Source organism: Lycium barbarum, chromosome 11 (genome assembly GCF_019175385.1).
Source record: "Lycium barbarum isolate Lr01 chromosome 11, ASM1917538v2, whole genome shotgun sequence".
NCBI lineage: Eukaryota > Viridiplantae > Streptophyta > Magnoliopsida > Solanales > Solanaceae > Lycium > Lycium barbarum.
The window spans coordinates 47,396,429-47,468,517 of NC_083347.1; the positions used below are offsets into that span (position 1 = coordinate 47,396,429).

A 72,089-nucleotide genomic window follows, 5' to 3' on the forward strand; every position below is an offset into this window, starting at 1 on the left:
ACTCTTGGTCCCGCTTCGAAGAAGATCATTTCCTTCCTTCAGGCGAAGAAGTTAGTCAATAAGGGGTGTTTAGCCTATTTGGCTCATGTTCGTGATACGACAGTTTCATCTCCACCCCTTGAGTCCATTCCTATTGTAACGGTTCGCATTTTCGCGGGCGGGGTTAGCGCTCAAAAAAGCTACTTCGAAATCGTTGGTGCTCTTTCGGACTTTATTTTAAAAGAATCACCACCTAATTTTTAAGAAATTAGGAAAATCAGTTTTGAAGGGTTTATTCATACGCCGTGAAAAAATCCTCCTTAATCCAAAGTTCTAGGTAAGGGTTCTGGTGATCCCCTAGGGAGGTGTTAGGCACCTTAGTGTTGAGGATCCGTACTATACGGTTGACCTTCGAGTTCCAATGTGTGAGTATTTGCATGAACTGTATATTTAGTTTTTATTCCCGCAAAATAATTGTCATATAGCATATCATTTTGAAAAAAGAGTTGAAGATACCCCCTTCATATACAGGGTATTTAAGTTTGGATTTATGATATCTAAGTATAAATAATTCCTTTTATATATAAGGATAATAGTTTTACTTATCGTAAAGGAAGAGTAGAGAGTTTATTTATTTAGGCTTTGAGTATTCCAATTTTTTCCATGCTTTACTCACACATGAACCAGGTTAATCCGTCTAATGCGTTTTTCAGAATATCCTTACCTAAAGCTGTATGAATCAAACGTGACCTTAATTGTTTAGACTCTTAAAATTGTTTATATACCTGGCGTGATTTGTGTTTAGGAAAAAGGCGGACTATGTTTGTGATTAATACATCCTATTTATATATCCCTTTTAAAATACTTGCCTTCGATTGCATATTATGTCCTAACTTTTATTTAAGAGACCGAAAATTCATTTCTTTATACAACAAAATGATTGGTCCCTTTTCAAAAATCGTGGGCCTTCGCCCAAAATATTGACTAGTTTTAATGAAATAAATAGGTCCAGCGTTTCATTAAACTAAAAGGCTTTAGTTTTGGGCTTTCTACAATTTCGTAATATATGGGTTTATTCAGCCAACAATCCCTATTTCCAACTTGTTTTAATATGCTAATTTTGACCAAATTATCTTGACCACAAAATTATAAAAAGAGTCGGGTATTCTTTGTTTTTTGAAGAGATGTTTCAACCCAAAAATAAGTCAATGAATATATATTTCTTTTTTGAGGAAAAGTTAAATGGGCTGCAGCCTAAAAATACAAAGTCATTTTACCCAAACCATTCAAAGAATGCTTCGAGGAGGCCCCTTTTTTGCCGAATCTATTTTTTATCGATAATTCTTCACAGATTTGTTTGCCATTTCAACGTGTTTAAGAAAAACCTCTTAGTTTATCACTTAATCGAAACTGTAACGTCCATCTACCATTTTTTGAAGTATTTTTTTCAAAATCAGTACGCATCCCCAGAAGTTTAAAAATCAGGTGCTAAAGTCAAACTAAATGGCATATGTACCGTTTTCCTAAGATGCCTAATTCGTAATAAAAGGGTTCCAATAACTCTATGGGTTTACAAGCAATCAGAATACAAGAATATACACAGCAATATTATAGAAATAGATAGAAATGGCGTGTACCAAACCCCAACTATGTTTACCCATGGCTGGGCCTTCGTATCATTTTTATCCATGACCAGGCCTTCAATATATTAGCTTCCCTTCTTCTTCTTGGACTCAAAGAATGTTTTTGAAAGACGTATTCCTTATTGGGCTTTTAGCCTAGTAAGGTGGCTGGACCTCGGCCCGAGTGACCATGCAGTGGAGGGGGGAAAAAATACGAAGGACCTCGGTTAGTTTATATTTTTCCGTCCTTATTACATGTATAATAGATACACATGTACGCAAAACATGCTACTGTTCTACTGTTCTTATCCTATATGTGAACATATAATATATGTATATGTGAGACACATGTGTTCTATGCTTCCAAACTCAAAGCCTCTTAAATTAGGTGGTGGGAAGTCCCGTCATCACCCCCCATTATTCGAATAACGCACAAGTTCAAAGAGGTTTCATGAACCTCCGGCATGGCTAGTCATCCGAGAAGGGTTCAAACTAGACCCCCCTTTACCCAACATACATCTCAAACCAATCCAAGAGAACACAACCTCACATGCATCATCACATGGCCTTAAGGGAAAAGGAGATATACCCAACATACATATGTAATGAATAGGCATTGTCTTAAGAGAATAACTGAGATCAGTGAGGGCAAGCATAACTAAGACATATGACATAAGTAATTTCTATGATCATAGCACAGTCCAAACTCAACTTAACCAAACAAATCTCCGCCAGATAATCACATATAGCTCCCAGCAGCATGGGATCAAATAGATGTGGCACAGCATGTAAAAAACAAAAGGGGAATCCTCCACTAAACATAGTGTCATCATAGTAGATTCAACATTCATAAGGTGTGTTTACAACTTGTATAAACCTAGATCCAAAATGGCTCCTACTGGTTCATGGATACTGCAAATGAATACTTGATTATCCTCAAAATTACATGTTCTAAACTCTGAATGATCACTCTCATGGAAGACAAGATAAGTAAGAAAGTGCATATTACAGTCCCAAACAACTATATCTTAGCCACAACCAAACAAGCACAAGACTTTTCATCAGCACACATCTTCACAGGACATAGTGCAAGTCAAACATAACACTCAAGACCAAACTGAAATCATTTGTAGAATCAACTGCACAGGTTCCTTCAAAACCATTAGGTTTTTATATGAGCTATATGAATCCTAAGTCTAATCAATTATATTTATTTTAAATGACATAAATAAACAGGCACATGGCAGTCTTAAAGTGTCTATGCTCTTCATTATTTGAACTATTCTGGCACTTCCTTTGACACTACTTTATTGGCAAGAAGTTTCAGTTGGCTTAAGAGATGCACCTGGTTATGACAAAACTCTTAGTTTTTTACCTTTCTTCAAAAATTGATTAAATTTCATAGTTTCCTAATTTCACATGCACAGGAGGAAAACAATTTTATTTTAACATGCCTAGGCCGAACTTGACTTCATCTATTATATGATTCTTTGCATGAAGACTCATATAACTTAATTCAGAAAAGAGAAACAAGATAGCAGGAAGGCATGGACTAGGATTCAGAGAAATCATATGCGTAAGGCAAAGGCCAAATATACCCCTCCCTTAACCTATTCTTTTACCATGATTGTAATGGTACTATGGGCCTTCTTGCCCTTTAAGAATCACTTATTGAGGCTCAAGGTAAAAGGGCAAGAAAAACATCACTTTCAAAACAACAAGTTATGATTGCACATTCACACAAGATACACATAATATCCAAATTACCAGACTAGTTTAGTAAAGCTGTTGATTGTCACCAGATCCGTTGCACCAAGGGGGGAAGGATTTTTCCCTTTTTATTTGTCGAGATAGGAAACATTCAGAATAAAAGAAACTCTTTCCCTTTTTACTTACAAACCCCAGCTAATCTAAATACTCCTCTTAAGGCATGATGAGGGAGACACAACAGGTAAAGCAAGCCAGTTTTTAGATTCAGCAGCTTCAACAGTGTGGCCAAGTGATATATAAGTGTAAAAGATAAGAGGCTACACCCCATAACTTGAGAGGGAGTCCATGACAACCTCTTATTGGGAGGAAAGGCACTACAGGTCAAGCAAATGGTTGACCCTTTCCCAAATTTCTCCTAAGGTGTCTTTAAAAGACCTTCCCTGTCTAGTTAAGTAGCTTCCAACCTTATACTATGCAATCATGTCCTTTTGTTACATCCTTTTCAATCATAGATTAGATAACATTAGGCAGTTCACAAATCAAATAGTCAAATTGTTTCCCTTTTTCATTCTTAAAGACCATTTACCCTTATTTCATTTCTTTACACTCCTCTTACTTGGATTGCTATCATGATACTTCTTTCCATCTGTTTCTACCTTTTATGCATAGACAGTTACCAACAAATGAATTGTCTTACACACATAGAAGATCAAAGAGGGTAGTCATGTATCAAAGTACAGTTTTAGCCTAGATTGTTTAGAACTTGAGAAAAAAATAAAAGAATCATATTACTTCTTTTTCCCCTTTCTTCTTTCAATATTTCATACTCTAAAATCAGGCATTCATGACCTTACCAAATTCAGACCCACATATAGAAGAAACAATCACAGATTGACAGTAAGATGTCAACCCCTTACTTTCCTTACCCTATTATTTCATTCTTTAGGTAGAACCAATCAACAAGGCAGTGTCAACAAAGAGTCACAAACAAGAGAAGCAGACCTATTTTAACATTATCCTCATTCCATTCTTCATTCTATACTCTTCTTAGCTTTAGCATGATTGGGTTGTCAAGTTGGCAGTTAATTCATTAGTCATTTAGCAAGTTAAACAATCTTAGTTATGTTCCAGAGAATGACATGATCTTGTGATTCTATTGTTTCTTATGGTACTCTTATTTTCTTATTATGTTCTACATGCTTATGCAGGTAAGCAATTTCTACATGAGCCTATGACATAGACTATTGAGTCAAGTTGAATACCAGGTGCACAAACAGATAGGTTCACACAAGGTAGGGCAATGTATCAGAGTAGAGCAGATAAGTTCACACAAGGTAGAGCAATTTTTTAGCAAATCAAGGAAAACAAGATTGGCATTTGAGGTATTATGTACCATGTGCACAACCAGACAAGTTCACATAAGGAAAAATAACTTTGAACAGACCAAGAAAAAAAACAAGATTTGATATTTTAAGTATCATGTTCTTAAACACTTCTAGGACTTCTGCCATGGATTATAGACACCCAGCATTTCACATATCATAATTGATTACACACAAACTACTCTGGGTGACAATACTAATACAGTCATAGTCATGGACAAAACAAGCAAACCACAAACCTAAAGGGGAGGGGGGAGGGCATGATCCTAATTCCCCTTTATTCCGTTATCAGGCAGCAAACAACAAATAGATTGGTCTATTCTTATTTTGCTTTAAGTGTAGGACTGGTTTTAAAGGAAAGGGGCAATGAGTCACTTCACCCTCACATTTAAAAATTTAATACCACAAATGCATACTTCTAGCTGAACCTCCTTCATTCATTAAATCCCAAAAAGGAAAAGGAAAATACCACAGATAATGTTCAGAAACATAGGTCAAATTTCAATAATCAAACTAAGTCTTTTAGCCAGTCGACTTACTTCACAATTAGAGTGCTTCATGATGGACAGAAAATAACTAGGCTAGATGGTAATCACACACACACATTGTTATCAATCTCAATAATGTCACAGTATGCTGTAAATAAGCTGTCTCACCTCCCATGTTTTCTTTTAGAACTAAATCTAGATTAATTACCTCTGTTCTATTCAAGATCATGATTAGTAAACTAATAATAATGCAAATGAAAGGCAAAGAAAGGGGGAAAGGGACCTGCCTAGCATCTTACTTACAACATCAAAAAATCTCAAGATCTTATAAATAGAAATAAGGTCAAAAGCAGTTCAAAATCCATTCTTCTCTTTTCAAGAACTCTAATCATAGCATTTCTATTTATCTTTTCTCAATTTATCTAGGAAAAATCATGCATTAAACACATTCCCAACAAGACAGAGGCAAATAATCCCATCTAATCTATAAAAACACATTCAAACCCAACAACATAAGCAGAATCTAAATGCTAAAACTAAAAAATTAAATTAACTAAATTGAGGTTTACCTTTTATATGCGCAGCCAAGGGAAGACTGGATTTGATAGCCTCTTGTGCTTCTAAACCAACAGACTCAGCCACACACACAAAGAAAATAAAGCAAATGAGAACCAAACTTTTAAATAATGCCTAACCCCTTTCGTTTAGGCTTCAAAATTTTTTTACTGGAAAGTTTCTTGAAAGAAAATTCCAAGTTTTTCACTTTCCTTTTTCTGAAACTCTATTCTTAAACCTTTCTCCTCACTATTTTCCAGTTTTTTACCTTTTCTTTCAAAACCCCGAATCCTCTATGTGCAAAGACTGGGGTTCTTATTTATAGAACCCCAAAATTTAGACCACAAACAACAAACATCGATGTGGGACGAAGTTAAAAGAACAAACCAATGGTTCATATCGATAATCAACGAATATAGAGCTAGATCTGGCCCTTTTGGGCCGATCTGGCCAAATGAACACGGACCAATCATAAAATACTATCAAAACAAATTGTAAAAACAGCAAATAAAAATGATTTCAACAAAAAATTGAAACTATAATGATAAAGGGAGGATTTTAACATTTTAATGTAAAACAAATGCACAAAAAACCGTGTGAACGTCGATCTTTCACCATTATAGGCATACATACCCTGTGCATGTCAGCCCAGACTGATTCACGCGCCATTTCTGGCATGAGAGATGCAAGAAATTAAGGGTGGCGGCTAGGGTTTTTCCTAAAATGGCGAGAGGGAGAGAGAGAGAGAGAGGAGCGGGGGTGGGGTTAGAGAAATTAAAAGAAAAGAGGTAGGGGGTCATTTAGTTTGGACGTTTAAACGTCTGGCCAGGTCACAGCCTGGTTGGGCTGGACTCGGTCCAGATTTATGTTTTTATGAAATGGGCCCTTTTGTATACTTCAAGTGTATATATGCATATACCTCGTGTATATGTGTATGTATACTTGATGTATACTCGTGTACATGTAAAACAAGTAATTTGTGGAAAACATAAAAAATGAAAAAGTATTAATCATATAAAATTAAGCCGCAATTATTTTATAAAAATAGTTACAGAAATCGATCAAAATTATTTTATGAGCCAAAATGGCCTTTAATAGATTAAATAATATAATTAAGACATTAAAATATATAATTAGCACTAATAAATATATAAATTAAACTAGTTTATAAAACAAAGTGTCAACAGACCTGTTTTTGGAAAATAAACATGATTTTTAATAAGAAAACATATTTATAAAAAATTAATTTGCAGTAATCACTGCATAATTAATTGATTGACTTAACTAAAACATTTATGGGAAATTATGCCTATTTTTTATAAATCCTGTGGATTACATATAAAAAATCAGAAATTAGAAGGGTGGAAATTGCCTAATTATCCAAATTATTCAAATTGCTCAGACTTTTACAAAATATTAAAAGAAGTATTTGCAAGAAATATTTAATAGTTTTAAAATAACTTAACTAAATAAAACCCTTTTATTTTCCTCTTTTTTTTATATATATATTTTATAAATCCTTATAAGAATAATTATTATAAATACTCATTAATTCCTAATATAATTTATGACGCATTAAAAATCCTTTTATCAATTTGAGGGAGAAAAATTAATCTGGATGATTTATAAAAAACCATTTAAGTCCTAGAAATGCTCAGCTCATTCATTTATTACCCGGGAACTCTGGGCAGTTAAAAATATATCGGGGGAGGTCAAAAATTAGGTGTCAACAGCCGCTCCTTCGGTGTTCAAGGATGGTGGGACCATCTCTGAGCAACGAAATTTGACTAACCTAATTTTTTACTGACCCGGCTCTCTGAACCCTTTGTTTCTATGCAATTTTCATATATGTGGCTGGACCCTGGCTTCTGGGCTTTCTACATATCTCATGTTATATGAGAATTTAGATGAATGGCCCTTTTTTTTGGCAGGAAAAGGGAGCTTGACTTCTGCCCCTTTTGTTTTCGTCATAACCTTTTTTGGTTAGATTTGTCTTTACGTTCATTCATTGTGTCCCTTCCGACCTGATATGCATTTGTTATTTGCTCTTTTGCGACCTTTTTGTTCAGATGCATCCCTATTATCTGTTTCTGCTGCGATCCTTTCGACCTCTCTCCTCCGTTTGGGCTCTTGCCTTTGTTTTGCTGTGGATAAACTGGTCGGTGATGCGTATGCTGTTCTGCAAAGGGAAAAACCTGCATCCACAGAAAATTGTGAGTTTCCTAAGAGGCCAATTAGCGTCGTTGTCCTTCCGTCCGGTGTCTCCTCTTGATGCTCCTCTGAACCCTCTTTGGCTCGGTATTTCGAGAGATGTTTTTGGGATGTACTTATACTAATATTTGAAATTTAAAGTAAATTTTGTAAAATATGCGCTGTTTTCCTTTTAGAAACGTTTTATTTTGTTTGTGTCACGACGTGTGTCTTCTTTGAACGAGGTCTGTCGATTCTTCTTGGTAGCATAGTTGCTGAGTTAGAATTTTTTTGAGATCCTTTCTCAAAAATTCTGCCCCGTTTCAGGACTCGCTTTAGGCATCCCTTGTGTTTCTTTGCTGAGCAGAAATTTTTGAGGTTCCCTAAAAAATTCTACCCCAGTGTACGGTTCTACTTTGCCCCTTCTCTTACTGATTATTTCTGATAAGAATTTTTAGTCTTCCTAAAAAACTCTGCCCCAGTGTAGGGTTGATATTGTCTGGTTTTGTACCGATCCTTGCAAGCCTGACTTCGTTGACTCTTCTGTCTGACTACCTCTGAGGTTTTCCTAGTGGTTTTTCTTTTATGACGACCGAGCTCGAGAGCACCTACGTATCCTGTCACAGCAGGAATTCAGGTCAAACGTAGTTCGGAATAAATTAATTAAGTTTTAGTTTTACTAATAAAGAGACTGGGTCCGGTGTGGACTGCCTACGTATCCCATCGTGGGAATTTAGGTCATTGCGTAGTTCATTACATAGATGGTTGGCTTTGCTCCTATTCTAGTACGATTACAAGCAAAAAGGGTGCCATTACAAAGAAATTAGAAATGCAAGTACAAGCAAATAGGATCCTGAACGTAGTATCTCTTGAGTGTATCTGCATTGATGGCTTTGGGCCACTCTTGCCCGTCCATCTCGGCTAAAACCACAGCTCCTCCTGACTGTGCATGGTCCCTGCCAGTTCAGCTCAAATTTCCCTTTATATTACTCTTGGTAAGGGAAGACTCGCTTGAGCACGAGTTGTCCTATCTGAAAGAGTCGAGTTCTGACCCGCTTGTTGAAGGAGTTAGACATTCTTTGTCTGTACAGCTGCCCGTGGCATACTGTCACCATTCGTTTTTCCTCTATCATGGCCAATTGTTCATAATGGTTCTTGACCCATTCTGCATCCTTCAGTTCTGCCTCTAGGATAATTCTGAGTGAAGGGATTTCTACTTCTGCGGGTATGACTACTTCTATACCATAAATGAGGAGGTATGGAGTTGCCCTGGTGGAAGTTCTGGTTGTTGTCCTGTATCCCACAGAGCGTAAGGCAGTTGTTCGTGCCAATTTTTTGTAGTTGTCAACCATCTTCCTCAAAATCCTTTTGAAGTTTTTATTGGCAGCTTCTACGGCTCCGTTCATCTGTGGCCGGTAGGCGGTAGAGTTCCTGTGATGTTGAATTGCTCGCTGATATCCTTCATCAAATGACTTTTCAGATTGGCACCATTGTTCGTGATGATAGATTCCGGTATGCCAAAACGACATATCAGATTGTTTTTGACGAAGTCGGCTACCACCTTTTTGGTCGCTGACTTGTGGGTAGCTGCCTCCACCCATCTGGTGAAATAGTCTATGGCAACTAAGATGAACCAATGTCCGTTGGAGGCCGGAGGTTCAATGGGTCCTATGACGTCCATTCCCCATGCCATGAAAGGCCAAGGAGAACTCATCGCATGAAATTCCGCGGGTGGAACTTTGATCAGATCCCTGTGTATCTGACATTGATGGCACTTTTGCACGAAATTACAGGAATCATGCTCTATGGTCATCCAGTAATACCTTGTCCTCAGGATTTTTTTAGCGAGGACGAATCCGTTCATGTGGGGTCCACATGCCCTTGCGTGCACTTCTTTCAGCATTTTTGTGGCCTCTTCGGCACCCACGCATCTGAGCAACCCGAGATCAGGGGTTCTTTTGTACAGCACTTCCTTGTTCAAGAAGAAGCTATTGGCCAATCTCTTGATGGTTTTCCTTTGGTTTGCTGAACTCTCTGGTGGATACTATTCCTTTTCCAGGAAGGTCTTGAAGTCGACGTACCATGGTCGGCCATCTGGCTCTGCCCCTACACATGCGCAGTGAGCTTGCTCTTCCTTTAGTGTGATCTCCAACGGATCAATGTGGGCGCTCTCAGGATGTTGGATAATAGATGCTATCGTGGCTAACGTGTCTGCGAACTCGTTTTAAGCCCTTGGCGTATGCCTGAAGTCAATACTCTTGAATCTCCCGCATAATCTTTGTGCCAAATTCACGTATGGGAGTATTTTATCATTTTTGGTTGCCCAATTTCCCTTTACTTGGTTGATGAGTAGATCGGAATCTCCGATTACCAACAATTCTTGTATGTTCATATCTAGCGCTATCCTGAGGCCTAGGATGTATACCTCGTATTCCGCCATACTGTTGGTGCATCTAAAGTTGAGCTTTGCGGCCATCGGATAATGTTGACCTGTTTCCGATATCAATACGGCTCCAATGCTCGATCTTTTGTAGTTGACTGCTCCATCAAAAAATAGTTTCCAGCTTGAATATGGTTCCACCACCTCTTCTTCCATGGCCATCACCTCCTCATTTGGGAAGAAAGTCCATAATGGCTCCAATTCATCATCCACGGGACTTTCGCTAGGAGGTTTTCCAAGGCTTGTCCTTTGACTGCTTTTTGTGCCACGTACACGATGTCGAATTTGCTCAACAACATTTTCCACTTAGCTAATTTTCCTATGGGCATTGGTTGATGGAAGATGTATCTTAGCGGATCCATTCGGGTGATGAGGTGAGTGGTGAACACTAATAGGTGGTACCTCAACTTTTGGGCGATCCAGGTTAAAGCGCAATAAGTTTTCTCCACGAGTATGTATTGCGCTTCGCAAGAGGCAAACTTCTTACTCAGGTAGTAGATAGGATGTTATTTTTTTCCCTCTTCATCATGCTGGGCGAGCATGCACCCAAAAGCTTTCTCCGATACCGACAGGTACAGTAACAGAGGGCTCCTTGGCCTGGGCAGTACCAACACTGGAGGTTGGAAAGATATCTCTTGATCCTGGCGAATGCCTCTTGGCACTCCTCTGTCCAATTTGTGGGAGCATCCTTCTTGAGCAACTTGAGGATTGGCTCTATAATCACAGTTGACTGGGCTATGAACCGTCAAATATAGTTCAACCTCCCCAGGAAGCTCATGACCTCTTTCTTGGTTTTAGGAGGCGGTAGCTCTTGAATTGCTTTAATCTTGGTAGGGTCTAGCTCGATGCCCCTACGACTAACTATGAATCCCAGAAATTTTCCCGCGGGCACTCCAAATGCGCACTTTGCAGGATTTAATTTTAAATTGAATTTGCGAAGTCTGTCGAAGAACTTATGCAAGTGCACAGTATGCTCCGCACTTTCCCTTGATTTTATGATGACATGGTCCACATAGACTTTGATTTCCCAATCCATCATATCGTGGAACAGGGTAGTCATTGCTCTTATGTATGTGGCGCCAGCGTTTTTGAGGCCGAACAGCATCACCTTGTAGTGGTAGACTCCCCAAGGGGTGATGAAAGCCATTTTTCAGCATCTTCTTCGCTCATTAGCATCTGGTGATATCCGGTGAAATAATCCACGAACGACTGTAGCTCATGGTTGGCGCAGTTGTCTATCAGGATGTGGATGTTTGGAAGTGGGAAGTTGTCTTTTGGACTGGCCCGGTTGAGATCTCGGTAGTCTACAAAGATTTGGATCTTTCCGTCCTTTTTGGGAACCGGCACTATGTTGGCCACCCAAGTCGGGTAGGACGTTACTTCCACTATTCCAAATTTGATCTACTTTTCCAACTCATCCTTTATCCTAATGCTCAAGTCAGGCTTAAACGTCCGAGTCTTTTGCTTAACTGGCGCGAAGCCCTCCTTGATAGGTAATATGTGGGCTATGATTTTGGTGCTCAAACCCAGCATATCTGCCTATGACCAGGTGAAGACGTCCACATATTCCTTTAGCAGAGCTACGAGCTCTTTTTTTTGTGAAACCCCCAAATGGGCACTGATTCACGTCTCCTTGATGTCCTCCTCGTTACCGAGGTTGATTACCTCAGTCTCATCCATATTTGGCTTTCTCTTTTCTTCCAACTCTTCCAATTTTTCTGCCAGTCCCTCTTGCATCATTGTTGATTCATCGTATTCCTCATATTCTTGCGGCTCATTTTCCTCGTTTGTTTCACGACACGTCATGATGTTTTTAGTTGTTTTATTATAGTTACTACTAAAAAGGCGAGGTAGAGTAAGGTTAGGTTTATTATCACCAACTATATGCGTTTAGTTAGAAAACTCTTATTATTGTTATTATTATTATCTGATTAAGATAGATGTTTCGTGAAAATCGAGGCTTCTCATTCATTCAAAAGCAAATGGCTACAACTATGGTCTTGGTTCGGAACAACATCGGACCATTTCCATTTTTTCACATTATGAAGTAATTTAGGAAAAAGGTGATCATTCGGTCCTCAGCCGATGTCACTGTTTTTAGCAAAAAAGTTTTAAGAAAATCCATCTCTGTAATGAGAAACCAAGAGGGGAGTGGATGTCCAATTGCTCAGGCGTTTCCTGGCCTTAGACTGTGGATGCCGAGCACCTCCTGATCTTCTTCAATGACCGCGTAGCATCCCTCTTCATGAAATAGCGACTTGAGACCCCTATTCGTTTCTTCTTCGTTCAGCGTCAACACCTTTCTGGGGAATGACTGGTACAGACCCGAGATTGGACGAGGCAGATTTCTCATTTTGGGCTCTCTTCTTATCGCCCTTGTGAGCTCATCTTCATTAGGAGTATACCCTAGGCTAAAGTGGTAGTTTTCTTTTAGGATTGGGACAGGCTCCATTATCCCCTCAAGGTCTCTTCCTAGACCTTTGCCTATTTCGAAACCATTTTTCAGCATTGTGGTGGCAATCATTTTGTAGATGGCTGGCATAGGCCTACCAGCCTCCTCCTCTGCATGAGTGGCTCTCACGTATTCTACAACTTGAAAGTTTGATGAGCGAGGGCTTCCTTCGATCATAGGAACAATGTTATAGGGATATCTCTGATTATCCCTTTCAGCTGCCACGACGATTTCCTGCCCCTGACATTCAAATTTTATGGCTTGGTACAGAATGGGATTGCACCGGCGGAGTGTATCCAGGGTCTTCCTAAGAGCATATTGTAGTTAGCAGTGATTGCCATGACCTAAAATTCTGCTGTGAAGGATGCGGGCCCAACCTGGATCTATAGATCTATCTCTCCAAGGAAATCGCTGAGAGACCCATCAAATCCTCTGACGTTTGCTCCACTTTGACGAATCTCGCTTGTGTCACAGCCGAGTTAGGTCAATCTGGTGACCGAGCAAATACTGAGGCCTGATCCGTTATTTACCAGCACTCTTCCTACTGCTTTGCCGTGACATTCCACGATGATGTTAAAGGCTCTATTGTGGGTTGTTCCTTCTGCCGACAGGTCCTCTTTGGAGAAGCAGATCTTGTGTTCTCCGATGATATGGGCTACTAGCCCAGCCAGATCTTCACTGCTTGTACAGGTCGACACATGTGCTTCGTCTAATACTCTCATGAGGGCCTGCCTGTGTGATGGGGAATGTCACGACCCAACCCCGTGGGCCGCGACTGGTATCCTAACTGGATACCCATACGTACCTACCTGACAGAATCGGCGTACCAGACAGAATATTTCAAATAGGTGTTTACAGATTCAAGCCAATACAGATACGGCGCGCGCGAAAATATATATACATATGCATACTGAAACTTTTGCATAAGCCGATGAGGCTAACATAGCAGACGGAGTCACAAAATCGTACGCACCTACCTGAACAGATGTAACCCGTAGCCCAAATACATATCTACAGACCTCTAACAGACATACAGAATCAGATGACGGGACAGGGCCCCGCCGTACCCAGAATTGTCATATATACAGAATATACAGATGTCAGAAGATATATACCAAAAGTATTCGCTCCGGATCAAAGGAGCTCTTCAAAATAGCAGAATCTGAGTCCTAGACTGGCGGTGTATCTCCAGGTGCATCTGTACCTGCGGGCATGTAACGCAGCCCCCGAAGAACCAGGGGTCAGTACGAAAAATGTACCGAGTATGTAAAGCGGAAATGTATCAAACATAATCATAATCTGGACCAGAAACACAGAAATATAATAGACAGAATCATAAGCCGAACAGACAGACGGAAGTATACCGGACAGAATCACAATCTAGACGGACAGACAGAATCATGGTCCAGACTGACAGACAGAATCATAATACGTACGGACAGACAGACGTGTGCCGGACAGAATTATGCATGCAGAGTCATACAGAATCATACAGAATCATACAGAGTCATGTGCTTATATAAATGCTGATAGCACATACATACATACATACAGATCCCGGCCCTGTCACGGGGGCGCGGTAAACATAACCCGACCCTCTTAGTACGGGACGCGGTGGACAGACAGAATCAGATAATGTGCCATCCTGGCCGCCAACCCCATACACAGATCATAATATCATACTGATATAAATAGATCCCGGCCCGCACACCGAGGGACGCGGTGAACAATGCAGAGGAATATGCACGATAACAGAACCTGGCCCGGGACGCAGTGAAGGAAGCATTGAGACATCCACGAACAGATTAATGAGAAACCACACACATACAAACTCAATCAAACTGAAGTATGCCAAGCGGCGAGTCAAATCAGAGTATTCGGATGGTATTCATAATACGCGCCTATATCCTACTTGGGAAGGCACGACAGATTATTACCAGAATCAGATTTCCAGATGTCAAAACCATTTTATAAGATTTATATAAAAAGTAGTCATATCGTGATCAGAATAATAGTCCAGAGGTTACTTGTGAAAATCGGACAGAAATGAGACAATTTAGATCATACAATAGGTATCGGGGCTCCGTGGGCCCACCTCGGACCAACTCGAGGCGACATACGTAAATTACTGATAATAGACCTTATGAGGTCATCCGTAGTCATATGGAAGTATTCCGACTCCGTTTAGGAAAGTTTTATACAAAAGTTCACTTTAGGGACAAGTTATAAGAAAAATGATTCAATCTTACTGAAGGAATTGGAGCGGATTTCCATCTCGAATTCCGAGGAACGGAGTCGTACTTAAGGCTCGCGGCCGAGCCTATTGCATTCAGAACATGCCTAAGAATAAAGGGGAAGGCTTTACATACCTCAATAACGCCTTATACTCGCTTAGCTTCACTTCCAATTTCGTCCAGAATCTACAAATGGTCAAGTTTGCCAAAAGTCAAATTCAAGCTTTTCAATAATCCAAACTTGTTACATACTTGCCTACCGAAATTTCGGCAGCATTTCCCCTATTTATATAACATCCCCGAGACTTAGCTCGGATCAATATATCAACACAGCAACCCAACCATTCAACAACAACATCGATAACAACATCAAATATCACAAAACACATAATATGGCATAACTAGCCATCTTTCCGACTTAACATAACATCTTTCATTCCAACCTTACATTTCCAAACCAATCTTACCATTTTCATATTTATCACTTATCAAGGTCATTACAACATACTTCGGAGGCGTATCATACCATTTTCACGAAATATTCATAAGGTATACACAATATACAAGCTTACTACCAAAGTCATATTTCACCCACAACTTCCAATCTTTAGCATATATGTTCATGACATATTTCTATCTTCCAACTTCATCAACGATAATCATAATTTGCATCTTCCTACTTTCATTTCCATATTTACATAAGTTACCATAAAGTTGTATAACTTCCTACAACGACTTAACAACAAATTTTCCATGACAACAAAAACGGTTATTCTTTCATTCACTTCATAATCAACACAATTATCATACTAACAAAATTTAGTTCACCTTCCATCATCAACATACACCACACGGCCACACACTACATTTTCCAACTTCCACTAATTCATTCAACTTTCATTTCCAATACAATTTCTACTATAATTACAACAAGATTCAAACATGAATTCAAGTCATCATAGGCATGCAATATATATGCATACTCACGACCAACATGCATACAATCCCAACACACAAAATTTTCATGATTTTCATTCATTTCCACACACTACAACATACATACACCTTCCATAACATAACAAAAGCATAAAATCCTTACCTTTCCTTCAAGTTCTTCACTTTCCACCAAAACTACTTTCTTGCCAAAATAATTATATCACTTTGTAGAGGATCTTGCACTTAGTAATAATCCCACAAGAAATGGATTTTTGAACCAAGGATTTGGCTCCAAGAATTTTTCTTTCTTTTTCTCTTTCTCTTTCTCTTTGGCCGTAGCCCTCCTCTTCTTTTCTCTCTTGTTTGTTCTTGATTTCTCTTGAAGTTTCTTAAGAGCTTATCCCTTAATATAATTAGTCACATGACTAATTGGTGGGCTTGGGCCAAAGGCCATCTTGGCCGGTTGGGCCTCCCATTTTGGGCCTCATTTTATTATTGTTTTTTTGAGTCCAATTGGTTACATTTTTGTAATTCATGAAGCAAGTTTCCAAAATTCCAATTTTTCCCTTGGCCACCTTTCGTAATTCCACACCAATGTATTCACGACCGACACATTCATACCAAGTAAGGTCCAAATATGGCCTTATTCATTACAAGTCAAGTTATCTCGAATTTTTTGAATATACAAAAATACCGGATGTAACATCCTCCCCCCCTTTAAAACATTCGTCCTCGAATGTTAAATTGACCTCATGGGGCGTCATACTATTTCGGGAGGGTCCTTTTTATAATCGTCCTTTGTCGACTTTTCAATACGGATTCTTTACCAACATGGCGGAGTAATTCTTCACATTACTGACTCATATGCTCTCATAACGTGTTTTCTCATATCCCATATAATCGCTGGGCCATGAATTGTATTCTAGTAATCGATGAATGCTTTTCGCTCTTTCACAGACATTGTGTCCCTTCTTCCTTTCCTTCCAAGCTTTTCAGACATCATAATCCATATCCCTTCTTGATACACTCCTCGGTTCCTTCCACATCATAGTATTCCCATGTCATACCAATCAGATTCACAACTGGGATCGGGCGCATAGAAGCATATCGGACAGATTCGCAATCGGAGGCAGACGTACTAAATTATGGCAGACAGATTCGTAATCAGAATCAGACGTATGGGAGTATGTCAGACAGATCCATGTTCAGAGTCAGACGGACAGAAATGTGTCAGACAGATTCGTGATCAAAGTCAGACGTACAGAGATGCATCAGACAGATTCGTTATCAGAGTCGGACATACAGAGATGTATCGGACAGATTCGCAATCAGAGTCAGACATACCGAGACGTGTTGGACAGACTCGTAATCAGAGTTAGACATACGGAGATATGTCACACATATTCATATCTAGAGTCAATCGGACAGAGGTATATCAGACGGAAACGTAATCGGATTCAGAAGTACAGAGGCGTAATAGACAGAGCCTTATCAGAATCAGAGGTGTAGAAGTACAACAAACAGAGTTTTGATTAGAATCAGACCACTCCTATTAAGGCTCCAGTGATTCACCAAAATTTCCCTTTGTCGGCATCTCGTTATTCACTCCGACCATTGTGTCACAGATTATCTCATCGGAACCTGTTCACTCATTCATAAACTTGTTCGTCAAATTGTCGTACAAATCTTCTTACGCGTCGCTTGTCAACTCTTTCAAGGATTCCGTTTTTTCACATTTCTTATTCTTCATCTTTCCTACTATCCATACTCATTTTCTTTTTCGGATATCGTCGCACTAGACTAAGTGGTAACGTAACCGGAGTTTATCTATTATATATATTTTTGACAACATTCGTATCCTCGTCTTTGTTTCGTTTCATGTATTCGGTTTAGTAAAACCTTTCGTCTATCACAACATTAGTCGCCGGGACTCGTCTCTTGATTCACATGGGCACCAGACGAAGATCATACACATACAAATACACACTTACATATACATTTACTAATATCTTACTTGCTAACGTCTCCGACCATTATTCAAATTTGCTCAATTTCTCGAGCGGTATTGCGCTTCTTCTTTTTGCCCATTTAGTCTGCATCGGTCTGCGCGACTCCTGTAAGGGCACTAGTTACTCCACACATTCGCTTTTTTTTTTTTTTTTTCTCTCTTTAGGTTACCCCAAGTTTCCATTTATATCTATCATACTTACACTTGTGAAAATTTTTTTTGCATTACTTCCCAGGGGCGTCACCCATCCTAGAATTGCTCTGGCTTTAGCACGCTTAACCTCGAAACTTTCATGCATTTCGGCGCGTTACGGCTAATATAATTTCGTCGATTGCCCCGCACGACCTTTGTCACGTAATTTAGGGCAGATCGGGGTCTTAATAAATTTTCGGGAAATTCTCATAGTGGGTCCCACCCCGGGCTAGACCATACAATTTCCATATCGCCCTTCCGAATTCTCAATGTCTATCAGGTTAACAACTATTTTGCTCTTATTAATACCCAGAAGAAGAAAATCACATAATATGATAAAGTATAGACCCATTCATACACACATTCCTCAAGAAAAGATCACTAACATACCTGGGTATGCGCTTGAAGACGCTCCTGGGTCCTGCCGGCCGGTCAATGCAAATACGCGGTTCGAAGGACCGCTGTAACCAGAAGCTGCACCACGACCTTTGCCACGACTCGCTGGCGCTGGTGCTGGTGCTGGTGCTGGTGCTGGTGCTCCTCGTCCCGTGGGGCGTATGGCTGCCGAAGGAGAAGATGAGCCAGCAACTGACCCAGCAGGCTGGACTGAACCTGAACCACCCTTTTGCGGGCACTCTCTGACACGATAATCTAGGCTGCCACAAAAATAACAAGCGCCTGTAGCGCGATAACACTCCCCCGGGTGGGGTCTCCCACAGTAAGAACAAGGGGGCATAGGTGGCCTCGATTGACCGGGACCTCTGCTCACCTGTGAGCCTGGAACTCTGGAGCTCTGTCCTGAGAACTGTGGGGGCGTACTGTGTGCTGGCTGGGACGAATACCTGTTACCCTGCCGCTGAGAAAACTCGCTCTGAAATCCCCCTGAATACCCGGCCGATCTGGCTCTCTTAGGCCGGCTCCTGTCGTGACCCCTATCAGGCCGACGTTCCCTACGTCGGTCCTCCATGCCCTGGGCGTGCGCCTGTACCCGGGCAATATGCATCCCTGGATGAGAAGCCACCGCCAGGAAACTATCAATCAAATAAGGGTCCAGCCCCATCACGTACCGGTGCACCCTGTTGGCCATCTCAGCTACTATAGCGGGTGCATACCTAGCAGTGAGTCAAACTCTAGGCTATACTCTCGAACACTTCTACTGTTCTGTCTCAAGTTCAAGAATCGATCAACCCTAGCTCTCCGCAGCTCTGGAGGTAGAAAATGATCAAGAAAGGCCTTAGTAAACTCGACCCATACTGCTGGGGGAGCATCGTCACCCCTGGATAGCTGCCAGGACTCATACCAGTTCGCCGCTACCTCATATAACCGATACGAAGACAACTCGACGGACTCAGTCGGCGAAGCCTTAATCAACTGTATCGTACTCTCCATCTTTCTAATGAACTCCTGGGGGTCCTCTTCGGGTTTTGTCTTGGAGAATTCTGGAGGATTACATGTCAAAAACTCGCGAGCCCTGGAGCTTTCATATCTGTCCGCACGACTACCCCCAAATCCATGCCTGCGAACCTGCTCTGTCATCAGTGTGGTCAATAACTGAACCGCATCTCGCATGGCCCTGTCCTCCGCCCCTGGCTGTGGAGTTGGAGGCTCGAGCACTGGAACCCCGGGAGCTCGCGGTGGAGCCGCCCTCTGATCAGCAGCTGCTGCTGCTCCAATCTCCTCTGATAAGGGCGGTGTAACAGAGCCGGCTGACAGGGGCTCATTCTCAAGCGCTAACCGCGCACTGGCCCTGGTAACTCTCTGGGCCCGGCTGGTTTCTCCTACCTCGACCCCCGCTTTGCCCTTCTGGGCAGCTGTTGCCTTCTTCGGAGGCATCGCTGAAAACATAACAAATCGTCAGGAGGGGATCATCCTACTAATACAGTTCTATCGCACGATCTAAGATTCAAAGAAGGGTAACATCGTAGATGCCCTGTAGCCTCTTGTTTATAGATGTGGTGCACAACACACCGATAAACAAGACTCTACTAGACACGGCCTGTAGACATACCGAGGACTAACCGCTCTGATACCACTTCTGTCACGACCCAACCCCGTGGGCCGCGACTGGTATCCTAACTGGATACCCATACGTACCTACCTGACAGAATCGGCGTACCAGACAGAATATTTCAAATAGGTGTTTACAGATTCAAGCCAATACAGATACGGCGCGCGCGAAAATATATATACATATGCATACTGAAACTTTTACATAAGCCGATGAGGCTAACATAGCAGACGGAGTCACAAAATCGTACGCACCTACCTGAACAGATGTAACCCGTAGCCCACATACATATCTACAGGCCTCTAACAGACATACAAAATCAAATGACGGGACAGGGCCCCGCCGTACCCAGAATTGTCATACATACAGAATATACAGATGTCAGAAGATATATACCAAAAGTATTCGCTCCGGATCAAAGGAGCTCTTCAAAATAGCAGAATCTGAGTCCTAGACTGGCGGTGTATCTCCAGGTGCGTCTGTACCTGCGGGCATGTAACGCAGCCCCCGAAGAACCGGGGGTCAGTACGAAAAATGTATCGAGTATGTAAAGCGGAAATGTATCAAACATAATCATAATCTGGACCAGAAACACAGAAATATAATAGACAGAATCATAAGCCGAACAGACAGACGGAAGTATACCGGACAGAGTCACAATCTAGACGGACAGACAGAATCATGGTCCAGACTGACAGACAGAATCATAATACGTACGGACAGACAGACGTGTGCCGGACAGAATTATGCATGCAGAGTCATACAGAATCATACAGAATCATACAGAGTCATGTGCTTATATAAATGCTGATAGCACATACATACATACATACAGATCCCGGCCCTGTCACGGGGGCGCGGTAAACATAACCCGACCCTCTTAGTACGGGACGCGGTGGACAGACAGAATCAGATAATGTGCCATCCTGGCCGCCAACCCCATACACAGATCATAATATCATACTGATATAAATAGATCCCGGCCCGCACACCGAGGGACGCGGTGAACAATGCAGAGGAATATGCACGATAACAGAACCTGGCCCGGGACGCAGTGAAGGAAGCATTGAGACATCCACGAACAGATTAATGAGAAACCACACACATACAAACTCAATCAAACTGAAGTATGCCAAGCGGCGAGTCAAATCAGAGTATTCGGATGGTATTCATAATACGCGCCTATATCCTACTTGGGAAGGCACGACAGATTATTACCAGAATCAGATTTCCAGATGTCAAAACCATTTTATAAGATTTATATAAAAAGTAGTCATATCGTGATCAGAATAATAGTCCAGAGGTTACTTGTGAAAATCGGACAGAAATGAGACAATTTAGATCATACAATAGGTATCGGGGCTCCGTGGGCCCACCTCGGACCAACTCGAGGCGACATACGTAAATTACTGATAATAGACCTTATGAGGTCATCCGTAGTCATATGGAAGTATTCCGACTCCGTTTAGGAAAGTTTTATACAAAAGTTCACTTTAGGGACAAGTTATAAGAAAAATGATTCAATCTTACTGAAGGAATTGGAGCGGATTTCCATCTCGAATTCCGAGGAACGGAGTCGTACTTAAGGCTCGCGGCCGAGCCTATTGCATTCAGAACATGCCTAAGAATAAAGGGGAAGGCTTTACATACCTCAATAACGCCTTATACTCGCTTAGCTTCACTTCCAATTTCGTCCAGAATCTACAAATGGTCAAGTTTGCCAAAAGTCAAATTCAAGCTTTTCAATAATCCAAACTTGTTACATACTTGCCTACCGAAATTTCGGCAGCATTTCCCCTATTTATATAACATCCCCGAGACTTAGCTCGGATCAATATATCAACACAGCAACCCAACCATTCAACAACAACATCGATAACAACATCAAATATCACAAAACACATAATATGGCATAACTAGCCATCTTTCCGACTTAACATAACATCTTTCATTCCAACCTTACATTTCCAAACCAATCTTACCATTTTCATATTTATCACTTATCAAGGTCATTACAACATACTTCGGAGGCGTATCATACCATTTTCACGAAATATTCATAAGGTATACACAATATACAAGCTTACTACCAAAGTCATATTTCACCCACAACTTCCAATCTTTAGCATATATGTTCATGACATATTTCTATCTTCCAACTTCATCAACGATAATCATAATTTGCATCTTCCTACTTTCATTTCCATATTTACATAAGTTACCATAAAGTTGTATAACTTCCTACAACGACTTAACAACAAATTTTCCATGACAACAAAAACGGTTATTCTTTCATTCACTTCATAATCAACACAATTATCATACTAACAAAATTTAGTTCACCTTCCATCATCAACATACACCACACGGCCACACACTACATTTTCCAACTTCCACTAATTCATTCAACTTTCATTTCCAATACAATTTCTACTATAATTACAACAAGATTCAAACATGAATTCAAGTCATCATAGGCATGCAATATATATGCATACTCACGACCAACATGCATACAATCCCAACACACAAAATTTTCATGATTTTCATTCATTTCCACACACTACAACATACATACACCTTCCATAACATAACAAAAGCATAAAATCCTTACCTTTCCTTCAAGTTCTTCACTTTCCACCAAAACTACTTTCTTGCCAAAATAATTATATCACTTTGTAGAGGATCTTGCACTTAGTAATAATCCCACAAGAAATGGATTTTTGAACCAAGGATTTGGCTCCAAGAATTTTTCTTTCTTTTTCTCTTTCTCTTTCTCTTTGGCCGTAGCCCTCCTCTTCTTTTCTCTCTTGTTTGTTCTTGATTTCTCTTGAAGTTTCTTAAGAGCTTATCCCTTAATATAATTAGTCACATGACTAATTGGTGGGCTTGGGCCAAAGGCCATCTTGGCCGGTTGGGCCTCCCATTTTGGGCCTCATTTTATTATTGTTTTTTTGAGTCCAATTGGTTACATTTTTGTAATTCATGAAGCAAGTTTCCAAAATTCCAATTTTTCCCTTGGCCACCTTTCGTAATTCCACACCAATGTATTCACGACCGACACATTCATACCAAGTAAGGTCCAAATATGGCCTTATTCATTACAAGTCAAGTTATCTCGAATTTTTTGAATATACAAAAATACCGGATGTAACATCCTCCCCCCCTTTAAAACATTCGTCCTCGAATGTTAAATTGACCTCATGGGGCGTCATACTATTTCGGGAGGGTCCTTTTTATAATCGTCCTTTGTCGACTTTTCAATACGGATTCTTTACCAACATGGCGGAGTAATTCTTCACATTACTGACTCATATGCTCTCATAACGTGTTTTCTCATATCCCATATAATCGCTGGGCCATGAATTGTATTCTAGTAATCGATGAATGCTTTTCGCTCTTTCACAGACATTGTGTCCCTTCTTCCTTTCCTTCCAAGCTTTTCAGACATCATAATCCATATCCCTTCTTGATACACTCCTCGGTTCCTTCCACATCATAGTATTCCCATGTCATACCAATCAGATTCACAACTGGGATCGGGCGCATAGAAGCATATCGGACAGATTCGCAATCGGAGGCAGACGTACTAAATTATGGCAGACAGATTCGTAATCAGAATCAGACGTATGGGAGTATGTCAGACAGATCCATGTTCAGAGTCAGACGGACAGAAATGTGTCAGACAGATTCGTGATCAAAGTCAGACGTACAGAGATGCATCAGACAGATTCGTTATCAGAGTCGGACATACAGAGATGTATCGGACAGATTCGCAATCAGAGTCAGACATACCGAGACGTGTTGGACAGACTCGTAATCAGAGTTAGACATACGGAGATATGTCACACATATTCATATCTAGAGTCAATCGGACAGAGGTATATCAGACGGAAACGTAATCGGATTCAGAAGTACAGAGGCGTAATAGACAGAGCCTTATCAGAATCAGAGGTGTAGAAGTACAACAAACAGAGTTTTGCCAAAAGTCAAATTCAAGCTTTTCAATAATCCAAACTTGTTACATACTTGCCTATCGAAATTTCGGCAGCATTTCCCCTATTTATATAACATCCCCGAGACTTAGCTCGGATCAATATATCAACACAGCAACCCAACCATTCAACAACAACATCGATAACAACATCAAATATCACAAAACACATAATATGGCATAACTAGCCATCTTTCCGACTTAACATAACATCTTTCATTCCAACCTTACATTTCCAAACCAATCTTACCATTTTCATATTTATCACTTATCAAGGTCATTACAACATACTTCGGAGGCGTATCATACCATTTTCACGAAATATTCATAAGGTATACACAATATACAAGCTTACTACCAAAGTCATATTTCACCCACAACTTCCAATCTTTAGCATATATGTTCATGACATATTTCTATCTTCCAACTTCATCAACGATAATCATAATTTGCATCATCCTACTTTCATTTCCACATTTACATAAGTTACCATAAAGTTGTATAACTTCCTACAACGACTTAACAACAAATTTTCCATGACAACAAAAACGATTATTCTTTCATTCACTTCATAATCAACACAATTATCATACTAACAAAATTTAGTTCACCTTCCATCATCAACATACACCACACGGCCACACACTACATTTTCCAACTTCCACTAATTCATTCAACTTTCATTTGCAATACAATTTCTACTATAACTACAACAAGATTCAAACATGAATTCAAGTCATCATAGGCATGCAATATATATGCATACTCACGGCCAACATGCATACAATCCCAACACACAAAATTTTCATGATTTTCATTCATTTCCACACACTACAACATACATACACCTTCCATAACATAACAAAAGCATAAAATCCTTACCTTTCCTTCAAGTTCTTCACTTGCCACCAAAACTACTTTCTTGCCAAAATAATTATATCACTTTGTAGAGGATCTTGCACTTAATAATAATCCCATAAGAAATGGATTTTTGAACCAAGGATTTGGCTCCATGAATTTTTCTTTCTTTTTCTCTTTCTCTTTCTCTTTTGTCGTAGCCCTCCTCTTCTTTTCTCTCTTGTTTGTTCTTGATTTCTCTTGAAGTTTCTTAAGATCTTATCCCTTAATATAATTAGTCACATGACTAATTGGTGGGCTTGGGCCAAAGGCCATCTTGGCCGGTTGGGCCTCCCATTTTGGGCCTCATTTTTTTTTTTTTTTTTAGTCCAATTGGTTACATTTTTGTAATTCATGAAGCAAGTTTCCAAAATTCCAATTTTTCCCTTGGCCACCTTTCGTAATTCCACACCAATGTATTCACGACCGACACATTCATACCAAGTAAGGTTCAAATATGGCCTTATTCATTACAAGTCAAGTTATCTCGAATTTTTTTAATATACAAAAATACCGGATGTAACAGGGAACTAGCTAGCAATGACAGTACTGATATCTACACTGGTGCTTTCTTCAAGTGTTCAACAATGGAGTAGTCTTTCGGTCAGTTATCGCTCTCCTTTGGGTGTTTTCCTTCCTTGCAGCATTCTGAGCTAATTCCTCAAGAGTGTAACATCTTCTGGAGTAGTCATGCCTTCAGCCATGGCCGCTTGTGTAGTAATGGACTTTGTGGGACTGTCCGACTGTGCCACACCTCAGTCATCACGGGTGGTAGGATCAGGACTTGAATCTTGGTGTTATTGCTGTGGTCTTTGCTGTTAGGACCAGAATCTTGAAATTTGGACGCTCCTGGAGTGTGAGGAAACCCACTACGTGCTCCAAGGATTCGACCACTTTGGGGATTAATGCTCTGCAAGCTTCCCAATCTTCATTCTTCTCGATCATGTGGACTCTGTTGTTTCCGTGGTTGGGCAACGGGTTTGTGTTCACATTGGGGGCTGCAGTTTCCAAGATGATTTCTCTTTTGTCAATCAGATCTTGGATCTTATGCTTGAGATTTATACAATCTTCAGTGTTGTGCCCATTCCCTCCTAAATGATAGACGTAGGTTTGATCGGCCCGGTAGAATCAATTTTCTGGCTGTGCTGGTTTTGGCGGAACCTTCTGAATCAGACTCACAGTCAATATCCTTTCGAAGAGCCGAGCCCTAGGCTTTAAAGAAAGACGTGGTGCATTATGTGTTGGGGGGTGGCGGTTGGTTTTGATAGTTTTGTGGTGGTTAATAGGCTTGTGGTGGGTTATCTAGGCGATAATTCTGTTGGGGTGGTGCTTGGTAGGTGGGTGCGGATACACGGACACTAGGCGGAGCCGTGTAAGTTTGGACAATAGTGGTAAAGTTAGGCTGTGCGTAGTACACATGCATTGGATAATTTATGAGGGGTATACAGTGGTTCCTTTGGGCTTGGATTTAGTGTGTGGGATATGCTGGCCACGTCTTCCTTCTTCTTGCAGAAGGTTCCTGCAGCGGCTTGCCCCGATGCTTTGTTGAATACGCTAACTATTTTCCCAGATTTGAGGTCATCTTCTATAGCCTCTCCCATTTTGACCAATTCAGCAAACGGTCTTCCGGCCATGGACAAAAATCTGTCGTAAAAATTGGGTTCTTGGGACCTGATGAACATGGAGACCAATTCCCCTTCGCACATCGGAGGCTATACACGATCCTTCTCAGCCCTCCACCTGCTGGCAAATTCCCTATAGTTTTTTGTTGATTTCTATTTGACCTTTTCCAGGTAATAGCGGTCTGACATTGTTTCGACGTTGAAGCCGAACCTTTCCATGAAGGATTCCGCCATGTCTTCCTAGATGTGCCACTGTCACATATCTTGAGTTGCAAACCATCCAGCGGTTTCTCCAGTCAGGCTACGACTGAATAGTTGCATGATCAGGGGTTCATTTTTCTTTACTCCAACCAACTGATCACAGTAGGATCGAAGGTGTGCCTTGGGATTACCCGCTCCATTGAACATTTCAAATTTCGTGATTTTGAATCACTCGAGCAAGTCTAAATCTAGATGCATACATAAGTCATCGTATCTTAGGCCCGTATCCTTTCTTGCAGATCTGTTGGACTTTTCCAGTAACTCTTTCATTTTTTTCTCCACATCTCTTACCCGCTTGTCCTGTTCGACCCTCCAGGCCTTTTCCATTTCCTCGAAATGGTCTAGTTCGTTGTTCCCCGGAGAGCACTCGCTGGGGATGTTGGGAGTGAAGAACGAGACTTGGTGGGTAGTGTGGTTGAGCGAGGCAGTTGTGGTTTGCCCAATTGGCGGAGCTGGTGCACGCGATTGGTCTGTCGGACCAACAAAATGGGGAACTTGGTAAGAAGGGGCTGAGTGGGTGGTCCCCGGGATTTGAGTGTATTTGGCTGAGGAAGGGGTGCGGTAAGAAGTTCCAATGTGATTTGGGTTGGTGGAGCTTAGTAGAGGTGGGATGGTTCCTGGTGGGTATACAGGGAAATGATCGGGCATTGGCGAGCTCAGGGAAGGGAGTGGAGGAGGAGGCCTCCTTTCCTCCATCGAGGCGTCCTTGCCTGTTTTCGCGGCTTCGCTCCTGGCTATCTTTTCTTGGAGCTCCGTCACGGCAGTCAGTAATGTCGCTATCACATCTTCTTGAGATGACACCTTCTGTGGGTCTTGAGTATCTCCTTCATGGAGGGCGAGCTCAGTTCCCTTCTCGGGAGTACCAGTCATTTTCTCTTTGCCTTTGTCTGATAGGGATGCTAACGCAGCTTTTGATCTTGTGAACTATGCCGGCTTTCAATACTACGCTAATCGGCCTCGTTCTTTAAGACAAAAATAACTCAACAGTAGATAATGTTAGTTACTGGTCATAAAATACAAAAACAAAATATCATACATAAATATTTAAAGGGTACATAGCACATAAAGTCACATATTAAGCTTGAACACTTTTAATCCTCCGTCTGAAAGGCTCGGGTGTTCATCGGTTTTTGATGTTTGGGTGGATCTTGGTCCAATGGGCTTTTATGGCTGACTTACCATGGCAAACTCTCTCTTTGCTATAAATGTTAATCAATTAGAGGGGGGGGGGGGGGGGGGGGGAATTGTAATTTATATTATGTAGGGGCCGAGTCTTACATAGACTGCCTACGTATCCCGCCAGGGGAAGTCAGGCCCTATAGTGGTTCATTTTACAAGAGAAGGATACATATATCTAAAGTATCCTTTAAACTAAACCTAGCTAGAGACATCCCCGTACCAGGCCCGGTTAGGGCTTCCCGCGTATCCCTCCATAGGGACGTAAGGTCAGCGCAGTTCCTTACAATATTTATGGGGAGGGGGGTAACCTTTTATGTGCAAAAAATGGGGACACCAATTATCTACCCAAAAATACAGCTCCGCGAGTCGCTGTCCCTACGAACTCGCTCTCTTTTGTTCTCTTTCCTTCTTAGTACTATGGTAGAAGGATGACCAAGATCTCTCTGGTACTGATCTTATGCTCCAGTTCGAGCTTGAAGGCGTAACACTATTCTATATCATGCCCCATAGCCCCTGTATGATACATGCAAAATTTACTCCTATTAGGCCCCAAGGGTGCGGGTTCGTGGGGTTCCACGGGTCTAATCTTTCTCAAACTAGCTAGGGTCGAGAATATGCGGTCGTATGATTCCTCAAAGATCATAAAGTCATATCGCCAGACCTGTGTGCCAGCAGTGACTCCTTCCCCAGGGATGATAGGATCATGGACTAGTAGGGTGTGTGGCACCCACAGAGTCTCGATGATCCTATCCTCAATTAGGCTGCAAATTCTTCTTCTCAGACCCAAGCACTCATTAAGGGTATGACCAGCCTGGTTGCAATGGAACGAACATCTCTTGTATGCATACACCAACTCGGGTGGAGGCAACCTAACATTGGTGGTGCAAGGAACTCCTGTGGCGACCATCCTTTCATACACCTCCTTACAGGTGACAGGTCATGGGGCCACCCTGAATGGCGAGGAATGGGCTTTGAAGGAAATTCCCCCACCAAGCAGGTTCACAGAGGCCTATCCCCCCAAAATTCTCAGATGCCATGGTGGAGGTGGCAGGCACCATTTTGGGTGATAGTGCATAAAAGTTAGACCCCTCATTGGTCGGGGCATAGTAGTCAGATTCTTCATTTGCCTCATTCTCAAATTCTGCGAACTCAGGGAACATCCTGAATGGTTCTTCTTCCCCCTCGGCTTCCACATCAACAGGCTCTGATTCCTCTCCCTCCATATTCTGAGGATCTTCCTCCTCTTCTTTCGGCTCTTCCTCCTCTACCGGTTCAGAGGCTTCCTGTTGAGGCTTCGACTCCTCTTATGGGTTTTTCACCCAATGATCTGATCCAGCTCTTTGGCTTTCCTTTCTTCCCCCTGGAATCTCTTCTCTAGGAGTCATGGGCCTCCCCTCCAGAGGTATATAGTTTAGCACTAACTCCCTTATTTCCTCTGGGAGATTCCCATAGTACTGGTCTTGGGGTATTCCTTCGGGTGGATTCCCAACCATCTCCAGCAATCGGTCCACCTCTTTAATTTTCCTCTCAATCTCTTGGCGGTGCTTCTCCATTTGTAGTACCTTGTCTCTCAGCATTTTCACTGTTTCTCCCAGAGTTCGTGTCTCTTGTTCTTCTTGGTTTGCCATGGCCAGTCAACCTTTTAAATGGAGATAAATTTAGGTAAGTTTAAACCTTTGGTTTTCCTTTTGACACATGGTTTCAGGTCATCGGACCAAATGTATCCAAGCTTTAATATATGATAACACATATAGCAAGTAGACATATGAAACACTCGCATTCCTAAAACCTTTTGAGTTATGGCTATCCTAATCGATTGAAGCATGCAAGTGCCGTTTGTGAGAGTGAACCATTGCCCCAAAAAATCGTCATATAATAATAATAATAATAATAATAATAATAATAATAATAATAATAATATTAATAATAATGATAATAATAATAATAATAATAGAGTATCTTCCCCGAAGGGATTACAAGGATGATGAAGCCGACAAAGGGCTCAATATAAAGCAGTAAATCAGCAAGGCCTCCAGCGGCTGATGTCGAGGCCTAGCTAGTTTTGGCTTTATTCTCCCTCCGAAGGGTGGTTTGAATCTGCAGCCGTGCTTAGTACATCTCCATCCTAACTATCACTGGATCTGTTTCCTCTAGAATCCGGGCTAAGTGTTCGTCCGTGTTTTCCAGGCATTCTTTCCGGTGATCTTCTTCCTAGGAGTCGTGGGAGGGTGCTTCCCTTGGGATAGGTACCCTAGCCAAGTGTCCGCGTAGCCATTTATGGTACCCTGGGTCACACCCTGCTTCGAATCTGTCTAGAGCTAAAGTGTCCGGGCCCCAACTCACGCGACCGTTCCACTCTCTAAGAATCACCTTGGCATTTTTGATCTTTTGCCCCGTGTGCTCAATGATGAACTGCTTAGGATTTTCTACCTGAGGTATCACTTGCCTTCTGCCTAATTTCCTTAAAACTCGAGACGAAAAGTAAGGACGGATATCTCGAACCCCAGCTAGTGGCACAAAAGGACAATTCTTACCCCACACTACTATGGTTTCAGATAGGAATTCGGGAAATATCCACTGAATTCGATCTTCGGTCAAAGTAGCGAAGAACTTGGCCCACTCACTTTTGGACACCATTCCAAAATTCGGACAGTGTTCCACGAGACGGTCTATCTTGTTCTGCCGGCTCGAACTTTGAATTTCTTGAGCCATATTGAGGTGTTTGATAATCCACCATTGTAGCAACATATTACACCCTTGGAAATATCAGAAACCATTTCGGCATTTGTCTAGAGCCCTGAAGATGTCAGCCAAGACAATGGGGGCCATGTCAAAATATCTAGTTTCCTCGTTTCTAGTCATGCCGTAGAAAAGAGTTTAAGACAAATAGATCACTCGGGTGACTCTGGCCAGCGAATCGTCTTTGGGGAATACCATGGTGCCTAGCAAGGCTATGGCGAATGCCAAGGGTCTAACAGCTTCCCACTCTTCTCTACTCTTGAACTCTCTTTGATACGAAGCGTATCAAGTGACATCCCCAAATCTCCGATATAGGTCTCTAAAAGCCACCGTGTTTCTGTGTGCCTAGGGTGCCTCGGTCAAGGCAAGGAATTTCAAAATCTGACCTAAGGATGGCCTGTGAGGCAATAATAGGTCGCGCTCTGACTTATGTGTCCTTCTCAGACAGGTTCCATTACTATTTATGACGCCCCTGATTTCTTCCAAGGTTGGTGTCATCTCAATGTCCCCAAAGCGAAATAGCATTTCTTTGTCATCCCAATATTCGGCCAACACTTATACCAATTTCGGACGACCTTTCATAGTTATAATTGATGGCAAGTTACCCAAAACGCAATCGACAGTCCTACGATGTCCATCACCTGTCCATCCCCACCAAGCTATATGCAGGTCCGAGGCTTTGAGGACTATGTAAAACCGAATACGACCTTCCATCTACAAAATAAAACATTGTTAGGATTCCCCCACCCCCACAGGGTTAATGGTTCATCACATAGGCACTAGACATGCTTCTACATAGCACACAAATAAGATGCGGTGTTCTTCGGGTCATAGACCGTCCGGACACAAGGTAGTCTCCCTTAATGAGCTTTAGGTAGGTATGAGATACCCAAAGCTCATCTAGGTTTGAATGCTCTAGTTCAGCAGGGATTTGGCTTAACTCTATCCTAGTTTTACTAGAGTGGGTTTTCACAAAAGATCGGGAACCCGAGCGGACAACTGGGGCTGAACCATCAGGGCTATTGGACGACCACGAACCCACCCCGCCTCATAACGGTTCCAAAAGAAGTATTTGGTTTTTTAGTAAAGGTACGACCGCGTGCTCCGTGAAGTCTCCTTTGGAACAAAATATGAAATAAATGTCAGGAGTGGCCGAGTTATGATATGCATGCAATGACAGTGAATAATTGCGAGAAAGTAAACACATAAACAGTTAAGGTAAATATACCCACATTATATTGGAACTCTTATGGTTAGAACCTTTAAGTCCCCAGCAGAGTCGCCATCTCTAACGGTTCGCATTTTCGCGGATGAGGTTAGCGCTCGGAAAATCTACTTCGAAATCGTTGGTGCTCTTTCGGACTTTGTTTAAAAGTGTCGCGACCTAATTTTTAGGAAATTAGGAAAACCAACTCTGTAGGGTTTATTCATGCGCCGTGAAAAATCCTGCTTAATTCAAAGTTCTAGGTAAGGGTTCTGGTGATCCCCTAAGGAAGGTGTTACACACCCTAGTATTAAGGATCCGTAATATACGGTTGACCTTCGAGTTCCAATGTGTGAGTATTTGCATGAACTGTTTATTTAGTGTTTATTCCTGCAAAAGAATTGTCATATAGCATATCATTTTGAAAAAAAAGTTGAATATATCCCCTTTATATACAGGGTATTTAAGTTTGGATTTATGATATCCAAGTATAAATAATTCCTTTTATATATCAGGATAATAGTTTTACTTATAGTAAAGGAAGAGCAGAAAGTTTATTATTTAGGTTTTGAGTATTCCAATTTTTTCCATGCTTTACTCACACATGAACCGGGTTAATCCGTTGAATGCGTTTTTCAAAATATCCTTACCTAAAGCTGTATGAATCAAATGTGACCTTAATTGTTTAGACTCTTAAAATTGTTTATATACCTGGCGTGATTTGTGTTTAGGAAAAAGGCGGACTATGTTTGTGATTAATACATCCTATTTATATATCCTTTTAAAATACTTGCCTTCTATTGCATACTATTTCCTAACATTTATTTAAGAGACAGAAAATTCATTTCTTTCTATAACAAAATGATTGGTCTCTTTTCAAAAATCGTGGGCCTTTGCCCAAAATATTGACTAGTTTTAATGAAATAAACAGGCCCAGTGTTTCATTAAACTAAAAGGCTTTAGTTTTGGGCTTTCTATAATTTCGTGATATATGGGTTTATTCAGCCAACAGTCCCTATTTCCAACTCGTTTCAATAAGCAAATTTTGACCAAATTATCTTGACCACAAATTTATAAAAAAGAGTCGGGTATTCTTTGTTTTTTGAAGAGATGTTTCAACCCAAAAATAAGTCAATGAATATATATTTCTTTTTGAGAAAAATTTAAATGGGCTGCAGCCTAAAAATACAAAGTCATTTTACCCAAACCTTTCAAAAATGCCTTTCAAAAAATGCTTCGAGAAGGCCCCTTTTTTGCCTAATCTATTTTTTTTATCTATAATTCTTCATAGATTTGTTTGCCATTTGAACGTGTTTAAGAAAAACCTCTTAGTTTATCACTTAATCAAACCTGTAACGTCCATCCACCATTTTTTGAAGTATTTTTTTCAAAATCAGTACGCGTCCCCAAAAGTTTAAAAATCAGGTGCTAGAGTCAAACTAAACGGCATATGTACTGTTTTCCTAAGATGCCTAATTCGTAATAAAAGGGTTCCAATAACTCTGTGGGTTTACAAGCAATCAGAATACCAGAATATACACGGCAATGTTATAGGAATAGACAGAAATGGGGTGTACCAAACCCCAATCATTTTTACCCATGCCCGGGCCTTCGTATCATTTTTACCCATGACCAGGCCTTCAATATATTAGCTTCCCTTTTTCTTCTTGGACTCAAAGAATGTTTTTGAAAGACGTATGGGCTTTTAGCCCAGTAAGGTGGCTGGACCTTGTCCCGAGTGACCACGCAGTGGGGGGGGGGGGGGGGGGGGGATTCAAAGGACCCCGGTTAGTTTATATTTTTCTGTCCTTATTACATGTATAATATATACACATGTACGCAAAGCATGCTACTGTTCTACTGGTCTTATCCTATATGTGAACATATAATATATGTATATGTGAGACACATGTGTTCTAAGCTTTCAAACTCAAAGCCTCTTAAATTAGGTGGTGGGAAGTCCCGTCATCACCCCCCTTTATCCGAATGCCGCACAAGTTCCAAGAGGTTTCATAAACCTCCGGCATGGCTAGTCTTCCGGGAAGGGTTCAAACTAGACCCCGCTTTACCCAACATACATCTCATACCAATCCAAGAGAACACAGCCTCACATGCATCATCACATGGCCTAAAGGCAAAAAGAGATATACCCAACATACATATGTATTGAATAGGCATTGTCTTAAGAGCATAACTGAGATCAGTGAGGGCAAGCATAACTGAGACATATGACATAAGTAATTTGTATGATCATAGCACAGTCCAAACTCAACTTAACTAAATCAATCTCAGCAAGATAATCACATATAGCTCCCAGCAGCATGGGATCAAATAGATGTGGCACAGTATGTGAAAACCAAAAGGGGAATCCTTCTCTAAACATAGTGTCATCATAATAGATTCAACATTCATAAGGTGTGTTTACAACTTGTATAAACCTAGATCCTAAATGGCTCCTAATGGTTCATGGATACTGCAAATGAATACTTGATTTTCCTCAAAATTACACGTTCTAAACTCTGCATGATCACTCTCATGGAAGACAAGATAAGTAAGTAGGTGCATATTACAGTCCCAAACAACTATATCTTAGCCACAACCAAACAAGCACAACCTAAGACCTTTCATCAGTACACATCTTCAAAGGACATAGTGCAGGTCAAGCATAACAGTGAAGACCAAACTGAAATTATCTGTAGAATCAACTGCACAGGTTCCTTCTAAACCATTGAGTTTTTATATGAGCTATAAGAATCCTGAGTCTAATCAATTATATTCATTTTAAATGACATAAACAAATAGGCAGATGGCAGTCTTAAAGTGTCTATGCTTTTCATTATTTGAACTATTCCGGCACTTTCTTTGACACTACTTTATTGGCAAGAAGTTTTAGTTGACTTAAGAGATGCACCTGGTTATGACAAGACTCTTAGTGCTTTACCTTTCTTTAAAAATTGATTAAGTTTCACAGTTTCCTAATTTCACATGCACAGGAGGAAAACAATTTTATTTTAACATGCCTAGGCCGAACTTGACTTCATCTATTATATGATTCTTTGCATGAAGACTCATATAACTTAATTCAGAAAAGAGAAACAAGATAGCAGGAAGGCATGGACTAGGATTCAGAGAAATCATATGTGTAAGGCAAAGGCCAAATATACCCCTCCCTTAACCTATTCTGTTACCATGATTGTAATGGTACTATGGGCCATCTTGCCCTTTAAGAATCACTTACTGAGGCTCAAGGTAAAAGGGCAAGAAAAACATAACTTTCAAAACAACAAGTTATGGTTGCACATTCACACAAGATACACATAATATCCAAATTACCAAACTAGTTTACTAAAGCTATTGAGTGTCATCAGATCCTTTGCAACAGGGGGGGGGGGGGGGGGGGGGGAGCATTCTTCCCTTTTTATTTGTCAAGACAGGCAACATTCGGAATAAAAGAAACTTTTTTCCCATTTTACTTACAAAACCAAACTAATCTAAATACTCCTCTTAAGGCATGATGAGGCAGACACAACAGGTAAAGCAAGCTAATTTTTAGATTCATCAGCTTCAACAGTGTGGCCAAGTGATCTGTAAGTGTAAAAGATAAGAGGCTACACCCCATAACTTGAGAGGGAGGCCATGACAGCCTCTTATTGGGAGGAAAGGTACTACGAGTCAAGCAAATGATTGACCTTTTCCCAAATTTCTCCTAAGGTGTCTTTAAAAGACCTTCCCTGTCTAGTTAAGTGGCTTCCAGCCTTATATCATGCAATCATGTCCTTTTGTTACTTCCTTTTCAATTATAGATTAGATAACATTAGGCAGTTCACAAATCAAATAGGCAAATTGTTTCCCTTTTTCATTCTTAAAGACCATTTACCCTTATTTCATTTCTTTACAGTTCTCTTATTTGGATTGCCATCATGATACTTCTTTCCATCTGTTTCTACCTTTTATGCATAGACAGTTACCAACAAATGAATTGCCTTACACACACATAGAAGATCAAAGAGGGTAGTCATGTATCAAAGTAAAGTTTTAGCCTAGATTGTTTATAACTTGAGCAAAAAATAAAATAATCATATTACTTCTTTTTTCCCCCTTTCTTCTTTCAATATTTCAAGCTCTCAAATCTAACTTTCATGACTTTACCAAATTCAGACTCACATATAGAAGAAACAGTCACAGATTGACAGTAAGATGTCAACCCCCTACTTTCCTTACCCTATTATTTCATTCTTTAGGTAGAACCAATCAACAAGGCAGTGTCAACAAAGAGTCACAAACAAGAGAAGCAGACCTCTTTTAACATTATCCTCATTCCATTCTTCATTCTATACTCTTCTTAGCTTTAGCATGACTGGGTGGTCAAGTTGGTAGTTAATTCATTAGTCATTTATCAAGTGAAACAGTCTTAGTTATGTTCTAGAGAATGACATGTTCTTGTGATTCTATTGTTTCTTCTGTTACTCTCATTTTCTTATTAAGTTCTACATACTTAAGCAGGTAAGCCGCCATTTCTAGACACGATCCCGTGACATAGACTATTGAGTCAAGTTGAATACCAGGTGCACAAACAGATAGGTTCACACAAGGTAGAACAATGTATCAGAGTAGAGCAGATAAGTTCACATAAGGTAGAGCAATTTTGAGGAAACCAAGGAAAACAGGATTGGCATTTGAGGCATCATGTACCATGTGCACAAGCAGACAAGTTCACATACGGAAAAATAACTTTTAACAGACCAAGAAAAAAAATAAGATTTGATATTTTAAGTATCATGCTCTTAACCACTTCTAGGACTTCTGCCATGGATTATAGACACCCAACATTTCATATATCATAATTGATCACACACAAACTACTTTGGGTGACAGTACTAATACAGTCATAGTCATGGACAAAACAAGCAAACCATAAACTTAAAGGGGGGGGGGGGGGGGGGCATGATCCTAATTCCCCTTTATTCCATTATCAGGCAGCAAACAACAAATAGACTGGTCTATTCTTATTTTGCTTTAAGTGTAGGACTATTTTTAAAGGAAAGGGGCAATGAGTCACTTCACCCTCACACTTAAAAATTTAATACCATAAATGCATACTTCTAGCTGAACCTCCTTCATTCAATAAATCCCAAAAAGGAAGAGGAAAATACCACAGATCATGTTCAGAAACACAGGTCAAATTTCAATAATCCAACTAAGTCTTTTAGCAAGTCGACTTACTTCACAATTAGAGTGCTTCATGATGGACAGAAAATAACTAGGCTAGATGGTAATCACACACACACACATTGTTATCAGTCTCAATCATGTCACAATATGCTGCAAATCAGATGTCTCACCTCCCCTATTTTCTTTTAGAACTAAACCTAGATTAATGACCTCTGTTCTATTCAAGATCATGCTTAGTAAACTAGTAATAATGAAAATGAAAGGCAAAGAAAGAGGGAAAGGGACCTGCCTAGCATCTTACTTACAACTTCAAAAAATCTCAAGATCTTATAAATAGAAATAAGGTTAAAAGCGGTTCAAAAGCCATTCTTCTCTTTTCAAGAACTCTAATCATAGCATTTGTATTTATCTTTTCTCAATTTATCTAGGAAAAATCATGCATTAAACACATTCCCAACAAGACAGAGGCAAATAATCACATTTAATCTACAAAAATACATTCAAACCAAACAACATAAGCAGAATCTAAATGCTAAAACTAAAAAATGAAACGAATTAAATTGAGGATTACCTTTTGTATGCGCAGCCAAGGGAAGAATGGATTTGATAGCCTCTTGTGCTTCCAAACCAATAGACGCAACCACACATACAAAGAAAATAAAGCAAATGAGAACCAAACTTTTAACTAATGCCTAACCCCTTTCATTTAGGCTTCAAAATTATTTTACTAGAAAGTTTCTTGAAAGAAAATTCCAAGTTTTTCACTTTCCTTTTTCTAAAACTCTGTTCTTAAACCCCTCTCCTCACTATTTTCCAGTTTTTTACTTTTTCTTTCAAAAACCCAGATCCTCTATGTGCAAAGACTAGGGTTCTTATTTATAGAATCCCGAAATTTTGACCACAACCAACAAACATCGATGTGGGACGAAGTTAAAACAACAAACCAACGGTTCAGATCGATAATCAACGAATATACGGCCAGATCTGGCCCTTTTGGGTCGATCTGGCCAAAAGAACACGGACCAATCACAAAATACTATCAAAACAAATTGTAAAAACAGCAAATAAAGATGATTTCAACAAAAATTTGAAAAGATAATAATAAAGGGAGGATTTTACCATTTTCAAGTAAAGCAAATGCACAAAAAACCGTGTGAATGTCAATATTTCACCATTGTAGGCATACATACACTGTGCATGTCAGCCCAGACTGATTCACGCGCCATTTCTGGCATGAGAGAGGTAAGAAATTAAGGGCGACAGCTAGGGTTTTGGCTAAAATGGTAAAAGAGAGAGAGACAGAGAGAGAGAGAGAGGAGCGGGGGTGGGGTTAAGGAAATTAAAAGAAAAGAGGTAGAGGGTCTGATATTTTGGACGTTTAAACATCTGGGCCGGGTCACAGCCTAGTTGGGCTGGACTCGGTCCATATTTATGTTTTTATGAAATGGGCCCTTTTGTATACTTCAAGTTTATATATGCATATACCTCGTGTATATGTGTATGTATACTTGATGTATACTTGTGAACATGTAAAACAAGTAATTTTAGGAAAACATAAAAAATGAAAACGTATTAATCATATAAAATTAAGCCGCAATTATTTTATAAAAATAGTTAAAGAAATCGATCAAAATTATTTATGAGCCAAAATGGCCTTTAATAGATTAAATAATATTATTAAGACGTTAAACTATATAATTATCAATAATAAATATATAAATTAAACTAGTTTATGAAACAAAGTGTCAGCAGACCTGTTTTTGGAAAATAACCGTGATTTTTAATAAGAAAACATATTTATAAAAAATTAATTTGCATTAATCACTGCATAATTAATTGATTGACTTAACTAAAACATTTATGGGCAATTATGCCTATTTTTTATAAATCATGTGGATTACATATAAAAATCAGAAATTAGAAGGGTGGAAATAGCCTAATTATACAAATTTCTCAGACTTTTACAAAATATTAAAATAAGTATTTGCAAGAAATATTTAATAGTTTTAAAATAACTTAACTAAATAAAACCCTTTTCTTTTCCTCTCTTTTTTTAATACAAAATTATAAGAATAATTATTATAAATACTCATTAATTCCTAAATAAATTTATGACGCATTAAAAATCCTTTTATCAATTTAAAAAAGGGCAGCCCGGTGCACTAATCTCCCGCGATGCGCGGGGTCCGGAAAAATCCTTTTATCAATTTAAGGGAGAAAAATTAATTTGGATGATTTATAAAAAACCATTTAAGTCCTAGAAATGCTCAGCTCATTCATTTATTACCTGGGGACTCTAGGCAGTTAAAAATATATCGGGGGAGGTCAAAAATTTGGTGTCAACACCTATCGTAAGCGAGTTTGGGGAGGTATTCTCGTCGGATCTGCCGGGTATGCCACCCGATTGTGACATTGACGTCTGTATTGACTTGGATCCCGGTACTCGCCCTATTTCTATTCCTCCATATCAGATGGCACCTGCCGAGTTGAGGGAGCTTAAGGAGCAGTTACAGGATATATTAAGCAAGGGGTTCATTAGACCGAGTGTCTCCCCTTGGGGGGTGCTCCTCTGTTATTTGTGAAGAAGAAAGATGGGACCATAAGGATGTGCATTGATTATCGCCAGCTGAACAAAGTTACTACTCGGAACAAGTGCCCTATGCCTCGTATTGATGATCTATTTGACCAGCTTCAGGGCGCATCAGTGTTTTCGAAGATCGATTTGCGTTCAGGCTACCACCAGTTGATGATCAGGGCGGAGGATATTCCGAAGATAGCCTTTTGGACGAGATATAGACACTATGAGTTTCTGGTGATGTCTTTTGGGCTTACCAATGCCCCGGCTGCGTTTATGACTTTGATAAATGGCATTTTTAGGCCATTCCTTGATTCCTTCGCGACTGTGTTCATTGATGATATCTTGGTCTATTCCAAGAGTAAAGAGGAGTTTGAGAGCCATCTTCGTTCTGTTCTTGGGTTGTTGAAAAAATATAGCCTGTTTGCTAAGTTTTCTAAGTATGAGTTCAGGTTGGAGTCTGTAGCATTTCTTGGGCTATGTTGTGTCTAAGGATGGGATTATGATTAACCCACAGAAGATTGAGGTTGTGAGGGGTTGGGCGAGGCCCACTACTGTTAATGAGATTCGTAGTTTTGTGGGTTTGGCCAGCTATTATCGTCGCTTTATGAAGGGTTTTGCTACTATTGCTTCATCTTTGACCAGATTGACTCAGAAGGAGGTTCCCTTCCAGTGGTCAGATGATTGTGTGGAGAGCTTTCAAAAGCTTACGCTTCTTTTGACGACAACCCCGATCATACCATTACCCGTGGAGGGTAAGGATTTCGCGGTCTATTATGATGCCTCCCGTATGGGTTTGGGTGCTGTGTTGGTAGAGGAGGGTAGAGTGATAGCTTATGCTTCCCGTCAGTTGAAGATTTACGAGAAGAATTACCCTACCCATGATTTAGAGTAGTTGGCCGTGGTCTTCGCTTGGAAGATTTTGACGCATTATTTGTAGGGTGTCCATTATGAGGTCTTCACCGATCACCCTAGTCTTCAGCATGTGTTTACTCAGAGAAATCTTAATTCTAGGCAACGTAGATGGATGGAGCTCCTAAAGGACTATGACATCTCTATTCTTTACCATCCCGGGAAGGCCAATGTTGTTACATCCGATATTTTTGTATATTCGAAAAGTTTGAGATAACTTGACTTGTAATGAATAAGGTCATATTTAGACTTTACTTGGTATGACTGTATCGGTTACGAATACATTGGTGTGGAATTACGAAAGGAGGCCAAGGGAAAAATTGGAATTTTGGAGACTTGCTTCATGAATTATAAAATGTAGCCATCAATTTGGGGCACAAAATAATAAGAAAGTGAGGCCCAAATCCAAGGCCCAACCGGCCACTTAACTTTAGCCCAAGTCCATGGTGATTAATTAATTACCATGTGACATTATATATGCAACCTTATCATAAGAAGGTTCAAGAAAAATCAAGAAAGAAAACAAAAGAAACCAAGAACAAAAGAGAGAAAGGGTTCGGGTGAGAAAGAGGAAAGAAAGAAAAGAAAGAAAAAAAATTTGGAGCCTAATCTTGGGTTCAAAAATCCATTTCTTGTGGGATTATTACTAAGTGCAAAGTCCTCTACAAAGTGATATAAGTATTTTGGCAAGAAAGCAATTTTAACCTCCAAGTGAAGAACTTGAAGAAAGGTAAGGATCTTATGCTTTTGTTGTGTTATGGAAGGTATATGTAGGTTGTAGTGTGTGTAAATGAGTGAAAATCATGAAAATTTTGTGTGTTGGGATTGGATGTGTGTTGGCCGTATATATGTGCTTGTATTGCATGTCAATGGTGACTTGAATTCATGTTGAAATCTAGTTGTAGTTAATGTGGGAATTGTATTAGAAATGAAAGTGGAATGAATTAGTGAAAGTTGGAGAATATAGTATGTGGCCGTGTGGTACTATGTTGGTTATGGAATATGAATTTAATCTTGTTAGTATGTAAGTGTGTTATGGTGAAATGAATGGAAAGATAATAGTCTTTGTTGTCATGGAAAAATGGTTACTAAGTTGTTGAAGGAAATTATGCAACCTTGTTATGGTTTACGTAAAAATGGAAATGAAAGTATCAAGAGGCAAATTATGATTAATGTTGATGAATTTGGAAGATGGAAATGTGTTATGAACTTGTATGTTGAAGGTTAAGAAAAGTTGATAAATTGTGGCTTGATGGAAAGTTTGTATGTTTGTATATCTTATGTATATCTTGTGAAAATAATATGATATGCCCCCGAATCGTGTTGTAATGACTTTGATGGGTGATGAATATGAAAATAATAAGATTGGTTTGAAAGTGTAAGGTCGGAACGGAAAGTTGGCAAATTGTGCCCTATTATGTATTTTGAGCTACTTGTCGTTATTATGAATATTGTTGTTGGGTTGTGTTGATTGTTTGGCTGTGTTTAACTTTTGGGAAGGTCATGTATACAGAGGAAATGCTGCCGAAATTTCGGTAGGCAAGTATGTGTTAAGTTTGGACTATTGAAAAGTTGAAACTAACAAATGGTAAACTTGACCATTTCTAGATTTTAGACGAAATTGGAATCAACGCCAAGCGAGCGTAAGACGCTATCGAGGTATGTAAAGGCTTCCCCTTTATTCTTAGGCATGTTCTGAATGTAATAGGCTCGGCCGCGAGCCTTGAATACGACTCCGTTCCTCGGAATTTGAGATGGAAATCCGCTCCAATTCCTTCAGTACGATTGAAATTAATTTCTTATAAAATGCCTTTAAAGTGAACTTTTGTACGAAACTTTCTCAAACGGAGTCGGAATACTTCCGAATGATTATGGATGACCTCATAAGATCTTTTATCAGTAATTTACGCATGTCACCTCGAGTTGGTCCGAGGTGGGCCCACGGAGCCCCGATACCTCTTGTATGGCCTAAATTGCCTTATTTTTGTCCGTTTTTTCACAGGAAATATCTGAACTATCATTTTGACCATGATGTGACTGTTGCTATATAAATCTTGCGAAAGGGTTTTGGACATCTGAAAATCTGATTCTGGTAATAATCTGTCGTGCCTTCCCAAGCAGGATATAGCCGCATTTTATGAACGCTATCCGAATACTTCGATTTGACTCGCCATGTGGCCTACTTCAGTTTGATTGGGTCTGTATAATGATCTGTATGAATGTGGTTTCTCATTAATCAGTTCGTGCATGTGCTATGATTCCTTTCACCGGTTTATATCGTGCGGATGGGCTGCCGAGTCCCTTGTCGGGGGCCGGGTCCCATGTATAAATTCCGAAGTATGATGTGTTCGGTTCCGGGGTACTGTGGTATATGTCGTCCCCGGTTACCGTGTATATGTTACGAAGTATGATGTGTCCGGTTTCCCGGCGTGTGATCTGTCTCCGGGGTTACCGTGGTTATGATATGATGTGTTATGTGACGAAGATGTTCGAAGATGTGAAATCTTCTGAAATACGATATGATGTGGCGCCAAAGGCAGGAGTGGCGACCACGTTCTTGTGCCCTATTATGATTCTGTCTGTCTGATTGGATTCTGATTCTGTCCGTCCGTATGGATTGTGATTCTGCCCGTCCGTCTGGACCATGATCCTGTCCGTCCGTTCGATTTATGGTTCTGTCCGCTATATTTCTGTGCTTCCGGTTCAGACTGTGATTATGTTTGTTATGTTTCTGCTTTACATACTCGGTACATTTTTCGTACTGACCCCCAGTTCTTCGGGGGCTGCGTTACATGCCCGCAGGTACAGACGCACCTGAAGATACGCCGCCAGTCTAGGGCTCAGATTCTACTATTTTGAAGAGCTCCTTTGTTCCGGAGCGTGTACTTTTGGTATATATCTTCTGTCTTCTGTATATTCTGTATGTATGGCAACTCCGGGTACGGCGGGGCCCTGTCCCGTCATATGACTCTGTATGTCTGTTAGAGGCCTGTAGATATGTTTGTGGGTTAGGGTCTTTCTGTACGGATGTGTGTATATGTTGTGTTTGGGGCGACCCCATTCGCCGCGGCGGCCGGTCCGCATACGTTTATATGTTGCTTTGTTGGCCGGTGTGGCCTTTGTTGGTATTTTCTGTGCGCAGGGTTATTTTGGATAGTCGGTAAAACAAAGGAAACTCTGCCAAAATCTTTCTGGAAATTATCTAAATTTGAAATATAGCCTTGACGGCTTCTGCTTTATACTTGAATGCGTTTGATAACAGTTGAGATAGCATTGGATATATGTGTTTGGGTGCCCATATCGGGTACTAGTCACGGCCTACGGGGTTGGGTCGTGACAAATGTGGTGGCTGATGCCTTGAGTCGAACGACAGTGAGTATGGGGAGTTTAGCTCGATTGATTGTTTTCGAGCATCCGTTGGCCATGGAGGTTCAGACTCTGGCCAATAGTTTTGTTCGACTTGATATTTCAACCTCAGATAGGATTTTAGCTTGTATAGAGGCGAGCTCGTCTTTATTGGATCGGATCCGGACTCATTAGTTTGAGAATGCTCAGTTGAGCAAAATTCGAGATAGAGTTTTGAGGGGTGAGGCTAAGGAGGCCGTGATTGATTTTGAGGGTATTTTGAGGATTCGAGGGTGCATGTGCGTTTCTCATGTTGGTGATTTGATTCAGTTGATCTTGTCTGAGGTTCATAGCTCTCGCTATTCCATTCATCCGGGGCGACTAAGATGTATCGTGATTTGAGACAGCATTATTGGTGGCGTCGGACGAAGAGAGATATAGTTGATTTTATGGCTAAGTGTGGAAATTGTCAGCAGGTATATGAGCACCAGCGCCCCGGTGGGGTGCTTCAGAGGATGTCCATTTTCGAGTGGAAGTGGGAGAGGATTACCATGGATTTTGTTACAGGTCTTCCGAAGACCCTGGGCAAGTTTGACTCTGTTTGGGTGATAGTTGATCGGTTGACTAAATCCGCTCACTTTCTTCCAGTTCAGGTTTCCTATACTATGGAAAAGTTAGCCAAGTTGTATATTCGGGATATTTTGAGATTGCACGGGGTTCCTATTTCTGTTGTATCTGACCAGGGTACTATCTTCACTTCCTGATTTTGGAGGGCATTTCATAGGAGTTGGGTACCCGATTGGATTTCAGTACAACTTTTCATCCCCAGTCCGATGGCCAGTCCGAGCGGACCATTCATGTGCTCGAGGACATGTTGAGAGCGTGTGTTATTTATTTTGGTGGTCACTGGGATCATCACTTACCATTGGTAGAGTTTGCGTACAATAACAGTTATCATTCGATTATTGGCATGGCGCCATTTGAGGCTTTATATGATAGGAGATGTAGATCTCCGGTTGGCTAGTTTGATGGGTTCGAGGCTCGATCTTGGAGTACAGATCTGTTGAGAGAGTCCCTTGATAGAGTGAGAGTTATTCAGGCCAAGCTTTTGGCAGCTCAGAGTCGACAAAAGATGTGTGCGGACCGGAAGGTCTGGGATTTGGAGTTTGCTATTGGTGACTAGGTTCTATTAAAGGTTTCACCCATGAAGGGTGCTGTGAGGTTTGGTAAGAGGGGCAAGTTGAGCCCCAGGTCTATTGGTCCATTTGAGATTGTTGACCGTATGGGTAATGTAGCTTATAAGTTGGCATTGCCGCCAGGCTTGGCGGAAGTTCATCCCGTTTTTCATGTTTCGATGCTAAAGAAGTACGATGCCAACGGTACCTACATTGTTCGTTGGGATTCTATATTGCTTGATGAGAATTTGACTTATGAGAAGGAGTCTATTGCGATCTTGGATAGGTAGTTTCGAAAGTTGAGGTCAAAAGAGATTACTTCTGTGAAGGTGCAACGGAAGCACCACCCTATTGAGGAGACTACTCGGGAGATCGAGTCCGACATACGCAGTCGATATCCCCAGTTGTTTACGGATTCAGGTATTTTCTGCTCCTTTTCTCTTATTCGCTCGAGGACGAGCGATGCTTCAATTAGTAAATGATGTAACGACCTGTTTGGTCGTTATAATCTTTTCGGCATTTTCGCCCCTTCCCGTGCATTGATTAGCTCACTTGTGACCCGAGGAGACCGTTGACACCCTTCCCGAGGTGCCTAGATCGGATTCGGACAACTTTGTGAAATATAGGCTTTTATTGAAAAAGAGTTGACCCAAAGTTGACTTTTGGATAAACGGACCTTTTTCGAAAATTTGTCGATTGCGAGAGGTCCGGATAGTCGTTTATAAGTTGTGTGCACTCGGATGCATTTTGAGACTTGGGTTGGGAATTAGAAATGAGGTATCGGGGGTTGACTCGGTCAACGAAACTTCCGTTGGAAATTCTGAGGCCACAGGTGCGTTCGTAGTGTATTTTTGTATGGGTCTATGTATGAGCAGATGGCCTCGGGAGTGGTTCGGGATTTCGGTTGAGACTTAGGAAAATTTGGCGAATTCTGGTACCTGGTGCCTGCATTAGCGGCACTAGTGCCGTCCCAGCGGTGCCACTGTTGCGGCTAGTTGACCGCTGGGGCGGCCAAGTATCTTTTGGCCCATACCGCTGGGGCGGTTTTGTGGGCGCTGTTGCGGCGCCGCCGTTGCGGCCCTGTTACCGTCGTGACGGTAACAGGCCTGTTATTTCATTATGTGTGTTTTAAATGAGCCCTTAGTCTATCATTTATTCTTATTTTGAAATTAGAGCTCTCATGATCTGTTCTTAGAGATTATTGGAGAAAACTCTTGGAGGTATATCTTGCTAATCCTTTTACTATTTCATTACTCCTAATCATCATTGATTCCTCTTTCTCTTATCAATCCCTTAGTTATGGAAGATTAAAAGTGGGTTTTGATGAATATTCTATCTAGCCTTATTAATGATGAAATTGATCGGGTTCATGCTAGATTTTGATGAATCTAAGGTTATTAATCATATATCTTCCATTATTAGCGTTGAATTTTGGAATCAAAGAGTCAAGGTTTATGCCCAAATTTGGGGGTTTTGCTTCAACTTAGAAATTAGGCTAATCCTTGAGTTAAATTAGCAATTAGTGGTTGGGTTATGATCACCTAGTGCTTAATTTGATATTTGGTATTCGATTTTTCCATTTTGACCTTGTGGGCCCCGTTTTCCCAAATTCTAGGGTTGAATTTGACCTAAATTGAATGGTAGCAATATTAGTATTGTTCTTCATGATTTCTAATTTAGATTTCGAATATGCCTAGACTACTTTGGTTCTGAGATTCAACGGAAGGGCAAGGCTATACAGTGATTTGTTGGTGTTTGTTGTTCGGCCATCCAGGTAGGTCATGGATTACCCTTGGTGAGACTTCGAATAGCGAAGAATATATTTAGATTATATTGTCGGAGAAAGCATGTAAACCTTCGGGTATGAAGTTGGGTTGGATATTATCTTAGGTTGGGCCTTGTTGCGTGATTGGGGCTAGCCACCCCGTTGTGTTATGACTTGATTGTCCTATTGTGTTGGTTGATGCCACGTGTTGTTAGTATATTTTGGAATCTGTTGTTCCATCTTGGTTATGATATTGTTGGCGTACCCACCGTTGGTACTTGTGATATTGATAAATTGTTGGCATACCCCTTTGTTGGTACTTGTGATATTGTGCATGATTATTGATGTTGATACATGCATTGCACGCACTCTCATTCTTCATGATATATTGTTGAGACACTGTTGGTACTAGATGAAACACTATGATGAGCTTGGCTCGGTTTTATAATGAGAGTGACGTGAGAAGTCCGATATTCGATGTTAGTTCCGGAATCATGGATTGAGTGAGTGCATGGATTCTGTGGGTCTCTCAGGGTGGTGTCGGTGAGAACCCCGTGGGCAAAGATTCGAGGTCCCGTCTGTCTGTTGGGCAAAGATCTGGGACGGGTGGCACTTAGACTTCATGAGTCACCTTAGGTTGTGCTACCGAGATGTTGATATTTCCGTCCGGAGTACATGTGTACATAACATTTGCATGGCATTGCATTGCATTGTATCCATACATTATTGCATTGCATTGCATCATGGCTTACATTGAGATGTTTTGGTGTGTACTTGTGATGTTGGATTCGGACTTGATATATTGAGACTTGGCACATTGAGGATTAGATGCTCTACTTAGGCGATGACGCATACTTGGCTTCGATTATGTTTGATTTATACTTGTTGGTTTATCTGTCTATCTGACTTTATTATCTGGATTGTGTTAGCTATGCTTAGTTGGACAATGATACCTACCCGTACTGTTGTTTTGTACTGACATGCACTTGAGGCATTCCTTTATGAATGTAGAGTATCAGGTTGGATCTGCTTCTGTTTCATGTGTTTGATAGTCGCTTCAGCATTATCTTCGAGTTTCCAGGGTGAGCATGGCCGTTCGCTGCCTTGAAGACTTCTCTATCATTTATGTCTTATTCCTATTCAGAGATATAGACAGTTTTATGTATTATTAATCCAGACATGTATTTAATCCTTTTAGATGCTCTTGTATTACTCAGACTAGACCCTGGAGGTATTATTATTATTCCGCACTATCTCTATTATAAAATTTCGTGAGACTTACGTATCATTTTTCTTTTCCGCTTGCTTGATTATTTAATTATATCTTATTATCGTTGGGTTGAGGGTTCGCTTACCGAGGTGGGGAAGGTAAGTGCCCGCACGACTTATGTCAAATTGAGTCGTGACATTAACCCATAATCTTATTTCATGTAGTAGAAATATATAGGATATAGTTTGGTGCTGAAAACTGCTTAAGTATGAATGAAAGTCTAACACATGATTTGAATAGGTCTCACTTGCACAAAGTTAATCTCAAGCATGCTAACTCTGTGTTTGTTACTGCTTGTGCTCTGTAACTTTGCATTTTACCTGACCTTTTTTTAAAATAGCATGAATGAGAGAAAGGACCTTTCCCCTTTGCTGATCATGTAGGTAACCAATTAGTACAACATATGTCCCAAATGATTATCCTGTGAGTTTGCCTGCCTGTCTGCCTATATGTTGGATCTTAAATGAAGTTCTTTGATTGGCCTCAACCTGAATCTTGCATTACCAACTCAACTGCTATACCATTTCCTTTTCCTCATACTTGTCTGCACTATTGTATTGACACTGCCTGTGTGAAGTATGTTGACTGTTGAAGCTCTTTATTTTAAATGATGACCATATTGAATTATTGAGGCATTGGTTGAATAATGTTGTGTCTTTAGATCTGAACCACTGCATGTCCTACCTCTCTGTCCCTTTGATGCTATATGCTGCCTTCAGAAATTGAATAAATGCATAGTGTGAGTTAGTAAATTTTTGAAACAGATGCGAGTCTATGTGGATTCTCTACCATGACATTTTAACTGCCTATCCTCAGAATTGGAGTTTGAATTTAGTATTTGTTATATTGCAATGATGTTGGTGCAAATTAGGCTAAGAATTAATTTTGACACACATGAGACTAATTACTGTTTGTTTTCTCCTTCTCTTTCTCTGTCAATGTGTAAAAACAAGACAAGCCTAGGTAGTTGTAGCTTAGGTAGTTGTGTTTAAGTAAAATCTAGACATAATCATTTGAATATTTAGTGATAAGGAATAGATTCTAAAGATGCTATTGTTTGTCTTTTGAAAACTGCTATGAATGGAGTGTATACATAGATATACAGGATGTATACAACCTTTATATGCCTTTGGTAGATACATAGACTTGTATATCAGGTATATTCCTTTTTTTTTTTTTTCATAAAACAAAATTTGTTCCATTAAAATAACTGGGCCATACAAAAAAGGTATATTCCTTGTATATCTTACTAAGGGTTTTGGAATGGAAATGCCATTTATTAGAAAAGGGCTTCCAGACTGAAAGTTTGCTGTGCTAGGCTTAGTGCTCATTCTATGTTAACTGGGCTTATGTTCGATATTGTTTTTTTCTTCCTTGTTTGGGCCTGCTCTTTGTTCCAGTTTTATATCGCTATACGTCTGGATTTGTGTTTGTTTGATTTTCTTTAATTGGTTTGTTTGTATACATATAGACTAAGATATACGCTAATATATGTATATATGTATGTATTGAGTGCATATTCCCTAGTTCATATTAAATGAGTTATCAAGTCTAGACGCTCTCTAACCAGCATTTTCTTTTTCCCTCCTTTTTTGCATGGGAAATACGACGAGCCTCTTGGGCCATCTTCTTTGTGAAAACCTGTTGGGCCAGGAGCCCAAGTCATTTATTTCATTGAGTCCGAAACCAAGAAGACATTTATGAAGACCCAATCATGGGTGAAAATGGCTACTAGTGGACTTGGGTAGGCCTACCAACTTATTTCTCTTTCCCTTTTCCTTTGTTTTTATATTCATAAATCATATGTATGTATTGTATATGTAGACAACTTGTAGTACATTGGAACCCAAAACAATGTGTTAGAACCTTAGGGAACTAGCGTAGATCGCCAAATAATTTCTCAAAAAATGGTTTTTTTCAACAATATGTCACGGTTTACTACAAATTGCATGCAAATGGTAAACTCCAATTTTTTTTTTTTACAAATCAATCAAGTAAAAGAACTGAAAAATTGAAAATATACATATATAGCTTGATAGTTTAGAACCAAAAGATGTATCGTTTTGGGCCTCAAGCCCTTAATGAAAATTAGGGAAAAGAATGGGTCATTTTTGACTTGGCTAAATTGGAGATATTTGGACCTTATCTTAGAACTAGGGCAGAATGCACAGGGCCAACGTGGAGGATGCAACGACTGCAAAATCTTTCAATTAAACGGCAACATGTACGCACACGAAAGCTGCACACATAATATTATGATTACAAAGATATGCTTAATGCCACTTGGTTAGGAGCCAAGTTTTACAAGACGACCAGATATCCACTAGATATTGCCAGCACGGGCCCAACGTGAAGGAGGTTTAAAATTAAGTATCTTAAAATTAAATAGAATGTCCAAAACATCACCAAAGACAAGGTCAGAAAGTGTTTGTAAAAATATACTATTAAAAAAAGGGTTGAATCACAGTTAAATATTGAACATGACAATCTTGAAATGGTTGATTATCAAAATGAGTGGCCACTAACCACTACTATGACCACTTTGATTCCTAAGTTCACAAAGAAAGGGCACAACCATAAGATATGATGGTCTAGATAGACCAGTTGCAAAGATATTGAATGCACTTTCAGCTCTTCATATAAACTAAATTTTACAAGAAATTCAAAAGTAGAATTGTCAAGGCATCCTTAATTCACATGGGAATAGAAGATTTAATGCCAATACAATCAAGCTATTGTAAGTCAACCATGACAGGGATTTGAACTTGTTAAGTAAATGCATGATAAGGTAAAGTATTTTACTGATGGTTAGAACCGAGAAGGTACATCAGCTGTACATAAGAGATCAACAAATTCACTGCTACAGTTACAACATCAAAAACTCCAAAAACTCCAAGAGAAGTGTTGAGTTTTCCAATGGATTACTCTTGCACCACAAACATAGAGTTTGTAAGCATCTATATTTCACGAAGGATGAATGCAATTTCTTCCCTAGCCAACACAACTGAACTTCTCAAATAGTCATACGTCAAAACTAACATAATAAAAAACCATTCTCCGACAATAAGAAAATTATTGCAAGAAATTGATCACTTATTTACCAGAGAGATTTCCTGAAGTAGTTGTATGCTGATAAAGGGTAAAGCACCAAAATTCTCACATTCTGAGTATCATTTTTAACCTGTATAACATGAATACAAAATGCATTTCACTACCCTGGTTAAGCTACTAAAAGAAACAGTTAAATAATGGAACACTTGATACAGTATAGAATCCACATATGAAATTTGAAGTCAAATAGTAATTAACAGAAATCATTAAACAAAGTACTTAACCAGACCATAATAGATAAAGGAAAAATTTTAAAAGAAAAGATTCTAGAAATAAGTAGAAAGTCCCTGCAGCATAGTCTTTTTGCTTCATTATATGATTACAAAATTACAAAATTATGCAATTATTATTGTATTGTTCAAGTGAATGGCACCCCCTTTAAATAGGTCTATTACAGTGACAAAGAATGTCGAAGTTAAAGCCAGACAGACTTTGAAAGAGAAGAAAAACTGTGAAGAAACGGGTAGTAACTTTGCAAGTGACAACTAACTTTGCTAGGGATAGCTTAGAGGTTATAAATACTGAGAGTTTAGTATGTAGTTCATAGCAAAATAATGAATAGAACAACTAACCTAATATCACAATGTCTGAAAGCGGCTGTAATGATGTCCAAGAAAGAAAGAGCAACAGAAGGCAGCAACAAAAGTAGTTTAAAGTTCTACAAGTAGCATTTCACATTGCTTGTCTCCTCCTACTCTCCAACACCCCACATCCTCATCCCACCACGTAGCCCCCATTCCCACCGCCTCACACCTCTACCCCTCCCCCCCTCCCCCAACCTCCCCACAGTATTTGCCTAGATTATATACAAATGTTTTGGAGATAGTATTTTCTATACAGAGAAAACAGTAAAGAAACAAAAAGTGGAGTTGATCAGAAACATACTTAAAATAAATCATGTGATGCAAAATCAATTACCGTGAACTAGAAAACTTTATAAGATTGCAAAGATTGTTAATAATCAGAAATATGCAACCTTGCAATCTTTCAACATGCAAGGAAATAAGATCAGGAGAGATCTGCACACTACTATAGTATCTGGATCAATATCCTTCTTGACCAGCATTGAGTTACAAGATTTTTGGAAGTACATACCATCAACATTAAGAAGTTGAGCAAAAAGTATGGTCTATCCCTTAAAACAACTCAGCGGAGTATGTTGATACAAATTAAATAACACCCCTTTTCCTAGATTACTTAACTCATGTTCATTTAGCTCAAAGCGCAGTTGATACGTGGCTTGCATAAGTATTAGACAACACATTTTTATACTTCACTAAAAGTAAAATCATATGTTCCACCATTCTCTCTCGTTTGTTTCCAGCTTCTTCCATTTTCTGTCTATTTTTGCTCTACGCATACAACAGGTAGAAAGCACAGCATTCTCAGACAATCAAAGCAAAAAATGAAGGACAACGTACTTGAAATACTATGTGGTTAGTGCAGTTGCATCAGTCCTAAATTTTGCAGGGACTGGACAGCTTTAGATTCAATTGGACTTCAACTAATGAACTCTTCAATAATAAACAAAGGTAACCTTTTCGAACCTTAGGACTTCGTATGCTTTTCACAGGAGAACCAACCAAAAAAGAGAACGCACTTTATTTAGAAATGAAAGTACTGATAAAAATGACATTATATCAGAAAGAGAGCTAAACATGGGAAACAACATATTTTACTAAAGTCACCAACATTTTGAAGGCTAAAGCATTAAATCAAACATGGGTCATAATTTCAATCGCAGTTGTCTTTTACAATGTAAATAAAAGGGAACAGAAAGGATCAAGATTTTGGATAAAAATTGAAAGAGGAGCAAACCTCAATTGCCACGCCATGCAAGACTATTCTAGAGAAGAGATGCAATGGGCAGAGGCGGAACATTTTAGAGCCTGATTGAAGGGCGAAGTGGAATTGTTTGTAGAGTTCAGTTAAAGAAAGTGGTATTGTATCTCTTCGCATAATGGCTTCTACCAGTCAAAAGCAATCATTTAGGCCACATGGACTTACATTACCATGAACTCAATACAAAAAAAATCCTACCTGAACCTATGTGAATCAGGTAACATCTACCTTATGGTAAAAGGAGGAAAAGAGTCTTATAATTACTATCAACAACAGTTATATGATGGAAAAGTTTGAGTATGATCATTATAGGATGAAGTCAACTTTCAGTTATTTCCACTGCATCTTTTTGTTCAAAATAAAGCTTACTCAAAGTTTGTTTGTTTAATTGGATAGCATGTACTCCTTAGTGCTTGAGATTTAAGAAATATTTGCAGACTCTTCAAAAATAAATGGCTGAGGTGCTAAAATAATCACACAACAATTTACATACATATGATAGAAATCCATTATATTCTATGAATTTAATGAATACACTTGACTGTTAGTCTATCATGTTAACCAATAATATGGCTGGCCATCTGCCTGCTGAGCTTCATATCTCAGAATTTCTATGATATAAACACAATTAGACAGTAAATGAGCTTACCACAGAGTTAAGTGTTTGACGAATCAAGTAGAAAAGGCAGACATGCAAAGTCCAACAAGAAACAACCTTCAAAACATGAGTTATAGAAACTCACGAATCCATAAAATATAGTGCCAGTGGATTTGCTGATCATTTAACAAACATCCACTCACACCAACCTAAGTTTCATATACTTCCAAACATTTTAAATCAAGAAGCTGAACAAAAGGAGCAGAACACAAGCATACCAGCACTACAAATGCTAAGAAATCGAGAATCGAAGTCATATAAAAAATGAAGAATAGCTAAAAATTGATAAGCTTCTATACAACTCTGCAAGTTTTGCATGTTAATAATTGGATCAAAGATAGAATAATTGCATAGTTGATGTGAAAAAAAGGATTGCACAGAATGTACAAATACGATTATAGTCCTCTTGCTCCCTCCCTCCTCTCAAGGCTGGCTTTCCAAATTTTGGTGCCAAAGAGCAAGGATGAACTGGCACCACTGTCTTCCTTTTCTTCAAAAATGGCTGCTTTAGATTTCATTGTAATTGTGATTGGATAAATGTTTCTTCTATCAAATAATAGCGGCAATAAGGCAAGAATGAAATTCCGAATGAAGGTATTCTCTAGCTGTTAAAATTTATCAAATAGGTTTTATGGGAAAAATTTGCTCCGCATCTGCTAACAGATCATATAGGTTTTATGGGAGACCTAATGGAGGTAAAGATTAGCAGGGATGAGTTTCATGAAAATCCATCAACATGCATTTTGTGAAAGTTCTAATGCCAAGGCTAGAAAAGATATAGCTCATTCCTAAAAATCTTGCCGTGAACTTTGAAAAAGTGATGGTACTAGGAGATTAAGAAGGTCTAGCTTGTCAGAAACTTCGAACAATTAGTTCATTTTGACTACCTGCTTCAATTGATTAATACCAACATAATCTGTAGGGTAGAGAGTTATAAATAAATATCCTAGCAGCTCCAAATGAAGTAAAAACTTTGTGACTCCTCATCAGCTTCAAACTTAAATAATTCAGATAAATTTCTTGACATCCATTTCTTTAAGAAAAGCTTACATGTTCTACTACAATTCATAAATTGGAGAACTCAAATAAGGTAATAGTTGTTGGTAGTAAAAATAACAGTAGCAGTTTAAAGATGCTTCACTTTAAAATCGTGCCACATTGCCTAATTTGACAAACAGACTTTTATCTTTTAATTTTTATTCAGTCTTAAGAATCTAACTATCAGAACTACCATCACTCTTAGGGACTTAAGCATTCCGTTTTGAAATTTGAAGTAAAGAAAAACTTTAAACCATCAATGAATCAAGCCAACGTATTTGCTAAATCAGTAGAGAAGTATAACCTTACTTATTCTTGTTAATCACAATTTTAAGCCATCCATTGACTTAAAAAATCCAGTAACAAAGTGAACAACGCTTCCAGGTAGAATCTACAGAATTGTAAGGAAAAAGGACAGTCAGACGCTATATTATTTGCTCATTCAAATTGTTAAGATCACAGTTACTATACAACAGATAGATAGAGGAAGAACGTAAACTCTTCAGGATGCATATGGAAATTAATTTATCAAGTTAAACGATTGAAATAAATGTGAAAACATAGCACTTAGATGCTAAAAGCTGGCTAACTAAATTGTGCCATGCCCTAATTTTCTTCAAATTTACCAATTTTATTCCTTCAATTCATTGTTGTTGTCAGTATTTTCCTGAACTCTCTCTTCACTGTTCTTTGGCTTCTTTTCCATTGTACTGCCGAGCTATTGTGTGTTGCTTCGTCCGATTTTCTGGTGGGTTCTTTTGCTTGCTTCCTTTCTTCTTCTTGTTTTTGTTTGTTTGCTTAGCTTTCTGGTGGTGGGTTTGCTTAGCAAGATTGAAACACTTGGATAATTCAAAAAATCAGAACCCACAAAAAGTACCGTAAGATAAAAGATGAAGATACAAAGTATGAAGAGAACCCAACAATATCATGTGGGCAGAAGTTTCTGGCGAAAGGGACGAAGGAAAGAGAGACACAAATCATGGAAATGATGAAGTTTCTGGAAAAGGGCACGGATTTTATCAAATGTGGTCTAAATTTTAATTTTATTGCCATGGAAGGAGGACGAAATTACATTCTTGCCCTTGGTTTCGACCAAGGCTCTTCAATAATATAGAAAAATATTTGGGAAAGTCACACAAATACAACTTTTTCAAATGGTAATTAAAAAGATTACAACTATTTTCTAAAAATTACATAAATACAACTTATTCAAAATTTTAACTTTTTAATTACAAAAATACAACTTTTTACATTCCTAAACTATCAGTAATACTTAATTTTAAGAGTTACTACCATTAATGGATATCCACTGTTTATTTTCTCTCTCTCAACCCACCCAAAAAAAAAAATTATGAAAAGGGCATGAGAGAGAATGTAATTTTTCAAATAAATAATTTTTCAAATAAACAAAACAAAATCAACTTCAAATCTCATATTTCCTCCTCTTTATTCTTCTTTTTTTATTTTCACTTGGTGACAAATGCAATTATTTTTTGTGATTAAAAGAAATTATTTGAATATATTAATATTAAGAAAAGTACATGAAAAGATATGGTATATGGTATAAGAAAATTACATGAAAATATACCAAAAAAATAAATGGTATATTCAAATTGACAAATTTAACTGAAAAGATAATAACAAAATATTTGTGGATATAATAGTAGAAATTAGTATATTTAAGTTTGTATATTATATATAATATATAGTATAATGATACCTTTTGTATATAGTATATACTATTACAATATACCTAATATATGAATATATTACTATACGTGCCAACCAATTGTACTCTATAATAACATAAATAGTAAACAATATACAATATATAGATGGAATTATATATATATACACACTTGTTCAAAATATTATATATAATATACAACAAATACAATAATATACTTGTTCATGAATTGACTTGTTTTTTTTTTTGGTTAAAATTCATGAATTAGCTTGCTAGTAGATTGTACTGGAGCTTTTTAGGTAAGCAACTATTGTGTTTTTATATGCACTTAATTATGTTATCACTAATATAGGTATCTCCTTATTTTTAGCTTTTGATTCATAACAATATTCTCCTTGTTTTTATCTTTAAGTTGTATAATTTGTAATATCTAAATGAGTTGTATATTATATAATTAACTCTTACATATCTTGTATTTATGAAAGTTCCCTAAAGTATTTTGGGTATAATTGAATTCAAACCAGATTTTTCAGAATGGCACAAGTATAAAAAACAAACTTTTCAAACTTGTGAACTTAAGGTTGTTTCTTTTAAAACTTTTTTGGGCCAAAAGCCCAAACCTTAAGGTATAAAAACAAGAGGAAATACATTTGGACCCAAGTTTGAAACGAGATGGCTTTGGTTGTAAAATATAGTTGATTATATGAGCTTCAATGGACAAAAAACTGTAATAACAAAACTCTTTTTCCTATACCTACATTACTGTTATAAAGGAGATATACTCCATTTATTTTTCTATATAAGTAATAAAAACTTATAGGAACTAAACCCATATCATTAGGACCAAATTAGTAGCAACTCTACTTGGGAGAAATCCCGAGTGTGTTTTGGTCCGGAAATGAAGTGAGTTGAACCCTTATATGCATTTTAAACCAAACCCCTTTCTCAAAAGTAATATTTTGCCCAAAAATAGAATTGATGATAAGCATGACAATTTTTTGCAAGAAAGGAATATTCTTAAGCAAATAACCACAATGATCACACATTGAAGCTCGTAGGTCAACCGTATTCTACGGATCCTTAATACTAGGGTGTTTAAAACCTTCCCTGGGAGATCTCCAGAACCCTTACCTCGAACGCTGGTTTAAAAGGTTTTCTCTTGTTGTGATAAACCCTTTTACTCTGTTTTCCTAATTTCCATTATAAAATTAGGTGGCGACTCTAAAAATATGAAATCTAATTAGAGCACCAACAACCTCTTAGTAGCTTTTATGCACCCGCGTAAAAATGAACCGTAACAGATGACGACTCCGATGGGAATTTTCTAGGTTCTAACCATAAGGATTTCAATATAATGTGATATTAATTGTGAATATTTGCGTATTTATTTACTTTCCTGCAAAATATAAATTGTCATGCATTCATATCATAAATTCTGCTACTCCTGGCAAAAAGCATGGTTTTAAGGAGATACGCGGGCTCGCGGTCTAGCCTTCACTAAAAAAAATCTGAAACACCCCTTCTTTGGAACACGTTGAACGCGGAGTTGGTGTACGGTCACCCAACAACCGACAACAGTTCACCCCGACTAGTCCTCTCGGGTCTAAGGTTACTTCGAAAAACCCGCTCTTGCATATGCCTAGGTTAGAGCTAAGCAAAATCCAAAGATAAACTAGAAGGATTTTGTTACATCCTGTACTTTTGTACGTGTGATTTGTCGTAAGTTAATCGACATAAGTTCAAGGGCAAGGTTAATTTTTGAGGTTATAAGAATTTATACGATGCTTAACAAGTGATAAGTAAGAGTCGTGCAGGTTAGAAGTTGCACAAGTCGAATAGTATAAGTTTCATCAATATTATACTCGTACCTTCAGGCTATGATTCGAACCACTCGCACCGGAGAATTTTGGTGATATTCAAGTTTGCAAATAAAGAGATCGGTGTATAAAAGGATGAGGTCCCAAAATGATTTAGGACTTAAAAGTGCGATGATGGTGATTGAGAATAATATTTTGTGTGTTGTAAAAGAGGTTATGGACTAGTGCTATATTACATGAGCATGATAATGAGTATATGGAGTGTGTTAAAAATGATTACTATTTAAGTGAATTGAGATCAAGAAATTAATTATGTGAATAATTGGAGCAATGTTGGATTTTGGTGTGAGGTTAATGAATTAATTAACAAATTGTGGTGGGAGACAAAGTGGATAAGTGTAAATCCACATGGCATCATGATATTTATTCCAATATATGACTCTTATTAGGTGTAAATTTATTTAGTGGACACGTTTTGGAAGAGAATGCATTGTAAGCATGAAAGTGTTAATTGTGTGGACCCCATAATCCACTGGTATTAGATATGCACATATATCTCACTTTTGTTGAACAAAAGTTCATAAATAAAATATATTGCAACTTTCTTCGTTAAAAACTCTAACGCGTGCAACAATGGAAAATAGGCAATGACATTATTTACAAAATTTTCTAGTGCAGCAACGTTTCTCCCTCTTTTCTATACTAACGCAGTACGTCAATTTCGTTACAATCTCTTCATCTTTTCAATATAAATATAGCCATCTTCTGACGTTGATTTCATGATTATAGTATCGGTTTCCCCCGAGAGATAGCCAGATATTTTTCAAAGTAAAGTAAGATGGAAGAAGAGTACTTCTTGGCATATAAGGTAAGAAATCCTCTCTCCTAGATGTATTTGAGTTATCCGAGTCATATCTACGTTGCTAGATGAAAGAATTACGAAAACTATATCGAAAATCTGATAAATTGTTATTGTTATCATGTGGGCTGTTTGGTGGTTGTTATGAATTGTTTTGTGGGCTGGAATATCGTGGGATTGGCTGTAGTTGTTGTTGTTATACTATGTATATACGGAAATAAAGAAGTGTATACAAGCATCGGTATAGGAATGTATATTGAGATGTTTTGGAAGTGATTTAAGAATGGATTTGATTCTATTTGGACATGTATTTGTTGATATTGATGTTGGCATTAGGATTGATATTTTGGGATAAATTGGAATCACGAGGATTATTAAGTTTCTAAGGAAGATGCTACCCGAATATTGTTAGATTTCTAAGTAATTAAGGATTGGTTTGAAAAAGTATCCTAATTTTATTATTGGCATATTTGGTATTGTTTGTAGATTGGTGAAGCCCGAGACCTAAGTTATGGTTAACTTGAGAAGCGACAAGGTATGTTAAGGCTATTCCCTTTTCTTCTTTTGGCATGGTTTATATGGAACAAACAGACGACGAACGTATAAACTCCAAAGAAGCTTCTATTCTTAAATACTAGAATGGCTAATGTTCTTGATTTCCAGAAGCTATTTCATTATGTCCTGATACGTGTCTATGATTCCTGAAGTCCTATTTTGACATTATAATCCATAGTGACATTCGAGGGTATTATGCTTCCAGGTTATTCAAAGAGTTTCAGAAATAATCTTATGAGTCTCACTTGCATTCATTTGCTTCTATATATATGCAAAGCTATCCCTTCTTTCTTTTTGGCATGAATTACATAAACGAGTGAACGATGAACATACATGACTCCAATGAATTCTAGTTCTCACCTGTACTTGACATGACAGTTGTCTTTGATTCTCAAGTGTCGGTTCATTCTAATCATTCTATTAAGTCCCAGATGATGATATAGTTTGCATATGGTTGCTCATGATATTCTACTCGTGCATGCTGTTAATATATCTTTCATCGAGTCCCGGGCCGGGTATGTATTCGTGCACAGTTTCATTGCATTGTTCACCGAGTCCCTCACTAGAGGGCCGGGTACGGTATATATATGATTATTTCACCGAGTCCCTCACTAGAGGGCCGGGTACGGTATATATATGATTACTTTACCGAGTCCCTCACTAGAGGGTCGGGTACGGTATATATTTATATTTCACCGAGTCCCTTACTAAAGGGCCGGGTATGGTATATATTTACATTTCTAGTCATTGGCTTTTAGGCTACTTACATGGTTATTCTCTGCCTTCGGGGCTATTCATATTACAAGTGGTTTCTCATACTTTCATTATGGCTTATATCTCATTCTTTGTGATTACTATTGCCTTACATACTCGTTACATTGTTCGTACTGACGTCCCTTTGCCTGGGGGCGCTGTGTTCATGCCACACAGTCCCAGATTGTTTTGCAAGTAAAAGTATTCAGCTAGGATGGTTGGCTATCAGCTGGGATTGGCAAACTCCATTTTCTTCCTGGAGCAGTGCCGAGTCATTATGGTTATCATATGTGTGTATGGGTACGTCGGGGCCTTGTCCCGACTCATATGATTCAGGTGTTTGCTCTTAGAGACTTTGCAGACAGTGTCCTGTGGTTAGTATGTTAAGATGTCATGCGTTGAGTAAAGCGACCATGGAGGCCGATATGGCAGCTTGACTTAATCGGTTTTTTATTAATTGAGTATCGTTCGCAAATTTTTATGGTTTGACGGAAAGTACTTTATTATATTTTCAATTTTTTTTATATGTCCGGTTTCATCATGTGAATGCTAGAGGGTTCGCTCAGCTCTAAGTAAGAGTTGGGTGCCCATCATGCCCTGATGAGATTGGGGTGTGACAGATTTGGATATTTGAGACATATCTAAACCCGATAGGGAGACCACCTCGTTTCAAGTACGGTCTATGACCCGAAAAACACCTCATCTCATTTATGTGCTAATTGAAAACATGTAATGTGCCTATGTGCTAAACCGTTTCCTATTAGGGGGGGGGGGGGGATGTTAACCGTGCTTCGTTTTTGTAGATGACGATTGATTTGCAGTTTGATATGGTTATTGATACACCAGACTTGCTACATATATGGTGGGGTAGAATGAGTCAAGAAGGAAGAAAGATGATCTCTTGCGATTTAGGAAACCTAACCTCTATAATGACAATGAGGGGTTGTAGGGAGTTGATAGAGGTAATTATCGGGTCTTGGGACCGAGATAGGATGGTTTTCTGTTTTGGGGATAATGGAGAAACGACCTCGACTTTGGAGGAGTTGAGGGATGTCATAACCAGCGTAGGGTTGGGTCTGAAAAGAAGAAAGAAACTTGACAACCACGTCCTAATCCCAGAAAAGCCTACTTACCACCAAATACTTAAAATATTTTCCTTATACCATGCTAATTGAGCACATGGCCCAACCATACCCTTTAGAGAATTATATAAACGATTCGGTAACCCAATTGGATCTGTGGAACACCCAGCCAAATTCGAAACCTATGCCAAATGGGAAGACACCCGACCCTTAGCCTTTGTCATTTGCTTTGTGGGACTCATGGTCTTTCCCAAAGATGGAACCTTAGCCATAGACATCCAAATCATTTCAGTCGCCCATGCCATCTTTTACGGCATAACCCAACAAGAAGACACTAAATACTTTGAGTTAAACCCCATCATCCTAGCTGATATGTACCGAGCCGTAAGCCTTTGTAGAAACCATTATAAATACTTCCAAGGATGTAACCTACTCCTACAATGGTGGATCCTCAAACACATGATCAAAGTCGGGGGTACCCAATACTTAAGTAAGCTGGCGAAAAAGGATGGATTGTTTAACTTCTGTCCAAACTTTGGGGATCAGACCAAACGGAGTTGAACCTTCACCTTTTCTAGACTTAGGGAGGATGGCATGCAGTGGCTGTTCGACGACTTCGTATCCGACATGGTTGTGGTCAAAGGTAGAAAGTGTCCATTCCTGCCACTTATGGGAATTCGAGGGATTCACCCTTATGCACCTCATAGTCTTGAGACAATTTGGGAGGACCCAAATCATACCCCAAGTTGGAAACATGGGGGATTTCATCATTGACTATGACGGTGATAGGATTTCGAGGGCCGGTGATTGTCTTCGTCAGTGGAATGGTCGCTTATCTTGGGGTCTAGACACTTTAGCTCCGACAGGTTTTATCCGGGTTGTGAAGAAGAGTATAGAGATTAGTTGAGGGCCAACTTGCAAGGCACTCTCACTCCTAAACCCATCCTCTACAGTTGTGTTGAAGACAAGGATTTCAAAGCCGAGATCCGAGTCCATTTGATTTAAAAAAGGGCCGATGATAGGGATGCTAAATATTTGGAGAAAATAGAACACGATCAAGCTACTATAGCAAGCTTGAAGCATGAGTTGGAATTTACCCATGACTGTTTGACTGAGCTCGACGATCGGATGAAGAAGACTTTGGATGACATTGCTCCAATAAGCTTCACAGGGAAGGGATTATTGATGGATGCCGTATTGACATTGGCTCACCTCCATATCCAGACCACCCTCCGAAAGGCCAAAAAGGCAAGGACCGATAGGGTTTCATCATCAGCTACTGGAGGACACTTCTCTTGATTTACTTTTCTGTCTTTACTTATCTTTTGTACCCCTTTGGGGAAGAATATTATTAATGAAATTTATGATTATGGGGCAGTGATTTGGTAAAAATGGCACATCTATGTTTCAAGCAATTAGGAACCTTAGGAACGCGAGTAGTATATGTTTAATGATATATTGCTATGTAAATATGTTCTTTGTTTGTTTCATATGTTTTGTTTAAGTATCGATTGATCTCGGGTACCGACCACTATCTAAAGAAAAACAAAGAAAAACACCAAAATGGTTACAAACCCATACTAACCTTAGTTACATTTCCCAAAAAGGTGGAAATGGATGTGATACGTCGACGTGCTTTTTGTTTTGATGATTGTCAAACTGATTCAGAACCAGATAGAGACCTGGTCTGTGATCTGCTGTCTGTGCATCTTACACGGTAAGCAGAGACAACTGTAAAGCCGAGCTACTCACTACACACATGTGTAACAGTTGAGCTAGCCCATGCTTTAGGTCAAATATTGAATGAGTGATCTCTATCCATCCTACATGCTTCCCACTATATATACAACATGTTGCAACATATTGTGTATCACTTGAAAAGCCTATAAATCACTCAAAAGGTGCAGACTTCACAAGACTTTCCAATGTTCAACAAAGCTAATCACAAACTGAAGGATCTGTTTCCAATACTAAAGATGCTTTATTCTCTTAGTTTGTTTTAAGCTTTGTTTCATGTGCTTTAACTTGTAAACCTACTCTTCCCTTATAAGAAGTTGTTGTAGGTATTTCAAATTCTTAGTAGTTGTTAGGCAGTTTACCTTTCAATCTATTAAGTGGTACCCTTGGCTAGTGTTTAGTCTAAAGTGTATTAGTTGGGTTTGGCCAGAGGCAGTCAACCTTAGTTTCCTTGGCTAGAGTTAGTCAAGTGGAGGTGTTTGCAATCGGTGTATTGCAAAGGTTGAGAGGATACGGGAGTTAGTTCCTAGGTTGCTACTATTGTAAGGGTTGAGGGATTACAGGAGTTAGTTCCTAGCTTACAATAGGTTGTAATCTAAAGTTGCTCGTGTAGTGGAGTTGAAATCCTACTAGGGTAGGACGTGGTTTTTAATCCCTTGAGCAGGTAACATCCCCTGTCCTTTACATACTGCACTACATAAGGGAACTGATACACAATCAGGTCCCCCATATACTGTTTGGTGGAAACACAACCTATAAAAGGATGCCACAAACACCCAGGAACATGTTGCCATCAAAAGGAAGATTCAAGACCTAGAAAAAAAAATCCAGGTGGTTAGGTCCAAGATCGAATAGGCCGATGAGTTGATGGACTCGGCGGAAAGCTCGTCCAAAAAACCTATTGAGATAAAGTGTCATCTTGAGAGCTTTTTGGACAAAGGCAAAGGAATACCTCCCGGGTACATACCCCTATACGAGGGACAAGGAGACAAAGATTATGAAGCAGAATCTCACTTGCTAGAACCGACTTGGCCATTAAGAGAGGCCGCCTCCGTCGCCTCCGCAAATCAAGAGGGAGAACTTGAGGTACAAATAGAGTTCATTCGCCCAGCATCGCCAACTTGGCGGGCAATTTCACTCAAGGCCGCCGCTTCCCTTACTGCGTCTCACCAAGACATGTGAAGAATTCTTTGACAAGCTTAAGAGTGTGGGAGCCACCTGCATTAGTCACGAGAGGTTCCCGTTCCACAAAGAACAGTCAGGCCATATTGCTAATGTTTGTTTATGTCACGACCCAACCAGAGGGCTATGACGAGCACCCGGAGCTTACCCCCCCCCCCCCCAAGCACCTCTTATCATGCATCTCATAATCATATCTAGGTGGACTACAAAGATAACTCATAACTATCATAATCTGTAAGGCATGAGTCCAAAAGATAAGTGCATATCTATATAATCATTATCAACTATGCCCATATGCGCAAGCCGACAAGGCTGCCAAGAGTGATATACAAAAAAATATGAACCGACGAGGTTATAGGACATCTAACTATATACATCTGTCTATGGGTCTCTACATGGAGTGCATAGCATCATAAGGATGGGATAGGACCCCACCATGCCCATATATATACACACAAAAGAATAGTACTAGCTGAAACATCGCTCTGGAACAAAAGGAGCGCTCTTGTATTATCACTTATGAAGCAGCCTAGGGGTCTGGTCTGTCACCCTGTCTACTTGCAGGCATAAAATTAGCGTCCACAAACAAAAGGACGTCAGTACGAATAATATACCGAGTATGTAAGGCATGAATAATAGAATAACAAAAGTATGAGGATAATATAAGATAAAAAGATCAATCTGTACCTCTGAGTGCCTCTAAGGCGGATGTCATGCATACTTAGATTTAAAAAAAAAACATTTTCATACATACATATATATAGTATCTTGCCCGGCCATTTAGGCTCGATCTTCACCCTTAAATTCTTCCCAAGGTCAGTACAAGAAGCAACACTAGGATTCAATATAAAATCCTAAGCTTGAATCACTTACTTTGCACTTTTAATCTTTGATTCTTCTTGGGAATTTGTTAGATATGTTTAGAAGAGATTTCTAGAGCTTTCATGGACTTAGGGAAATGTTGAAATGAGCTAAAATGAACAAGGGTGGGAAATATATATACAAATAGGTTGCCACCGCCTCAGATATACGGACCGTACATTTGGACCGTAAATCACCAATAGAATACCACCACCCGCTGATTCAATTTTATGGTGAGGTCCATAAATTTTACGGTTCGTATACCATATACGGTCTGTACATCCAACCGCAAATCTCAACTTTCGTCGAAATGTATTCGTGTCGAGTCATTGAGCCTCTAATCCTTGCAACACCTGCTAAACATGAACTTAACCCCTTATGACTATAAGATAAACTCGTCTAATATCATTTAACCTTGATAACTCCGGTATCCATGACTAGAACCACTAAGACACGACGAATCTTAATGTAACAAACTACGAGGTGTAACATCCTTTCCCCCTTAGAAACATTCGTCCTCGAATGTTAGACTCTTAGGGATTCTACAATAATTTTGGCAAAGCTTCCCCTGTACCTATACTACTAACATCCTGTCACAACAGCCCAAAATATACAATGCCTCACAGGGCCACAACAATGATAACAATAATGGCACATAGATACATGGAAACCCAGATGGACTGACTCTAGATCTGAAGGTAAATCTAACTCATATGCCACCTGGCCCACTCTGCGAACAATCCTGTAAGGCCCAATATACCGAGGACTAAGCTTACCCTTCTTAACAAATCTCATGACGCCTTTCATAGGTGACACCTTCAAGAATACCCAGTCATCAACTTGGAATTTTAAGTCTCGTCGGCGATTGTCTGCGTAAGACTTCTATCAACTTTGAGCTGTCAATAATCGGTCTTGAATAAGCTTGACCTTCTCCACGACCTGTTGGATCAATTCTGGCCCTACTAACTTAGTCTCCCCTACTTCAAACCATCCAATTAGTGATCTACACTTCGCCCGTATAAAGCCTCATACGGGGCCATCTGGATACTGAAATGATAATTGTTGTTATAAGTGAACTCAACAAGTGGAAAGTGATCATCCCAACTACCTCCAAAGTCTAACACACTTTCCTGTAGCATATCCTTGAGAGTCTGAATGGTATGCTCAGCTTGTCCATCAGTCTGGAGGTGAAATGCTGTGCTAAGACTCACCTGAGTTTCCAAACCCTTTTGGAAAGACTCCCAAAAGTTAGCTGTAAACTGCGCAGCCCTGTCGTAGATAATGGATACTGGAACACCATGGAGTCGTACTATCTCCTTGATATAAAGCTTTGCATAATCTTCAATCGAGTATGTAGTCCTGACAAGCGGAAAATAAGCTGCTTTCGTAAGTCTATCCATAATTACCCATATGGAATCATACTTATGCTGAGAATGAGGAAAGCCTGTAATGACATCTATATTAATTATTTCCCATTTCCAAGTCGGAATTGCAATAGCTTGAAATAATCCACCGGGCTTCTGATGCTCAATCTTTACCTGCTGACAGTTAGGACATTGAGTTGCAAACTCTGCTATGTCTTTCTTTATTCCGTCCCACCAATAAATTGACCTAATATCATGGTACATCTTTGTCGCTCCCAGATGAATAGAATAACGGGAACAATAGGCTTCCCCTAAAATCTGGCGACGTAACCCTACAACATCAGGAACACATAGTCTACCTCGGTACCTGAGAACTCCATCTGCAGAAGTCTCAAATGGAGACTCTTTCTTTTGAAGAGATGTATTTCTATAATGAACTAACATGGGATCCTCATACTAGCGCTCTTTCACTTCAACTACTAAAGACGAGACTGTTAAATCTTAAATAGTAACTCCCGCATCGCCAGAGTACAATAATCGAACTTCTAGGCTAGCTAACTGGTGAAGCTCACGAGCTAGCTCCTTTTTCTCTGGTTGAACATCACAAAAACTACCCATGGATTTGCGCCTAAGACCATCAGCTACTACATTCGCCTTTCCAGGATGATATAAGATACTAACATCGTAATCTTTTGATAAATCTAACCATCGTCTCTGCCGTAAGTTCAACTCCTTCTACTTGAAAATATACTAGAGACTCTTATTTTCAGCATAAATATCCACATGAACACCATACAAGTAATGCCTCCATATCTTCAATGCATGAATCATCGCAGCCAACTCTAGATCATGGGTGGGGTAGTTTTTCTCGTGTTTCTGCAACTACCTTGAAGCATAAGCAATAACTTTACATGATACATCAACACACAACCTAGCCCAATGCCTGAAGCATCACGATAAATAACATAGCCCTCCGATCCTTCTGGAAGTATCAGAACCAAGGCCGAAGTCAATCTGTTCTTCAACTCCTGAAAACTGTGCTCACAAGCATCCGTCCATTGAAATTTAGTTGATTTCTAATTCAACTTCGTCAGTGGTGGAGAAATAGCAGAAACACCTTCTGAAAATCTTCTGTAATAACCTGCCAAGCCCAGAAAACTACGAACTTCAGTAGGTGTTATAGGTCTTGGCCAAGTCTTCACAGCTTCAGTCTTCTGGGCATCCACCCGAATACCATCAGCTGAAATAATGTGCCCTAGAAAACTCACAAAATTTAACCAGAACTCACGTTTAGAGAACTCGCATATTACTCCCGGGCCTGAAGAACTCTAAGGACAACACGTAAATGATCTGCATTGTTATATCCCGTATTTTCATACGTCGAGTTGTTCGCAAGAGAATCGACTCAAGTTAAAGACGGGATCATTTCGGACACGAAATAGAAATCTTTAATTTTAAATTTTAAATTAAAACATAAATTTTAATTAGTGTAAAAATATTATTGAAGATTAGGGATTAATTATTTGTGATTAGATTATTAAACAAGAGTTAGTGATTAATTAAATTAATTAAGATTAATTACCAAAGTGGGCCCCACCTGATATTTAATTAATAAAAAAAGGAAAATAGATGACACATAAGGGGGGGCACGTGTAGGGCCTAGGAGGCTCTTATATGTATATCACCAAATGAGGTAATGAGTCATCTCTTCACATTGCAATTGAACACAAAACAAGAACAACAATTAAATTGAAAAAAGAAAAAAAAAAGCTCTCGGCCATGGCTGCTTTGGCCGAGCATTGAGAGGATGATGGAGAAAAATTAAAGTGTTGTGGTGTTGTGAACATTCAAGGGATTAACAATATTAAGGAGCCAAGCTTATCAAGGTAAGAGCTAATCTTTTTTTTTTACACGTTTTGGAGACAATTTAAACTTGTATAAATTGGTAAATGTGTGATGAATGTAAGAAGTTGTATATGTTGATGTTGAAATGTAAATTGAGCCGTGTAGGGGGCTGCTTTAATTAGGCATGGTGAATTGATTTTTAAGTGACAACATGGTTGATGTTATCATGAATTATATGGTAAAGGAATGAAGGGATTAGATATAAGGTTAAAGTTGTGTTGATATGAACATGTTGTTATTCTTATTGAATTGAAAGAATTGAAGATATGATTATATCCATATGTTGTAGTTGGTGTTTCTGTGTTAACAGGAGGGTAACTGGAAATTCGGGTTAGGCGAATATATAGGGGAAATGCTGCCCGATTTTCGTTAAGTCCTTGAATAATGAAAAACCCTAAACGAGAAATATAAGTTAAAGAATAAGTTCTATAAGAGACGGCCTACGGATTTATGAACTAGAAAATATAGTTACTAACGATAACGTTACTCTTATATTAAATAGGCTAAAAGAGCGACGAGGCGAACGGATTTACGAATAGTCGCTAACAGGTATGTAAAGCTGTCCCTTCTTTCTTTTGGCATGTCATAGATCTAAGCGATGAATGATATAAACTTTGGGGTAATTCTATTCATAAGTTTTGAGTGTGATTTATGATTCTTATTCACTTCTTGATGTTAGAACTCTTAAGTGATTGAGCTTCCCTCTTCAGTTTTCTGTACGTTGGATAATAGTCGATGTATATCAGTTCCGATTCTTAGGAACTTTATGATAACTAATGTCCAGACTTCTATGAGATGTTCATACTATATTGACATATGACTATTATTCCATTGAGTCTTTGATATACCCTGATACATATATATATGATTCCAGAAGTTCTATTCTGATATAATCCACAGTGACATCCGAAAGGTATTTGATATGACTATTGTCCTGATTTTCAAATGACAGTTCGTTTTGATTGTTCCATTGAGTCTTTGAAAATGTTTTAATTTGCATATGGTTGCTCACTACTCCACTCGTGCATGTCTCAATATGTTTTTCACTGAGTCCCGGGCCAGGATATGTTATCGTGCACAGTCTCACTGCATTGTTCCCCGAGTCCCTCACTAGAGGGCCGGAATATGATATACATATAGATATGATGGGGTTATGCTGTGTTTATGGAGTTATGTTGTGTTATGGGGTTATGCTGTGTTTATGGAGTTATGCTGTGTTGTGGGGTTATGCTGTGTTTATGGAGTTATGCCGTGCTATGGTGTTATGCTGTGTTATGGTGCCAAAGACGGGGTGGCGACCATGTTTACCGGGTCCCATAAGGGGCCTGATATGATATATGATACTGACATGCATGATTTATGTTTCAAAGAGCAAGTATTTGGTATTCTGGACATTGTACTTGTTTTCTGCACACCTTATTTCAGTTATGGTCCTTTTTACTGTATTTCACGCTTTATATACTCAGTACATATTCCGTACTGACCCCCTTTTTTCGGGGGGCTGCGTTTCATACCTGCAGGTGCAGATACTCGCTTTGGTGATCCGCCAGCTTAGGATTCCCTTTCTGCTGTCTTGGAGAGCTCCGTTGTTCCGGAGCCTAGATTTTGGTACAGATCTTTTGTTGTATATATGTATATGTTTGTCTAGGGGTACGACGGGGCCCTGTCCCGTCATATTTCACTGCTGACACTCTTAGAGGTCTGTAGACATGTATGTGGGTCGCATTCAGACTTGATCAGTTGTGTCTATATGGTTATTATGGATGTTCTATCGTTGTAGCAGCCTTGCCGGCTTGCATATATTATCGTTTCGTAGTGGCATCCTTGTCGGCTTGCGTAGTATATTGGTATGTAGTGGCAGCCTTGTCGTCTTGCGTAATATTTTGGTTTGTAGTGGCAGCCTTGTCGGCTTGCGTATGTTATTACGATGTGATTAATTGAGGACCTATGGTATCAGTCCGATAATGTTTGACAGGTACATATGGGTGTCCAGCTCGGGCACTAGTCATGGCCCACGGGGCTGGGTCGTGACAAAAGTGGTATCAGAGCAGTTCATCTTCGGAGTGTCTACAGACCGTGTCTAGTAGAGTCTTGTTTATCGGTGTGTTATGCACCATATCTATAAACAGGAGGCTACAGGACATTTAGGTTGTAATCTTTCCTTCTTATCCTAGATCGTGCGATAGAGCTATATTATCAGGATAACTCATTTTTAACAGACTATTATGTTTATAACTATGCCTTCAAAGAAAGCGACAGCTGCCCAGAAGGGTAAATCGGTAGCAGGGGACACTAGCCAGACTCGGAGAGTTGCTAGGGCCCGTGCCCAGATTATGCCTGAGGTTGTGTTCCAGTCTGCGAGTTCTGCTACACCGCCACTTCCAGAGGAACCTAGGGCAGCGATAGCTCCGGGTCAGGGGGCGGCTCCACCGCTAGCTCCCGAGGTTCCAGCACCTGAGCCTCCAGCTCCTCAGCCAGGGGAGGAGGATAGAGCCATGAGGGATGCAGTTCAGTTGTTGACCAGATTAGTGGCAGGGCAGGCTCGCAGGCATGAGCTAGGGGTTGACCGTGCAGACAAACATGATAGTTTGAGGGCTCATGACTTCTTAAGTTGTAAGCCTCCAAAGTTTTTCGGGTCAAAGCCTGAGGATGACCCGCAGGAGTTTATTCGGCAGATGCAGCGTACGTTGAGGATAATTAGGGCTTCTGAGACTGAGTCTGTTGAGTTGGATTCGTATAGATTGCGGAATGTAGCTATTAATTGGTATGAGTCGTGGGAGTTATCTAGGGGCGAGGACGCTCCTCCAGTAGTATGGGATGAGTTCGTAGAGGCCTTCCTTGGCCACTTTCTGCCCCCAAAGATGAGGCGAGCTAGAGTTGATAGATTCTTACATCTGAGACAGAATGGCAGGAGCGTTCGAGAGTACAGTCTTGAGTTTGATTCGTTGGCCAGATATGCGCCTACTATTGTAGCTGATATGGCTGATAGGGTGCATCGTTATGTGATGGGGCTGGATCGTTACTTGATTGATAGATGTATGGTAATGGCTTCTCAGCCAGGTATGGATATTGCTCGGGTACAGGCATATGCACAGGGGGTAGGGGATTGATACAGAGGGCGTTAGCCCGATAGATATCATGACAGGGGCCAGCATAAGAGAGCTACATCGACCAGTTATTCTGGTGAGTTCCGAGGCAGGTAGCCTCAGCAGTATAGTAGATATTCTTCCCAGCCAGCACGGAGTGCACCCCCACAGGTTACAGGCAGGATATTTGATAGTACAGGGTATTCAGGAGCCGGTCAGAGCTCCAAGGCTTTGGGTTCGCAGATG

The 72,089-nt window shown here is 39.5% G+C and overlaps 1 protein-coding gene and 1 long non-coding RNA gene across 5 annotated transcripts; both read right to left on the reverse strand.

The window, feature by feature from the left end:
• Positions 1-13,813: 13,813 nt before the first annotated feature.
• LOC132616517 (formin-like protein 16) lies at positions 13,814-38,593 on the reverse strand. Of its 2 annotated transcripts, XM_060330965.1 has the most exons (5): positions 38,384-38,593; positions 37,836-37,883; positions 20,593-20,681; positions 18,579-20,023; positions 13,814-14,022 (listed from the first exon to the last, which is right to left on the reverse strand). In XM_060330965.1, the coding sequence occupies exons 4-5, from the start codon at positions 19,273-19,275 to the stop codon at positions 13,988-13,990; spliced, it is 732 nt and encodes a 243-aa protein (XP_060186948.1). In that variant the 5' UTR covers positions 19,276-20,023; positions 20,593-20,681; positions 37,836-37,883; positions 38,384-38,593; the 3' UTR covers positions 13,814-13,987. The 2 variants fall into 2 exon arrangements, 1 of the variants encoding a protein (XP_060186948.1); XR_009573230.1 differs by lacking the exon at positions 18,579-20,023.
• A 12,328-nt stretch (positions 38,594-50,921) lies between these two features.
• LOC132616537 (uncharacterized) lies at positions 50,922-55,981 on the reverse strand. 3 transcript variants are annotated; one of them, XR_009573247.1, is made up of 3 exons: positions 55,582-55,981; positions 55,265-55,346; positions 50,922-51,487 (listed from the first exon to the last, which is right to left on the reverse strand). It is a non-coding gene; the product is annotated as an uncharacterized LOC132616537 (long non-coding RNA). The 3 variants fall into 3 exon arrangements; XR_009573246.1 differs by having other exon boundaries at positions 55,260-55,346; XR_009573245.1 differs by lacking the exon at positions 55,265-55,346 and having other exon boundaries at positions 51,072-51,487.
• Between the last annotated feature and the right edge of the window lie 16,108 nt (positions 55,982-72,089).

Excerpts from the sequence above, each read along its gene's own strand:
- LOC132616517 (XM_060330965.1), bottom strand. The coding sequence starts at position 19,275 with ATGGCCAACAGGGTGCACCGGTACGTGATGGGGCTGGACCCTTATTTG. Across the intron at positions 14,023-18,578 it reads GTCTTCAAGCGCATACCCAG|GTACAGATGCACCTGGAGAT; the intron begins GTATGTTAGTGA and ends ACATGCCCGCAG.